General features: G+C 41.1%; 2 long non-coding RNA genes across 2 annotated transcripts; one reads left to right on the top strand and one right to left on the bottom strand.

Moving 5' to 3' along the window:
- Window positions 1–26,948: 26,948 nt before the first annotated feature.
- LOC114808221 lies at window positions 26,949–70,289 on the top strand. The gene is made up of 4 exons (XR_003756066.2): window positions 26,949–27,104; window positions 68,117–68,201; window positions 68,831–68,970; window positions 70,128–70,289. It is a non-coding gene; the product is annotated as an uncharacterized LOC114808221 (long non-coding RNA).
- On the bottom strand, window positions 33,939–34,729 carry LOC120638173. The gene is made up of 2 exons (XR_005659685.1): window positions 34,529–34,729; window positions 33,939–34,181 (listed from the first exon to the last, which is right to left on the bottom strand). It is a non-coding gene; the product is annotated as an uncharacterized LOC120638173 (long non-coding RNA).
- Window positions 70,290–72,089: the final 1,800 nt, after the last annotated feature.

Raw genomic sequence — 72,089 nt, 5'->3', positions numbered from 1 at the left:
ATTAACAAATTCCAGATATGTACCTATGTGCTGTGGGGCTGAGGGGTGGGGTTTGATCATTGCATCAGCCTCCCAGCTGACCCCTCTGCAGGCCATACTTAATTCGGCTGCCTGGATCATTTTTTTTCTTTTTTAAAAAATCCTGCTCATTCTCAAAACCCTCCAGTGGTTGCCCATCCATTTCTGCCTCAAGTTTAACCTTCTTACTATCGGCTATAAGGCGCTCTATCAACTCTCCCCCTCCCCCATCTAACCTCACTCCTTTTTTTATGGTATTTGATAAGCACTTACTATGTACCAGACACCGTATTAAGCACTGAGGTAGATACAAAGTAATCAGGTAGGACACAGTCCATGTCCCGCATGTGGCTCATAGTCTTAATCCCCATTTTACAGATGAGGTAACTGAGGTACAAAGAAGTGAATTGACTTGCCCAAGGTCACACAGCAGACAAGTGAGTCAGGATTAGAACCCAGATCCTTCTGACTCCCTGGCCCTTGTTCTATCCATTAGGTCACGCTGATTCTCCTCTCCCACTGTTACCCAGCCTGCACACTTCACTCCTCTAACATCAACCCACTCACTGTTTCTTGATCTCATCTCTCTTGCCATCAAATACTTCCTCACCCTCTCTATATCCTACATATCACCACTCTCAAATTCACAGCCCTACTAAAATTCTATCTCTTTCAGGAAGCCTTCCCTGACTAACCTTGCATCTCCTCACCCTAATTTCCCTCCCTACTATGTCACTTGTTTCTATCCCAAAAGCATCTGAGTATTCACCCTACCACACAGAATTTAAGGACATATCCTTATACTCTATTGTTTCCCCTACCTGTAATTTTTTGAGTGTCTATCACCTGCTAAATTGTAAGCTCCTTGAGGGCAAGGATTGTGCCTACTTAATCCTACTCTACCCAGGAGCTTAATATAGTACTCTGTACACAGGAAGTGAAAAATAAATACCCCTGATTTAACTGAAGGTCTTCCGTTAAATTGTAAACTCCTCAGAGGCTGGGACTTGGTTATCTACTCCTTATTTGGAAAATACCGCTGATTGATTCAAGATTGATTTATCTCATTTTCACCTTTCTTCCCACTCCCGCTCTCTCTCTTCCCCACCCTCTCCTTTCTCACTTCTCTGGATAGGCCAGAGGGCCTGACTGGTGCCCCAGAAATAAAAAAAAAATTGCCTTCATCCAATAAGTCAACATATAAAAATGATTCATACCATTACAAACCTTATATAGAGGCACCTTGTGTTGTTCAGAAAGATAGTGTACAAATTGGAAGTCAGCAGATGCAAGCAATAATTATAGCCTAAAACAAACAAATCAGGCACCATTTGTTGATCATATGTGGTAGATAACCTTAAAAATAGCAAAGATGGTCTATCCCTTACTTGTCGCTGCAGGCTGTGGCCTGCAGTAGTGTGGACTAATGGATAGAGCACAGGCCTGGGAGTCAGAGGGACTTGGGTTCTAATACCAGATCTGTCACATGTCTGCTGTGTGACCTTGGGAAAGACATTTCACTTCTCCATGCCTCCGTTCCCTCATCTGTAAAGTATCTACTAAGTAAGAGCTTACAAATACCACAGTTATTATTATGGAAGATGTCCACTTGGTGCAAATGTATTTTTTTTAAATGATATTTGTTGACCACTTATTATGTGTCAGGCAGTGTACTAAGTGCTGGGGTAGACACAAGCTAATCAGGTTGGACACAGTCCCCGTCCTGCTGTGAGCTCACAATCTTAATCCCCATTTTATAGATGAAGTAATCGAAGCACAGAGAAGTAAAGTGACTTGGCCAAGGTCACACAGAGTGGTGTGACCTTAAATGGTTTTGGAGCCAGGATTAGAACCCAGGTCCTCTGACTCTCAGGCCCTGGCTCTTTCCTTTAGGCCACACTCCTTTCTCTGCTTCAAATCCAGTGCAAAATTCTCATCAAAGTTTAATGTAATTATGAGTGAACATAATTTTATATTCAATTATGCCTAATAAGGGAAGCATCCCTATGGAAATGGTGCCCTCATCTATCACCCGGTGCCCCCATAGCTTGGGCCAGTCATGTCTGGCCCTATCAGCTTTTAGTTTTTGTCCATGCCCCAACGAAGGTGATAGGCTAACTTTCAATTTATATGGGAGGTACGTGGTAATTTGTCTGAATCAGTTCTCCAAACTAATTACTTCCAATTAAAAAATCTACAAAAAGGGAAAATTAAATTTTAATTTATTTTTAATAGATCTTGTTTTGTGACTCATTCAATATCCTTCAGGTCTTACTCAGATATGAGTTGTACTTTCTCATGTCTTTAATGCTATTAATATTCTATGTTTCAGTTCCTCCTTACTTAGAAATCTTTTGCCCACTTATCGACCTTGGCTGACATGTCTAGATCTAGAAAAAGTTCATATCTTTCAGTCATCTTCAGTGTTCCAACTTCCATCACTTCCTGTTTTTGGATAGATCTGCACTTTCAATTACTCCTGTTGAAAATTCTGTCATTCATTCTTCTCCCTTCTGTTGAATGGGGAAAAAAGTCAAAGTGACTTTCCAAGGAGATATGAAGTGTTATGTCTACAGGAATTAGTTCCAAGAGGTAACACAGCCATCTCACTTCCCCACAATAGGGGCAGGCCTCCCTTTCCTTAGTCAGTAATATGCTTAGATGGTTTCCACCTCATGTGGTTGTTCTTCATTTCAAATGGGCTTGTGGAGTAGGAAGAAGGAAAGGACAGAGGGAGATTTTTTTTTCTTTGCCTGTATGATTCTCTAGAAGGTGGCTGTGCTTTCACAGTCTTGGATAAGAGAGTCAGGCTCACTGGTCTTACTTGAACAGCAATACATAAAAAATACTTGTACTTTGCAGGAAGAAGAGATACATGCAGTGGAGAAGATTGCATTTAATAGCCATGCATCTGTGCAATAAGGCATTTGCCTCCTTTAGCTAATTTTAACAAATGGAAATAGGTTTTGTCTATTGCTCTGACAGAGGGCTTTATCACTTTTTTAATTGTGTTTTTTAAATTCGGATTTCAGAGTAATACTAGAGAAATTGCGATTAGGAAACTGGGCTTAAAATATTTAAAAAAAGGATGTCAGCAAAACCAGTATCCATAACATCCTGTCTGAAAGATGCCAGGGGAATTCTGTTAGCATTGAGTATGTGCCTTGGAGATGGGTGATGGACTCCTTAGGAAAGTGAATGATTCTTCAAACTCCAGGGGAAAATGCACTTTCCATTTTCCTTTCACCAGGGAATCTCAAAATGCTTTACAAGCATTTTCTCATTAGTCTTCACAATGAGCATTAGAGCTAGGCAGGCAACAATTGTTATCTGTCTATTTGATAGCTGGGACATTAATTCCCCAAGAGGGTGATTCAACTGAGCCCATGGAGAGAGTCACTGAATTGAATTAGAACCTTAATCGGTTACCTCAAAATTCTATGCTCTTTCACTAGACCATGGAAATTCTCTGCCAAACAACTTGGGTCTGTTCACTCAGTTTGCAGGTGCATTTAAAAAGATGAAGACTATTTGATAGGACTGAGGCAACCATTTGAGATTTCCCATCATCCGGACCTCTAATATAGAGGGTGCAGATTTTCAATGTCAAGCATTTGATGGGAAATTCTCCAAATGACAAGCAGGAAATGTCATATAAGATGCCTACTGTCTGTTCTAAGCCCAATTCCAATAAATAAAAGAGTGGGAGACCCATCAAGCATAACTGACCAAGAATATATTCCTCAACCTTATTTCTGACCTCTCATCACATTCTGCATGCCTAGGAATGGGGCAGAGAGAGGTTGGGAATGAAATATTTGAAATGCTTTTGACATAATTTCCGGAAACTCTAAGAAAAGGACTAATAAAGCCTGCCAGTTCTATTGAAAGAAAATTAGATGTAATACCAGACATAGGATGATCAAAAGAAAAGTTCAAGAGGAAGAAAAAGCATTAAGAAGAAATGTTATGCATGGAGAAGATGAAACATAAGATCAAGAATCATGCACCCTTAGGAAAAGAAATAATTTCAGTAAGGGAAGTAGGTCAAATCAAGGTTAGTTGAAGAGGGACAGGGTGAAACTGTAGATCCTGAATGATTGGAAAACTTGAAAGTTTTGAACTTTCTGTTTGCTTGGCAGGTTCAGTTAAACAAAGAGCATTTCTCAATCTAGGGTCCCAATCTTTTCTTCATAACTTATTGTAGGCAATGTCCATTATAAATTATTCAATACTCTTCAAATTAAGGTATTGGGAATAGTATCCTACATCATTGATATTGTCACCCCTACTGTGAGGTTAATTGCATATATAAGTGAGGAATTAGGCCTTGAGATATTCTTTTTTCATCGTCTCCATTTTGGTCTACCTATACGGAATAAGGACATGTAGGTGAGTTTCCTTCATGAATAAACTGACGAGAATGAAAATCAAAAAGAAAAAAAAATTGGGAGTAAATGTACACATGAGAATTTCAAGAAACCTGCTTTTGAAACCTAAAAACCAAGTGACTCATAGCCAAAATGGAAAATAACTCCCGAGTATCCTCCAAGAGGTTATCTTTGGAAGCAGAATAGGGATGATGTTGATTATGGGGAGCATCATCCTAGGATCTTGAGGAGCAGCATCACATAATGGAAAGAACACGGGCTTGGGAGTAGGAAGACCTGGGTGCTCATCCCTTCTCTGCCACTGTCTGCTGTGTGACCTTAGGCAGGTCAATTAACTTCTCTCTGTCTCAGTCTCTTCCGCTGTAAAATAGGGATTCAATACCTGTTCTCCCTCCTATTTAGACTGTGAATCCCACTGTGGGTCAGGGACTTTCTCTGACCGGATTAACCTATACTACCCCAGCACTTAGAACATTGCTCGACACAGCAATATCAATATCAATATCAGAGCAATATCAGAGCAATAATAATAATCCTTGATTCAAGAGCAATGAGCACCAATCATTTTCATTCCACCACCCCCATATGTCAAATCACCCCCAAATCTTCACCCCAAATGGTAATTTTATTGTAATTTTTAGATGTAAAACTACTTTTTGGCAGGGGTGATAGGGGTTAGTAGAGTGTTGGAAGGAAGGAAGATCAGGAGAGAGGAAAACCAAAGCTATGAGAAGAGGTCAGGAAATATTAGTGATTGAGGGGGAAAAAGGTCAGGGAGAGGGTGGAAGATGAGTGCAGCTGGAAAAATAAAGCATTTTTCCCCCCTTATATTGGTGGATGGGAGAAGAGATTGAAACTTACTGGTGAAGTATTCTTCATTTTCACTACTGAAATGAAGTTATGAGAAAATGTGAAGTAAGCTAATAAACTGAAAGATGGGAATAGGTTAAGCCAAGGTTTGGAGGGATGAAGAAAACAGAAGAGCAGGACAGATAAGTGGAAGAGAAGTTGCAGAGACTGAGGAGAGAAAAGAAAGGGAGACCATCAAGGGATGTCACTGACACCAGGGAAGTTTGACCCTACCTCCCCCCCACACATCACAGAGTGTGGTTTGGAAAAATCCAGATGCCCCCCTCTCCCCTTCCATTTATCAGGCACATTTCTCAGGGGCCAATTATAAGTAATTTTGGGGGAGCGGCTTTTGTCTGGACCCTTATCTTTCTCTTTTTCCTTTCTATTGCTGGAAATAACAGCATTGGATGCATCTAAGACTTCCATCCTCTTCCATCTCTGGCCTCTAAGACTTCTCATAAAATGCTTTTTCTTGAACGGAGTTGATTGTCAGTGACCAACTGTGGGGGAAAAGAAAAGCATTTTTAAGCGGTGAATGTAAATCAGTGTTTTGTCAGTGAGGATAATTTATCCTCCTTTAGGCATGGGAAATTCATCTTTTAAGATCGATGGCGGGTCTAATGATAGACAATAAAATGCCATTAAACTGTGCTAGACAATCTGTCATATCTAGGTATGGCAAGAGAATGAAGTACTCATGTGTTTGACCTGAAGGCTGTTAAATTTGAGAAATGGCTTAAACACTTTATTCCAATGCCATCAAGCAGGGATTGATTTTGTTAGTGCTTGAACTTTTATTTTTGAAATTGCTGATGACATATTCTTGTCAACAATTGACTTTTCACATTTTAAATTTTAATTTGTCCCTCAGCACATTCAGTACTTGGTATTTTTTAAAAAAACTGTCATATCACACTCAAAGATCTACAGTTATTTGCTTCATAAACTGATTTCTCTGCCTGCATTTTAGTAGTAGTAATATGGTATTTATTAAGTGCCTGCTCTATGCAGAGCATTATCCTATGGTCTGGTGAAAAAAAAAATCATTATTATTATCAAGTGCAGTCGAGTCATTTCCGAATCACAGAGACTCTACTGATGTATCTTCTCCAAAACGTCCTGTTTTCTGCCATAATTCGTAACCTGTCTAACAGTTGTTCCCTTATTTTTCTTATGGTTTCTATCCATCTAGCTGCTGGTCTGCCTTTTCCATGATTTCCCTGGACTTTTCCTAGCATTAGTGTCTTTTCCAGAGAATTAGTCCTCCTGATTATGTGTCCAAAATCTGTTAATCCAAGTCATTTGGCCTTCCAATGACCACTTTGGTTTAATTGGCTCCGGAATCCATTTGTTTTTCAGGCAGTCCATGGTATTAGCAAAAGCCTTCTCCAACAGCACATTTCAAAAGAATCAATGCCCTTTCTATCCTATTTTTTCCCACTGTTCAGCTTTTGAATCCATACATTGTCACTGGAAACACCAGAGAAGTGACAGTTGTATTTTTGTAGCAATTGTTACATCAGCACATTTCATGACTTTTTCCAGGCTCTTCATAGCAAATCTTCCTAACATTAATCTTAGGCATATTTCTTTACTACTAGTTCCTTTATTACTATCGATCCCAGGAGAGAAAAATTGTCAACTATTTCAATCTTCTCTGCATCCACTATTAATGTGTTACAACTTCCAGTTGTCTTGAACTTTGTTTTCTTGACTTTCAAATGTAGGCCCAGCTTTTTGCTCTGTTCTTTAACTTTTAATAATAAGCCATTCAATTCTTCTTCACTTTCTACTAGTAGGGTAGTATCATCAGCATAATGAAGGTTATTTATATTCCTCACTCCAATCTTTACTCTCTGCTTGTCTTCAACCAATCTGGTTTCTCTCATTATGTATTCAGTATAAAGGATGAACAGATAAGCCGATAAGATACATCCTTTTCTTTACTAATGGGAAACCAATCTGTTTCTCCATATTCTGGTCTTATTGTAGCCTCCTGTTCGGCATACAGGTCCCCTATTAATACAATTAAACAGTCTGGCATGCCCTTCGCTTAATGTGCCTCAGAGCTTCTCATGATTCACAAAGTCAAAGGCCTTACTAGAATCAATAAAGTACACGCTGACTTCCTTTTGATATTCTCTTGCCTTTTTAATTATCCATCAGACATCAGCAATAATATCTCGAGTCCCTTGTCTATTCAGGAATCCTGCTTGAACATCAGGCAATTCACGTTGCATATAGGTCTCCATTTGATGCTGTATAACGTTTAGCAATACCTTGCTGGCATGTGAGATCGAGGAAACTGTATGATAATTGTTGCATAACAATTTGACTTGCCCCCCCAAGGGCCTAACAGTCTAAGAATAAAGAGTAGGGTATTAGCAACAGCCACATAAAGAGTTAACACAAGAAAAACAAATTAAAAAAAACACCTAAAAGATAAGGAGGACACTAAAAAAAAAAAAGAGAGAGTAAGATGGGGTATTGTGGTTTAAGAAGCAATTTCAGGCTCCTCTTGGCTCAGACTCCAACCATCAGAGACAGCTACAGCCATCCCAAACGTCTAAAATGTGCAGAACTGTCATATTGCCGCTGTTTGGATCCTACCAGCTGGCACAGGGCAGATGAGAAACAAGGTCAGTGGATGGTAAGGAATGGGGGCAGGAGAGAGGGCAGCATAGATTCCTGGGGATATCCTAGTAGTCTGGTGGAGTGGGTGGCCAAGGGCACAGGCTACCATTACTTGGGTTCTTGGCTTTGGCGCCAGGCAGTTTGGGAGTGAATCCCAAGGATGGTGGTGGTGGCTAGAGCTCTGTAGGCTGCTAGGCTGGTAAACTGAGGGCACATTTAAAAGAAAATCAGTGTTCTCTTGTTCATAGCTAGATCTTCTTAAAATCCGAACCATTAGAGCTAAATGGAATTCCCAATCCCATCCTAAACTCCCTCCTCTGCTTCTCTGTCTCCATCTATCTGCCCACTTGCTTCTTTCTCTCCCCTTTCTCTGCCCCAATATGCTTAGATTAATGGTCATAACCTGTGGTATCCCTTGTCCCTTTCCCATATTGAGCAGCAGAAAATACTGTAACTTTTTAGTTTTGATTTCTTTGTGAGCTTTATTGGTGGGCCCTTAGTCCTGTAAACTCTTCAAATGCTTACTCTGGGCTACAGGTTAGCAATTTTAGGTGCCTATTGCCTAAAGCCATGCATCTTTAAAATGAGGATTAAATATCTGTTCTCCTTCCCTCAGACTGTGGGCCTCTTGCGGGACTGGGACTGTGTCTGATCTGCTTACATCAAATCTACACCAGTGCTTAGTCTGGTGTTTGCATGTCAAGTACTTAACAAATAGCACAATTATTATTATTTTCATTATTAATGAAGTGCAAGAACCCATCACAATGTTTCAGATTCAGCATAAAACTTTGGAAGTTAACAACTGGATGAAAAGAATACTGAGCAAAACAATTATAATTTCACAAGTGATTTAAAGCAGTAATAATTTCTAAGAATTGCCCACCCATAGTTTCTCTATCCCTGTTACAAATTTAATCCCAGAAGAAAAGGCAAACACTTTTCAAGCTCTAATTGACCCCAAATTTTGTTTTCATCTTATTTTAAATGATGTAGGTTGTCAATTGTGAGTTGTTTGCAGTACTGGTTAGTTACATTCTCAGTTCATTAGCAATTGCACTTCCAAGGTAAATCTAATTTTGCACATCGCAGGACTCTGATTTCCTTCTGGTAGTGCTCTGATTTTATTTATTTTTTCTGGAAATATTTTATCTACTTTACATGCACTTTTGTCAAACATTTTGAAATGGTAAAGCAGCATGCCTTAGTAGATAGAGCACAGGCCTAGGAGTCAGAAGTATCTGGTTTTCCAATCCCAACTCTGCCATTTGTCTGTGTGACCTTGGGCAAGTCACTTCTCTGTGCCTCAGTTCCTTTATCTGTAAATTGGGGATTAAGACTGTGAGCACCATGTGGGACATGGACTGTATCCAGTCTGATTAGCTTATATCTAATATACCTAGTAAGCACTTTAATACCCCCCAAAAAAGAAAAATAAAAGTAGCATCAGGGTCAAATAAACACTTTTAGAAAATTAAGTCTATATGCACGTAGCCTACATTGCTTAGATTTTATGAATGATATGACAATTACTTTCAGCTTCCTCACCACTTCAGTTACCATTTGTCAAAGTGAGTCAACATTTCTGGAATACAGGCCTTTCAAAGGCTTGTGTTTTTTATGAGACCATTATTCTTAATAATGTTGGGTTTGTGGATTTTAGCTCATTAAAGCATCCACATTCTGTATTAAATGGGTGAATTTCTCATTTGGAAGCTTAAACATAGTCTCCAAACTTAGCCCTGCTGAGAAAAGACAACTTTACTTAAAGTTTGGAAAATGGCAGTTTCTCCTAATGAACAGGAGTCTGAATTGGAATTCAGGACTCCTTGTTCCATTGTTCCCTCTCTTAAAATCATGAGAAAGACACCCTTCCTAAGCTGTGCTTTAGTATTCTCATCAGGAAAATTGTAAAGATAGTTCCTTGCTCCCTAAAGTACAGATGAGTTGTTTCTCAGAATTGTGCAGAATTTTTCAAGTGCTACTATTAAATTCATGTTTTAAATAAAAAACACACAATCTAACCTATCATCATGTTCCTGCTCTATTTTTAGGGACAATCAAAATGAGAGTTAATATCAATATAACCTAAAATATTTATCACAAAATATTACCATTTGCAAAAGCTATATATATTCATGACCAACAGTCCCTTCCACATAATGTGTATATATAGCTATCGTTTGTATTCCAACATAATGCTGCTGACAGTGAGGTCCTACCCATGCATGCAAATGCCACTGAAAAGACTTATGTGGGATCAATACACTTGATAATTGCTCCGCATTGCACTGATGCATTTACTATCCACGATGTCAGGAAATAATTCTTTTTCTCCCTTTGTGTCACTGTCTCTCCAATACCTCTGTTCCAACACAGCCATCTGGTTTTGATGTGTCTTCTGCTGCTTTCTCCCAGTTGTCCAGAACTTTGCCGCATTGTTTAAGGTTTTGCTTCGCTGAATCTTCCCACAGAAAAGAAATGGAGGAGTAGAGGAGGAGTGGATGACTACATTCAAGGCTTCAGAGATGTTAGTAGTAGCTTTCTAATTTTCTTCTGATGGCACGATTAAAGAATAAAACTTTCTCCAAAAGAGGGCCAGAAAATGATCTAGTTCACTCATATTTCTTCTAGTTGGCTTTAATATTTTCTATTACATAACTACATGGATCAATAAATGTCACTTGCCTGATGTCTTTACTTATCAGTGAGCCCCCTGGGCCCCAAAAACCTGTCTCTAAAGGGATGATTTTTACAAGTATTCGTTAGGGCTTAATCAAATGGAGCAATGCTGGATTTCAGTGCCCCAGAGCTTCAGAGTTCTTTGCCAGATGCAAAGTAGCTCAGGGAAGAAGTTGCTAGTGAAGTATCCCTTGGGAAGTCATTAAGAGTGTCACATTGTGTTGCCAAGACCGGCTCTTAAAAATAATGGTCTTATTAAAAAGTTGTGATGAGGTTGCTAATGATTTCCAAAAAACAGCACAAAAATGTATAATGAATGTGACCTCCAGATTTCTCCTAAGGTGTCTTCATAAGAATACAATCCAGTAATTTAGCCAGATGGATACTTAGTGGATACAAATGAAAACTTTAAAAGTACTTTATTCCTAAAATGATTTTTTTTTATCACCTTTTATTCTTTTTGCCTCTGAAAGTTTGGAAAGCTAGTTGGGCATTTGGGATTTTACTTGACAGATCACCTCCTCCTTTTCATTTGATACTTGTTCCTTAGTGGCTTTCCTCTAGGTAAAACATAATTAGGAACCTCTGTAATTCAAGACTGTAATAGCACAACCTTAAAATTACTTGGAGTTTGGCTATTTGCAGTGCCTGGCACTGTTTCATTACTCTTACCTCCTTCAGCTCTCTTCCCAAAGGCTCTGTCTTCAAAGTCATTCCATTCCTGATTGCCACAAGCTAGATTGGTCTTTCCTGCATTGCCTGAAGTTGAACTTCACTGTACCTTTTGAAATCCTCCGCCTGTTTTCTAGATTTGTTAACCCCGCTGGATTCATTCCAGGTTACTGAATATGACCATTTCCTGATGACAAAGTTTTAATTCTGTCTATTTAAAAATAATAGTGTTTCATTATAAAGTATTATTATTGTATTGGTTAAGCACCTACTATGTGTCAAGAACTGTTATAAGCACCGAGATAGATACAACTTAATCAGGTGGGATATGGTCCCAGTTCCATGTGAGGCTCACAACAATAATCATAATATTGTTAAGTGCTTACTATGTATCAAGCACTGTTCTACGGACTGGGGCAGATACAAGTTAATCAGGTTGGACACAGTCCCTGTTCCACAAGGGGCTCACAGTCTGAGTAGAAAGGAGAGCAGGTATTTAATCCCCATTTTACAGATGAGGAAACAGACACAGATAAGTGAAGCAACTTGCCCATGGTCACAGAGCAGACACGTGGAGAAGCTGGGATTAGAACCCAGGTCCTCCGACTCCCAGGCCTGCCTGTGTTCTTGCCAATAAGCCCCACTGCTTCCAACATGATCATTTCAATAATTTATCCTGAATTCTTTTTGAACCAACTATAAATAAGGAAAGAACAATTTTCCTTTTTCACAGTCTAAACTAGAAGTCTTAACACAGTTACTAAGGAGTTAATATCCAGCCCTCATTCGGGTAGTTCCACTGAATAAGAATCCCGTGCATTTACAAATGGCAAATATATTTCTAGATCATATCCTATTAAAGCCTTGTTGAACAAAGTTCTAAAGACTCTGGAACATGAATTGCATGAGGAACTAACTTCAAGTTATTTTGAACTCCTATCTTCATTGTGGCTAAATTATAACATCTCCAAGAGGTTTTCTCCAATTAGTTTTTACTTGCCCCCAGGTCACATCCTCCTCACTATCATTTCAGTTTTTTTGCCACTTTTTCATTCACAATCTACTCTCACATATTTGTACATATCAATTGGCAAACACTGTTATTTGAAATAAATCCTTAAACATCCTCATTTTCATTCAAACAAATGGGGGATTTGTAACTACTGAAAAACCCCAGTGAGCACTCAAACGATTCCAATATAATAAGGTATTTTTTAAATGGCATTCGTTAAGCATTTACTATATTCCCGACACTGTACTAAATACTTGGAGTAGATAACAAGATAATCAGATTGGACACAGTCCAGGTCCCATATAGGGAAGGACCAATGGGACATAAGCCCTGGGATGCCTACAGAGAAGCACAAAGGCTCCTAGGGGGGTGGAGGTGGGGGTATTAGATCCAGGGAAGGTGGTTTGAATCAGATTTGAGCCAGGAGCAGAAGGGAGCACTTTGGCTGGGAGCTTCTTGCAGCCAGCCCCAGGAGAGGGTGGGTAGGCTAGTGTCCGGTGACCTCTAACACCTCCAAGGAAATGGCAAATACTCCACACTCCTCCATAGTCTGGTCCTTGAAGATGGGTCTCCACATCTCTAACATCAGTTTCTTGCATGGTCTGTGGCATTTCTACATACTCAGTGATGTGTCTAAATAATTTGGCATGTTCCTGGCAAGGGTTAGGTGGAGAGGGATGGGTACTACGTCATTTTCCCATATTCTCCTCCAAATTTTGTGCATTTCCTTCAAAGGATCACCTTCAGTTCACCTGTTACGATCTTTGAGCCTAGGGAATCTTCTTATCAGACAGTCCAAGGAGGGGAAGGGATCTTTCTGTTTCTTTATCACAGTTGTTCTTTGTTGTTTCAAGGCGACTCCTTTTTGGCCTCTGTGTAATTGCAACGTGTCCATTGTCCAAAGGCAGTTAGGTTGCTCCTCTTCCCTCCTTTATAATCTATTACTTTATTCTAAGCAACTTTCATACCCTTGCACCCTCCAAACCCCCAAAGCATTGACCCACAACTGTTCCCAGATCTATTCTTTTATTCTAAGTACTCCCAAATCTTATATTGCAAGTCCTCCCAAGAAAAAATGTACTTAAAGCAGAGTGGCATAACAGGGATATTCATTCATTCATTCAATAGTATTTATTGAGCGCTTACTATGTGCAGAGCACTGTACTAAGCGCTTGGGATGAACAAGTCGGCAACAGATAGAGACAGTCCCTGCCGTTTGACGGGCTTACAGTCTAATCGGGGGAGACGGACAGACAAGAACAATGGCAATAAATAGAGACAAGGGGAAGAACATCTCGTAAAAACAACGGCAACTAAATAGAATCAAGGCAATGTACAATTCATTAACAAAATAAATAGGGTAATGGAAATATATACAGTTGAGCGGACGAGTACAGTGCTGAGGGGATGGGAAGGGAGAGGGGGAGGAGCAGAGGGAAAGGGGGAAAAGAGGGTTTAGCTGCGGAGAGGTGAAGGGGGGGTGGTAGAGGGAGTAGAGGGAGAAGAGGAGCTCAGTCTGGGAAGGCCTCTTGGAGGAGGTGAGTTTTAAGTAGGGTTTTGAAGAGGGGAAGAGAATCAGTTTGGCGGAGGTGAGGAGGGAGGGCGTTCCAGGACCGTGGGAGGACGTGGCCCAGGGTTCGACGGCGGGATAGGCAAGACTGAGGGACGGTGAGGAGGTGGGCGGCGGCAGAGGAGCGGAGCATGCGGAGTGGGTGGGCAGCGGAAAGAGAGAAGGGAGGAGAGGTAGGAAGGGGCAAGGTGATGGAAAGCCTTGAAGCCTAGAGTGAGGAGTTTTTGTTTGGAGCGGAGGTTGATAGGCAACCACTGGAGTTGTTTAAGAAGGGGAGTGACATGCCCAGATCGTTTCTGCAGGAAGATGAGCCGGGCAGCGGAGTGAAGAATAGACTGGAGAGGGGCGAGAGAGGAGGAAGGGAGGTCAGAGAGAAGGCTGACACAATAGTCTAGCCAGGATATAACGAGACCCTGTAGCAGTAAGGTAGCCGTTTGGGTGGAGAGGAAAGGGCGGATCTTGGCGATACTGTAAAGGTGAAACCGGCAGGTCTTGGTAACGGATAGGATGTGTGGGGTGAACGAGAGAGACGAGTCAAGGATGACACCGAGATTGTGGGTCTGAGAGACGGGAAGGATGGTCGTGCCATCCACGGTGATAGAGAAGTCTGGGAGAGGACCGGGTTTGGGAGGGAAGATGAGGAGCTCAGTCTTGCTCATGTTGAGTTTTAGGTGGCGGGCCGACATCCAGGTGGAGACGTCCTGGAGGCAGGAGGAGATGCGAGCCTGAAGGGAGGGGGAGAGGACAGGGGCGGAGATGTAGATCTGCGTGTCATCTGCTTAGAGATGGTAGTCAAAGCCGTGAGAGCGAATGAGTTCACTGAGGGAGTGAGTGTAAATGGAGAACAGAAGAGGGCCAAGAACTGACCCTTGAGGAACTCCAACAGTTAAAGGATGGGAGGGGGAGGAGGCGCCAGCGAAGGAGACCGAGAATGACCGGCCAGAGAGGTAAGAGGAGAACCAGGAGAGGACAGAGTCCGTGAAGCCAAGGTGAGATAAGGTATGGAGGAGGAGGGGATGGTCGACAGTGTCAAAGGCAGCAGAGAGGTCAAGGAGGATCAGAATGGAGTAGGAGCCATTGGATTTGGCAAGAAGGAGGTCACGGGTGACCTTAGAGAGAGCAGTCTCGGTAGAGTGGAGGGGACGGAAGCCAGATTGGAGGGGGTCTAGGAGAGAATGGGATATCTGAAGTTGTTCCATTTGTTCAGATTTACCTTTTTAGTTTTTGCAGAAACAGTGTTTTAGCTGCCAGGGTACATGCTTGTGACTGCCTCTGACTGCCTGGGGTTCTAATGAAGAGGACCTCCCTTTTCCTGCAACTTCTTCAATGATTAGCTTATTCTTCAGTGGTATTGTTGCCAATTTTCCACTCTTTATTCTATGTATTACTTTCATGTTATCTATGTCAGTAAACATTATTATGCTTTGTCAACATGCAGGGGTGGTTCATTAATTTTTGCTCATTTAAGCCAAATTGTTGTACAGCACCTTGTTACTGTGCTTGCATATGTATGTTAATTAGTATGCTAGTCTTAATATATAAAATTAGAGTATTAAGAAATGATATAGAAATAATGAGGGATAAATTCATTTGGGGATGGAATAAGGGATTTTACAAATTTTGGTCTCCTTAGATACAATTTAGAGATTCAAACTATTTTAAGCATGCTGCATTATCTTTTTTTTGAGTAATAAAAACCCATGCTTAATTTGAAATGATTTCTTTGGCAGTTAATAAAAACATTATATATTTTAATGGATCTGCAAACTAAATAATAGCAGTAATGGGTGTGAAAACAGGGATATTTAAATGAATAAGGAAATTTAACACATCCCACTGGTACATGTAAATAGACTTCTGATTCTCTTTTAAATTATAAGTACTTTCTTGTGTATGCACAGTGAAAAGTATAGCCTTGAATCCATATATATCTCATTACAATACTTAGAAAAGTCCATTTTATCCACATTATCCACTTAGCAGTCCCATTAAAGCACTATTTTTATTTCATCAGCAGCAAAATAAGTTAAAAAATTAGCATCATGTATAGGGATTTCCCCTATAGATAAGGTGTATTTAAAAACCACACCTATGTTGTTTTGTTAAAAGACATTCAACAGTAACCACTGTGCCAATACAAATCCCACTCTAAGGTTCATTACCAATATAAATTTTATAGAAGTCATGCACTACTGAAATAAGCATATAAAAAGGGGAACAGTCATTTATCATAATGGTTATTTGGGGGTTGAAAGACAACTATCTAGCGTCTAAAAAAATGAGGACTTGAGGTTGAGGAGTAATTTGCCTTCCAGTCCTCATCAAAAACTCTTTACTTGAATTTATATGAAATGAATATCAAAGTAAACTGAGGTTATTTGGTAAAATAGTAAGTGACTGAAGCGAAAGATAGAATTCAGTATTAGAAACATCCACATGAAGCTTATTTCAAGGGCTGTTGACGTTCAAGAGGTACTATGGAGATGAGGTGTTTTGGAACTTGTAAGTAATGAAGGTCACATTGTTCTTGTGGATTCTGGTCCCCATTTTTGAATTTATAGAATTTCATTGGCTATGCTTTTGACACTGACTTGATTTTCCTATTTTGTCATTAGCAGTAGCAGTGGGGTGAGTGATTTAATAACTCATAAAAATGCAGACTATTAATAATACAGCAGGATATTTAGATTGTGAACCCTACTTGGGAAAAGGATTGTGCCTGATACGATTATCTTACATCTTCTCCAGTACTTGGTACATAGTAAATGCTTAAAGAATACTGTAATTAAATAAATGGTGACCCAGATCAACCTTGGGTGAAAATAGGAAAAATCAAGGAAATCAAGATTGCCAAAATATACAAAATGACTCATCTTTACTCTGAGATATCAAGAGTAAATGGCATTTAAGTGCTAACTCTGTGCTAAGTGTTGGGGTACATTAATTTTAATCAGATACAGTCTCTGTTCCATCCAGGGCTCACAATCTATCCCCATTTTACAAATGAGGGAAATGAGGCACAGAGAAGTCAAGTGACAAATGCAGGAGGTCAGAGCTGGGATTAGAACTCTGGTCTTTTGACTGCCAGACCATTGCTCTTTCCACTGGGCCATGTTTCCTCTAGATAGACTAGTTCAAAGGCATCACAGAAGATATCATTGCAAATATTCATGTGAAAAAAAGTCCCAAGAAATCAATATGGCACCCAATATGCTATGTAGATTATTACTGATAATAGGTTAAATATGATTGCTTGGTTGCCTAAGATTTTAGAGCCCTTTGTAAATATCAACTAAATCTCACAACAGCTCTGGCAATGAAATAAGGCTGGTTCTCATGACAGTAATAATAATTAATAAGTGGTATTTAAGTACTTACTATATGTCAGACCCCGAACTAAGGCCTGTGGTAGATTCAAGATGATCAGGCTGGACACAGTCCCTGCCTCACATGGAGCTCACAGTCCCCATCCCCAGTTTGTAGATAAGGTAACTGAGGCACAAGGAAGTGAAATGACTTGCCAAAGAACACAGAAGCAGACAGGTGGCAGAGTTGGGATTAGAACCCATGTTCATTCATTCATTCATTCAATAGTATTTATTGAGCGCTTACTATGTGCAGAGCACTGTACTAAGCGCTTGGAATGAACAAGTCGGCAACAGATAGAGACAGTCCCTGCCGTTTGACAGGCTTACAGTCTAATCGGGGGAGACGGACAGACAAGAACAATGGCAATAAATAGAGTCAAGGGGAAGAACATCTCGTAAAAACAATGGCAACTAAATAGAATCAAGGCGATGTACATTTCATTAACAAAATAAATAGGGTAATGGAAATATATACAGTTCTCTGCCTCCCAAGCCCATGGTCTTTCCACTAGGCTCTTTCAACTAGGCTGCATCCCAACTCCTACATCTCTTCTTGTAGAGAAAATTGAGTACAGAGCAGGTAGATGGAATTATCATTAGTGTGCTATGTTCCTTCTACTACACCACATTCTTTCCTTATTTCAGCAATTCATTCATCTCTTCATATATCTTTCCAGAAAGTGAAATGAATTAAGCAGTAAGGTTGATTGTCTAGGAAGGGATAAATGTTGATGATATTTCATATATAAGAAATAACTCTAGGCCTTTTTGTTCCTTTCAAGCTAGAGCTTCTGTCTCTATTCTCCCACCTCCTATCCCATGCCCTTTTCCCACCCTGCAACTTACTCCTCCTTCAAATAATAATTATGATATTTGTAAAGCCCTTTCTATATGCCAAGCATTGTACTAAGTTCTGGGGTAGATACAAGATAATCAGGGCAGAAACAGCCCCTGTCCCACACAGTGTTCACAGTCTAAAATGGGAGGGAGAAAAGGTATCCGATCCCCTTTTGACAGATGAGGAAACTGTGGCACAGATAAATTCAAAGACTTGTCCAAAATCCCACAGCAAGAAAGTGGAGGAGCCCGGATTAGTGAGCAGATCCTCTGACTCCAAGACACTGGCTTTTTTCACTAGGCCTCGCTGCTTCGCTATCCACCAGATCTCAGTTTTCCCCATCTTCAAGGCTTCTCTGAAATCACATCTACTCTAGGAGACTGTCCCAAATTAATTTTTGTTCTCTTCAGGCTATACATCCCCCGAATGCCACTTCAGCCTTTCCGCACTAACTATTCACTTGAAACTCACAACCCCCTGTAGCCCTTATGTTTAAATAATAGAGTATAAATATATATACAGAACTCATATACCCATCCCCTTTTCTGTCTTTATTCTACCTGTAATTTATTTTATTGTCCATCTCCCCTGCCATATTATAAACATAAAGTCAGGGATTATGTCTACTAACTCTATTCTCCAAGGGCTTAGTACAAGTGTGCTGCACACAGGTGCTCAATAAGTCTTATTGATGGATTTTTTCCACGAACCTACTGATAATTATAATTGAACTGAAAGGATAGCAGACCAGATTAAAAAATCTGAAGTGGAAATTAGAGATAAGGTAAAGGTTTTTTCCTTTCACATGCCTACTAGATTTTACAGGCTGATCTACTTTTTTTAAGCTAAAGTGATTTCTGCTAATTATTTAATCATTATGGATACACATTTTTTTTTAAATGTGACTCCCTCTCTTATGTAGCAGTCATTTGATTAAACACATCTGTGATATGGTCTTGGGTAATATCTTTGAATGTGATATGCTTCCTCTCATACTTCCCTTTTTCCCCGTAGCCAGTTCTTTTCATCTTTCTCATTCTGTATTCTCTTCAGTAACAGAGTGAAAAGCTGTTTAAAGTTCATCTCCATGAGAAAATTAATGATAACTCATTCTGAAAGGAACCAATGGTTGTGAAAAATTTTTAAATTTCCTCACTGAATAGCATTCTCAAAAGAATCAATTACAACATATTAACTATATAATTAATTTTTAAAATCCTCAACCTTGTGTTAACAAGCTTCAATAATTATGAAAAAAATCAACATAGATGCTTTCTACTATATTTTATCCAAGGGATTGTTTTGTGTTTTTTTTTCCTAAAACAGCTTCTCAACTCAGTAGTTTTTTTTGGATTCCAAAGAAGATGGGTGCAGGAAAGTCATCTGAGTCACAGTAGAACATGTATTCTGGTACACATAAAAATCTTTTTACATTCAAGACTGAACAAAGATCTTTGCTTGTCTAAATAAACCATATTTGAAAGCACACTGCAACTAGGGAGGCAGCGTGGCTCAGTAGAAAAGAGCCTGGACTTCGGAGTCAGAGGTCATGAGTTCGACTCCCGGCTCTGCCACTTGTCAGCTGTGTGACTGTGGGCAAGTCACTTAATTTCTCTGTGCCTCAGTTATCTCATCTGTAAAATGGGGATTAACTGTGAGCCTCACGTGGGACAACCTGATTACCCTGTATCAACCCCAGTGCTTAGAACAGTGCTCTGCACATAGTAAGCGCTTAACAAATACCAACATTATTATTATTAATTTAATCCCATAACATATTTTGGTGCACATATATTGCTTCAAACACCATGTTATTTGGAGATGATTCTCAAATATACCTCTCCAACCCTGACTTCTCGACTTCTCTGCATTCTTGCATTTCCTCCTGCCTTCAGGGCACCTGTACTTGGATGTCCTGCCAACACCTCAAACTTAACAAATCTCAAACAGAACTCCTCATCCTCCCACCCAAACCTAGGAAGAGAGCTGACTGAGTGTTGTAACTGATGGTTAGTAATTGGGGTTTGAGGTGCAGATGGATGGACAACAATTAGAGGTTTTTAAGGAATGGGTAGGTATGGACTGCTGGCTAATGCAGTAATCAAGGTGGGTTTGAATCAACATGGTAGAGTTTGGAGGAGAGAAAAGGGCACAATCTAGAGATGTTGTGACTATAGAATCAAGATGAATTGGTGACTAAGTGCATATGTGGGCTGAATAAAAGAGATGAGTCAAGAATAATTGCAAGGTGATGGACTTGTGAGACAGAAAAGATGGTGGTACTGCCTAAAGTGATGGGAAAGTCAAGGGGAGGACATGGTTTGGGTGGGAAGATAAGGAGTTCTGTATTGGACATGTTAAGTTTGAGAAGTCAGCAGGACATACAAGTACAGATGTCCTGAAGGCAGGATGAAATGTGAGAGTGCAGAGAAGGAGAGGGGTCAGGGCTGGACAGGTAGATTTGGGAATCATTCAGGAACAGATGATAGTTGAAGCTGTGCAAACAAATGAGTCCTCCATGGAGTGGATGTAGATGGAAAATAGAAGGGGACACAGAACTAAACCTTGAGGGACTCCCACAGTTAGAGGGTGGGAGGCAGAGGAGAAGCCTGCAAAAGAGACTGAGGAGCAGGCAGAAAGATAGGAGAACCAGGAGAGGGCATTGTCAGTGAAGCCAAGGTTAGATAATGTTTCTAGGAAAAATGCTTGGGAGAGTACAATAAAACAGTAAACAGAGACATTCCCTGCCCACAACAAGCTTAAAGTCTAAAGGGGGAGACAGGCATTAATATAAATGAATTACATCTCACCATCCACCTCCTACCCACTTCTTGCCACTTGCCTGGAATACCCTCCTTCTTCACAGCTGATAATCACTCTTCCCACCTTCAAAGCATTATTGAAGGCACATTTCCTCCAAGAGGCCTTCCCTGATTTAGCCCTCATTTCCTCTTCTCCCACTCCCTTGTGCAGTTGTTCCATCACAGGCAAGCATCCCTTCATCCTTCACCTGTTTCTGATCCAGGCACTGCTCACCATTCCCAAAACCTAGCTCTCCCTGTATGACACCCTCTCCCCTGCTGCTCTCTCTAGAAGGGGCTTCATCCTCTCTCACTCCTCAAGATTCACTGGGAAAGGGGAAGGAGTTGGCTTCCTTATTGCTCCCCAGTGCCACTTATGCACCAACCCCTGACCCCTTGCACATGGATTTGCTCCCTTTTTCCATCCCTCCCTCAGCCCCACAGCACTTAAGCTCATATCCTTATTTACATTAATGTCTGTCTCCCCCTCTAGACTGTAAGTTCATTGTGGGCAGGGAAGGTGTCTACCAACTCTGTTGTACTCTCCTGGGTGCTTAGTACAGTGCTCTTCAGGAAAGTGCTCAGTAAATACAGATTGATTGGCTCCAAAAGATCAGCTGGCCCAGAATGATTGATTTCCACAAAGTTCAGGATATCAGTCACCCTGGTCCCAGGGAATACCCTGTCATGATATTGTCTCATCATCCTTCTGCCCGGTTCAATAGGGAGAGAGACATCCTCTCATTCTCCCACAATGCAAATCCCTAGAGGTTCCCAATATAATTTCTGCTGCCTGCTCCTTTCATTATTTCACCCCACTTAACCCACTTGGACACATGCTTGATTCACGCCCCCCTCCCTAAAAGTGTCACACACACCCCCACCCACAGACTACCATTTCTTGAACCCCCGCCTCCAATTTCCTAATTATCATGCCCCATTTGGTCTCCATATCCAAACTACCTTCTCTTGACATACAAATACATGCCCCCGACTCGGCCCGCTCCACTGACCTCAAATCCCTCACTTCCCTGTCCCACTGCTGATCTTATATGACTGATACCACTAACCCAAGGCTCTGGATCACTTCCATGTTAGGTTTTCTCTACTCCTGTGTATGATGTGTGGAGTGCTACTGGCAGAAATCCAGACATCAGGCCAACTTCGTCTACCTCAAACATTCTCACCTGCTTCAACTCTGCCCACTCTTCCTCCCAGGAGCAATACTTCTCCATCCTTAGTGACTCTAATGCCCAAATGCCCATACAAGTTTATTCAGATTTTTAAATTCCCTCCTCAAATCCCTGTCTCCCACCTCCCCTAATCTCTTTCCCATAGTGACTTTGCGATCTATTTCATTGATACAATTGAAACAATCAGGCGTGATTAATCTCTCACAATATTCCAAATGGATTATTGCATCAGCCTCCTCTCCGATCTCCCATCCTCCTGTCTCTCCCCGCTTCAGTCTACACTTCACTCCGCTGCCTGGATTATCTTTCTACTGAAATGCTCTGGGCATGTCACTACCCTCCTCAAAAACCTCCAATGGTTGCCTATCAACCTTCTCATGAAGCAAATACTCCTCAATATTGGCTTCAAAGCTCACCATCACCTTGATTCCTCCTACCTCACCTGCCTTCTCTCCTTCTACAGCCCACCCCATACACTCCACTCCTCTGCTGCTAACCTCCTCATTTTGCCTCATTCTCACCTGTCCCACCATTGACCCCTGGCCTACAACCTAACACTGACCTGGAATGCCCTCCCTTCTCACATCTGCCAAACTCTCTTCCCCTCTTCAAAGCCCTACTGAGAGCTCACCTCCTCCAGGAGGCCTTCCCAGACTGAGCCTTCCCTTTCCCTCTGCCCCTCCTCCCCTCCCCATTCCCCGTACTCTTTCCCTCTGCTCTACCCACTTCCCCTCCCCACAGCATGTGTATATTTGTATATATTTACTCTTTTATTAATGATGCATATGTATCTATGATTTTATTAATCTCTTTTGATGGCATTGATGCCTGACTACTTGTTTTGTTTTGCTGTCTCTCTCCCCCTTTTAGACTGTGTGCCCATTGTTGGGCAGGGATTGTCTCTGCTGCCCGAATTGTACTTTCCAAGCACTTAGTACAGTGCTCTGCACACAGTAAGTACTCAATAAATGCAATTGAATGAATGAATGGGATCTCCCTAAAATCTCTCCTGAACCTTGCCAGTCACTTCCTCCTCCTCCTTCAACTCTTCCATCCTTCCAGCAGTACCTCAAGAGGAGATCACCCACCTCCTCAAATTCAACCCCTCCACCTGCACCTCCAATCTCACCCTTTTGCACCTTCTTAAAACACCTGCCCCATTCCTCTCTCTCTGACCTCCATCTTCAGTCATTTCTTTTTGGGTTCACTACAGCCCAAGCTCCCCTGACTAAGGAAGAGTATTGCTTAGTATTTATGACACTGTTATTGTGTTCCAAATAGTAGGGTAGCATGAATTGAATTTGAACAAAATATAAGAAAAATTAAAGGCACTTCTGATGTGACAATGTGTTTTTTTTAATGTAACAGTAAGGAAACTATCAAGCATGTGGGAAATGCCAAACATCTGCCTATGTGACAAATGTTTTTAGCTTAAATATGAAAATGCAGATCTACAAAAGAAATGTCAGTTCAGCAGGAAAACTTATATGCTCTGGAGAATAGATGAAAGCAGAAGAGTGTGAGATTATGGTGTGTGCCAGAGTATATTATTCCCATTAATATAGGTGATATTCTGAGGAAAGGATCCTTGAATATTTATAAAGTCATGATATTGATTCTTCATTAAAACTATGAAGACTCCCAGTTCCAATGCAGCCATATTCACTCTAACCCAGTGCAGTCTGTGTACACTAAGAAACAAATTCATTGCTTAAACTACCAGGATCATCCAATTTTATAAGCATTTTTAGACTACTGAGCTGATGCTGAGACAGTCTGTGTGAATGCCTTATAGCTCCAGGTAGCACAATTAGTAATGAACCTAAAATTGCACTGCCATGGTGTATAATAAATAACAGTTCCATTCCATAACAATAATTCATAACTCTGATGTGTGATGAATTTACCAAAAGCCATAGGAAACTTAGAACATTCCTTCACGCTAACTGCTAACACTTGAGCCTTTCATCATCAATAACACTGTTGGATTAATGAAGACAACTAGCACATCTTTAAGTCAGAGAATGATCATTTTAAAAGCCTTACTCCCTATTAATGGATAAAAAGCATGGTACTTGATCTACTCCAGAAAATGTGGAAAACCATTTGTTGAACACTTTCTAAAAGTGGATTTTTAAAAATTATTCTGTATTTGATATATATTCCCAGATCATTATTTGAAAGAGAACACCATTTGCTGAAAGCCCTACTTTCCTCATGATGTAGCAAATATACTGACTTTTTCCACTGAAAGAATCTATAGCTTCAAAGCCCAGCATTAGACCTCCAGTCTAAAACATTAAAGATGAAAATGATGGTCATAAACAAAATATGTGGATATGGATATATGTAGTTTCCCCAAAAGATTTTCTAAGGGAAAAATCTATTTTCTTTAAAGATTCAGTGTACCATTGGCTTATTGGAAGGTTTCATTTTGTGTGTACCATTTTCTCTATTCTGTGGCTAAAGTGAATTTCATGAAAAACAGATATTTGGTTCTTGAAATAAGCACAATTAATATGGTTTCTATTTTTGCCAATGGAGAAGCAGTATGCTCTACTGGAAAGAGAATGGACCTCGGAGTCAGAGGACCTGGGCTTTAAATCCTACCTCTGCTACTTGCCTGCTGTGTGATCTTGGGCAAGTAAGTGTTTAAATACCACATATAGTCCATACTGTTTGACATGCTTAGAAAAAGTCTGCTGTTTAGTACTTTAGGACACTGATATGACAATTTTTATAAATCAATCTTTGATATAACTGTAGAAATTGCCATTGCTAATAGACTTTGTTTCCTCATCTTTTGTATAAACCCTATACTCTAAACTCCTCCCTCTAGACTGTAATCTCCTGGTGAACAGCGATTCTTTTGTATTTTATTTTCCCAAGTGCTTAGTACAGTGCTCTGCAAACAGTAAACAAATATCAATGATTGATTTTCTTTAGTTATTTCAGATTTAGACTAACTGTAAAAACAGGGTTTTCCAAGGGAATGAGGAGGTATGAATTGTCACAGGACTGAAAGCATTTTTGATTCTTTAATTTATGAATAGAAGTAAGAATCCAAGAATTGAAAGTCTGACCATCCATTTATTGTGATGGATTATGAAAGACACTACTTGACTTGCTAATAACCAACAATTAAATATTTGTTTAGCACTTGGTCCATTGAATAGAGACGGTAGCAGGAGAATGGAACAACAGATGGGAAATTCAGTATGGTATCTCAGAGGTGATTTTTCCAGTGTCACCATTACTTTAATTGTTACTGCGATATTTTGTTGGTGCAGAATTTGCAGGGTAATCTAAAATTATATCTATATTTTATGAATATGCACTCCTAAACCATGGATTTACTTTAGCCTATTATGGCTTGCAGGTTTAAAATTGGCCCAGAAATGCCCCACCTAACCAGTTATTTGTATGCAAATGTGGAAAACCATACACACAATATCATTAGATCAAGATGTACAATGCATATTGACATTGGTGGGTGACAGAGGCTAAGTAACTAGATATTTTTAAAATATTGAGTATAAAAAGAAAAGTCTTCTATTTAATTTTGAAACAAGCAAAATATCTATGTTTCTGAACTTGAAACCAAGCCCTGGGGTAGATAAAGAAGGCCAAGTCCCAAGGGGGGCTCACAATCTAAGTAGGAAGAACAACAGATAGTGAATCCCCATTTTGCAGATGGAGTGACTGAAGCACAGAGAAGTTAAATGACTTGACTAAGGTCATATAACATGCAAATATCAGAGCTAGGATTAGAACCCAGGTCCTCTGACATCCAGGCCTGTGTTCTTTCCACTAGGTATAACAGTAGCACTTAGCTATAATGCCAGTTCATGATTAGATAGATTGATCTTTGAAACGGCCCCTTAGGTTAGGCCTCATTGGTACAGGATATCAACCCAGCTGCGAGATACTGGAGATTACATTGCCTTCACTTTTAATGACTTTCTGAAGCAGCGTGGCTCAGTGGAAAGAGCACGGGCTTGGGAGTCAGAGGTCATGGGTTCAAATTCTGGCTCTGCCTCTTGTCAGCTATGTGACTGTGGGCAAGTTACTTAACTTCTCTGTGCCTCAGTTACCTCATCTTTAAAATTGGGAAGAAGACTGTGAGCCTTATGTGGGACAACCTGATTACTCTGTATCTACCCCAGCGCTTAGAACAGTGCTCTGAATATAGTAAGTGCTTAACAAATACCAACATTATTATTATAACTGAAAAAATTTCAGGGACTTAATTTTGCAGCAGGGCTGTAAACTCTTTTGTTTGTAGTCCAGGTGTAATGTTGAGGCAGGGCTTTATGGGCAGAGGTTTGTGACAGGTTGGCATCAGGCTGGAACATGGAAAAACAGATGTTTGAGGGGCAAGGAAGGAAAAGGGAGGGAGAGGGAGAGAGGACTTTAAAAAGGGAGAGGAGGGTAAGGGAGGAAGAAAGAAGGAATGGGAATTGAAGCGGGGAAAGAGAGGGAAAGGGAGAAGAGGGAAGGAAGAGTTTGAGGGGGAATAGAGGAAAGGGGGAGAGGGGCTAAAGGAGAGAAAGAACAAGTTAGTCACTGTCACTGCTGCTGAAATATTTTTCACCCTCACTGGTTTCTGGGACTGGGCCAAGTGCTTTCTTACCCCCAACTGGACAAGGTAAATGCTCACCTCACTCCTGATCCATCCAAGTAGCCTGGCACAGCCTCTGGGAATGAGGAACAAGTTGAAGCTTTGGAGTCCCTACAATATTGGTTCAAATCCCACCTCTACATGTCTTTCCAACTCAGCACCCACTGCTGCCGCTGCTGCTAAAACCACCGTGAGTGGTGAGGGTGCCAGAATCTGGCCTTGATAGAGGACACATGTTACCAACAGGAAGCAGGTGGTAGAACCAGTATTTCAGCTCCAAGGGGTGGAGTGGGCTAGGCTAACTGGGATTGCCCACCCTGCCCAAAAAAGCCAGTTGCTGAGTTCTGGTGGGGTTGAGGAACAAGGTTGGGTCTCTTTCAGTGGGAGTTGGGCATGTGATAGGATGTCCGAGTTCTGTCCTGAAAATACCTAAGCCTGATCCACTGCATATGGTAAGTGTTTTCTCTTTCCATGCTACATCTGGAATAATGAAGGTTAGTGTGGGTTAACCTTGTTGTAGGTGTCATCCCTGGATAATTGCTGTTTAAACACAGGAATCTCTCAAGCAGATAGATCTGGGCAATTTATGGCCAGCTGATTAGGACTGATTTCTAGGTGGGTAATTTGTTATTCAGCCCTGAAAACCTCCGGGAGCTGTAGAGAGTTACCATGTCAACCTCTCCCTTACTATCCTGTGGCTGTTTATCTTTATTGATGTTCCCAATTAAATCCTGTTGGGTTATTTTGTCTGTGGGTGCAGCTCAGCCATGGCCAGTGAAACCTATATAGCTTTTTTAGAAGTGCCTGGTGGAAAGACTTAACTCCTTATTTTTCTTGGTATTGGGTTTGGGTGACAATCCTTTTAACCCTAGTGCAGTGGTATAAAGCAAACCAGCTCCAAGTTCAGTCCAAGGGGAAAATGATTCTTCCTTCTGATCCTAGCAAGGAGTGTGGACTGTGATCCCCCTCCTGAGCTTATGTCATTAGCTTTCAAAGTGATTACCATAGAAAGAAGATCGGCCACAAATTGATAGGAAATGGCAGACTGTAAGGTCCTTGTGGTCAGGAAACGTGGCTACCAGCTCTGTTATATTGTACACCCCCAAGTGCTTAGTACAGTGCACACAGTAAGTGCTCAATAAATACCATTAATTGAGGAAAGCACTTATAATATCCTGCCTTGACTACTGCATTAACAGCTTCACTGACCTCCCCGCCTCCTGTCTCTCCCCACTCTATTCCATTCTTCACTCCGCTGCCTGGATTATTTTCCTAAAAAAAGTTACTCCCATGCCTCCCCATTTCTCAAAAACCTCCAAAGGTTGCACCTCCACCTCAAAAAGAAGCTCCATAACTTTAAGGCACTCAATCAGCTCTCCCCCTCCTGCCTTACCTTGCTGATCGACTACAACCTGCCTAGCACATTTCACTTCTCCAAAGCCATCGTACTCGTACCTCGATCTCATGTATCCTGCTACCAAACCCTTGCCCATGTCTTCCTTCTGGCCTGGAACCTGCACCTTCATATATGAGACCACAACTCTCCCCACCTTCAAAGCCCTTCTAAAATCACACCTCCTCCAGGAGTCCTTCTCTAACTTAACCCTCATTTCCCCTGTTTGTTTTCCCTTCTGTGCCAGCTATGCCCTTGATAGTTACCCCACATCACATATATACATATCTGGAAAACATGCCATTTCTCTGTCAGTGTTTATCTCAATATCTGTTTCCCACTCTAGACTGTAAGTTGCTTGTATTGTATTCTTCACTGGAAAGAGCACGGGCTTTGGAGTCAGATGTCATGGGTTCAAACCCCGGCTCTGCCACTTGCCAGCTGTGTGACTTTGGGCAAGTCACTTAACTTCTCGGTGCCTCAGTTCCCTCATCTGTAAAATGGGGATTAAGACTGTGAGCCCCACGTGGGACAACCTGATTCCCCTGTGTCTACCCCAGCGCTTAGAACAGTGCTCGGCACATAGTAAGCGCTTAACAAATACCAACATTATTATTATTCTCCCCAGCGCTTAGCACAGTGCTGTGCACACAATAAGTGTGCAATAAATGCAGTTGACTGACAGAAGGGATTACAATATAAACAAAAGAGAGAAGAGAAGGGAGAATCAGAGGGAGAGAGGGAAGAAAAAAGGGAGGCTTTTTAAAATATAAACATTTGTTTGGGAGTCAGAGGAAAATGACAACTAAAGTAAAAAGTTCTGCAGACCTTGTGTCATTTATCTTACCTGATTTCTGGAATTTCTGGACTAAGTGTGGGACCACACAGCAAATAATCTTGAAAACGATGGGGTAATATGTTTTTAGGCCTAAAATCCTCAGGTTTAAATCCAATTATATGAAGTACATACTTGGTTAATTCTTAAGTTACTTAAATGCACATAACACCACATTCTGAAGGAATTAATGCTCCTCCCAAAATGTCTAACTTGTTATTGGTATAAACTTTGGCAATGGGGAAAAAAGTGCACATTTGTATTTTGTCTAATATGTTGAAGGTCTTTTTTTTTATCTGATTCAGTCTCTTGTGAATTTCCTTGATCCACTTGCTTTTCTTCATTTGATTTAACACAGCTATACCTCTGTTTGGAAAAAACAGTACAAAAGTGTGGTGTTCTAGAATAGAGAAATATGGGTCTAATGTGCCCCCAAATGAGTGGGTCTAATCTTGTCTTGCAGGTTTATTTTTCATAGCAGAACTGCCATATTTTTAATATATGATGCAATTTGACACAGGCATAGATATTCATTTTTAAGCGAAAAAGCAGATGGAAGGTAGCTGTAGGCATTGTGGGGCCAGAATGAACTTCAGCTTCATTAGTGCTGAACTCAGGAAATGCATCAATATAAAATATATTCCTTTGTTTTATCAAACTGTCACATTCTGTTAAAGCAGAATCAACAGTCTGTTATTGATTCTTCCAAACCTTAAAAATATTTCGCATGTAGTGCCTTCTAAGGACTCCATACAAGTGACATCCTCACACATCTCATTTAAGTAGGTAAAGGACCATTATTTTTCCATTGTTCAAAAGGAAACTGCCACCAGAAAAGTAAAGTGACTTTCTTGAAGTAAGGCAGAAAAACAGTGGGATAGCTAGTCTAGAACCCTAACCTCATGACACTGACTCCAGAGTTTGTTATGCCCAGGCTGACACTGCTTTTAGAAGAATTCAGTGCATATGCTCACCCTCTCCCTTTTATGTCACCAGCCTGAATTCATGCAGGCATTTTTTTCTTTTCATCTGATATCCTTTTGGATGAAAGGGTTCATATGGTCCAGTTTTTATCCTAATATTAAAAATTAAATACATCAAGGGAAGGAGGAGAATCAGAAGGTAAGGTAGGCTCTCAAGAGTATAAACTCCTTGAGGGAAGATATCCTGTCTTCTCTAGTCTTCTGAAAGCTTAATCAACCAATCAGTGGTATTTACGGAGTGCTTACCCTATGCAGAGCACTGTATTAAGCATTTGGGATTCATTCACCCATTCATTCAATTGTATTTATTGAGTGCTTACTGTGTGCAAAGTACTGTACTAAGCGCTTGGGAGAGTACAACATAACAATAAACAGACATAATACAACAGAGTTGGGAGAAATGTTCCCTGCCCACAAGGAGCTCACAGTGTTCTGCACACAGGCACACAAATACTATTGATGAAATGAACAAAGAAAAAGAACAGGGAAAAGATAAACATATTATCAAATGTGGAAAAAAGGTAACAAGAAATGACTAAAAGAATGGGAAAGGAGAGAAAGACTAAAGGATGATATGGGGCAGAAAGAAAAGGCTGATACAGAAGTGGCAGGTGGAAATTTGATGAAAGCATTATTTGTAGTCATGAACCTCAGTAAAGGATTCAGCAGCTTCCACCAAATGTTTGTGTCCACACACCAAAGTATACTGCTGTGGTGAAGTAGTCAGAACAGATTTCCTGTCACTGAGAAACAGGGTGGCCTAGTGTGTCTAGACCTTCCACACTCCAGCAGCTGCTGTGCCACTATGGCAAGAGACCTGAGAAAGTCAGAGAGAGGGAGAAAGATGAAAAAATTCTAGGAGAAAAAACAAAGCAAACCATCTGGAAGGCTAAATCCAAATGATGAACTTCAGAGCCAAGGCATGGAAACTGGCCCTAAATGGGTGCAATTTATCAATTAAGCGTGTGTGTGTGGTTGTGTGTGTGTGTGTGTACATGCGAAATGGTTTATCCACTACAATCTGTCAGGTTGGTGGGTTCAAATCCTTGGGGTAGCCCAAAAGCACAGTGCTTATACTGCTCTAGTGAAGGGGCAATATAGACAGGCTCTCAACAACACATTTCGTGGCAAAAAGATACCAGAAGATAATGAGTCAGGTGGCCAATCATTAATCATACAAAATTTAATTGAAAAGTTTCTATTTTATTTGCAGCTTGTCTTGTTGTGACTGACTACATTTACACCCATTAAGAAGTAATTTAAATAAGTAATTTGCCCATTTATGAATGTTTTCAAATGAAAATGTGCAGTTATGATAAAATAATTGTAATTACTAATAACAACTTTGGAAAGTAAACAACTAACTTTGTTAGTGGCAAGTAACTTAATGAAAACCTAATGGACTAGACCAGAGAAATTGACGAGCACAATTCCCACAACAAGAACAATTTGTTACTGATGATGAAGTCGAGCAATAACCGGGCTGAAAGTTGTGAGATTCATAGCTAAAACCCTCTAGGGTAGAATTAATTCCTTTATAACACGCAGCTTTAAAAAACACAAAAGGAAATTGTTGGTGCCAGATGGGCTAAGAAAGGCCTTGCAAATAAAAAAAATGAGCTGATTTATTTTCTGCTTACAAATATGTGAATTAAGATGGGGAGCGCCTATTCAATTACCTACTCTAAGGGCTTTATCAAACGATGAGAGTAGTGTCAGTTTTGGGAGACTGGCTGAGGAGCCCTGGCATGAAGGCCGACCAGAAATATAGCCATGTGGAAACGCTCTCTGCGAGCTACTCCTCATTCTCTTCTGAACTGGGGAGAGACTTGGCAAGGGCAAGCCTGCTTCACTTCTCTATGGCTCTCCCGCAATAGCCAACCACTTCCCATCCTGCTTCCCCTTCCCAAAACTTTCCGAGGGCAGGTGAGAGGTAGAAACAGTTGAATGGATGTAGATTGGTCAAAAACAGAAGTTTCTTTTCAGCACCAACATGTTTTATGCATTCATGTAATAGAAGAAATAAGAATGTTGATGTCCAGAAGCTGTGAAAGATTTTTCCCCTTTTCGTATTTCTAAAAAAGATAATGGGATCCTATATTAACAAGGGTATAGTTACATACAGTTCTTCCCCCTTTGGCATAGGGTGATAGGATGTAGACTCATACTCTGCTTTATTTTTAATACCCCAAATTTGGAAAACAAGTTACAGTTCACACAATGGCTCCTTCATAATCCTGTTAACTTTGATTCCAAAGGAATGCTTTTGTTGCAAAATATCTACGCTTAGACTTTAAATAGACCTCCCTTTTGGACCAGTTCATTCTAATTGACTTTTCTCCTTGGAAGGTTCCAGATTTTCAGCTGGCCTATCTCCTGCATAGTTCTGATATTGGAAACTTCTATGTCAGGTTTTTGTTTGTTTTTCTTTTTTCCAGAAAAAGGAGAAAAAAAAAGAGTGTGAGGCAGTGCAAGCATTAAACATGACAACACAACTCTCTATCTCAATCTGGTCTATCCCATCACCAAACTCTAGCCCACATCCTCCCTCTGGCCTGGAACTCCCTCCCCCTTCAGACCACCATTCTCCCCATCTTTAAAGCCCTTGTAACATCATATCTACTCCAAGAGGCATTACTTGACCAAGTCCTCGTTTCTCCTAATCATCCTCCCCACTGCATCACCTATGCAATTGGATCTGTAATTAATGTTGGTATTTGTTAAGCGCTTACCATGTGCAGAGCACTGTTCTAAGCGTTGGGGTAGATTTACAGGGTAATCGGGTTGTCCCACGTGAGGCTCACAGTCTTAATCCCCATTTTACAGATGAGGTAACTGAGGCATGGAGAAGTTAAATGACTTGCCCACAGTCACACAGCTGACAAGTGGCAGAGCCAGAATTCGAACACATGACCTCTGACTCTCAAGCCCATCCTCTTGCCAGTGAGCCACGCTGCTTCTCTACTCCTTATGCACTTGATATTTACCCTACCCTCAGCGCCACAGCACTTAGGAGAAATGTACAAGGTTATGTACCTATCTGTGATTTATTTTGCTGTCTGCCTCCCCCTCTAGCCTGTAAGCTCCTTTTGGATAGGGATTGTGTCTACTAACTCTACTGTATTTTCTCTATTGCATTTATCCAAGTGCTTAGAATGATACTCTAATTTGATTTGATTGACTGAACAAAGGACACACTTTTTGGGTGCACAATGTGGTCTGGACTGTGGGTCCCACATGGACCTATTCAGCCACACACGCACTCATAAGTGAATTTTACTGTCCATGGTGTCTTTGACTATGAAAGACCACTATACATATGTGTGAATTGGGAATTATAGTACCTACAAAGTTGTGTATGGCCTGCAGAGAAATGAAAATTAACCCTCCATTTTTCTATACACCTACACAGTGTCTTTTCTTAGAGAAGGATAAATGTGCTTACAGCACTGACTCAAGATATTTTGGCACTTTAGGCAAAAGAATGGGATACAAAAGGCTGCAGAACTATGAAGGAAAATTCAGAAACCATCCTTCCCCCCCAAAAAAGTTCCTCTAGGCAATTGTCTAGTTTGCCTATTTCATAGATTGTGCTTTGTGTGATTTTGTGCACTTGTGTGTGTATGTGTACAGTTGATGCTAATCTTACTAATGGGTATGGGTAAAATTATTTCATCTGAACCCTTAAGTGGTTCTTTTTCTTTTTCCTTTAAAAGCACAACAAAATGCCACTTGGGATCTTTAAAAAAACCCACAAATAAATATTGTTCTACTTTATGATTATAAATTCTCTGCCACCCTTTTAGCCAGAGGGAACTTGTATCCTAGAATGTGAACCCCTAAAGAAGAAGCCCATGCTTGTAAGGGAAAGACTGTAAATGATTCCCAGTTGGGAGTTACCCTTTGATCTTTAAAAAGGAAGTTAATAAGCTGAGACTCACACAATGCTGTCCAGGCTTTCCCTCAAGAGGTGCTTAGAGAAGAATGGTTTGTAATTTTAGTTGATTAAATTGTCATCCCAGGGCTTTCCAATTGCAGTAAATATAATGTAATAAACCAGAGAACTTAACAGCAGTCCCCTCTGAACATTTAATTTTATCAAATTATTTGCCCAGGTTCCTGGTTTGTACGTTCATTTAAACACTTTTAAAGTACAAAAAATGGGTTGCACAATACTCAACACATTAGTGGAGCAGGCTGATATTTCCTCCTATGGCCATTTGTCCTTAAGTTATTTTTCTCAGTCAGTTGAAATCTTTGAAAGTATGTCGAAGTATCTGAAGATAGGTCCAGATGGAGGTAGGAGTAAAATTATTTTCTGCAAGAATAAGAATAGTAATGGGAATTACTGAGCACCAACTGAATGCAATGAATTGTTTTAAGCAGTTGGGTAGTACCACAGAAACACGAGACATGGTCCCTGCTCTCATGAAGCTTACACTTTATACTATATCATGTGGCCCTGTGTTTTCTGTGGAGACCAAGGTAGTTATGCCTGGCCTCCTCCAGCCCCAGGACAGATCTGAGATGACCAAGTTAGTGATTCCACTCTGGAGCTGGAGGAGGCAGGTAGAGGCAGCATAAACTTTGGCCCAAGCCAGACTGGTAGTCCTGGGCCGAGACCACACAAAACCTGTAAATATCCCTGATCTCATGCGGGGTTACCTATGAAACAGCAGTGGAAGACCCAAGTCGTGGTCTGAATAGTTTAGTGAGGCAGGGTGAGAACTCCTCCAGCCTCAGATCAGCGATGCCTATTGGCTCTAGACTACCTCTGCCATCAGAGAAGGCTGTGTTGTCCTTGAAATTTTGCTGCTGTTCCCTTCCTTCCCCAGCTCCAGACTCAGGCTGGCATTCTTTGTAGAGGTGGTAATGGCACAGAATGGGCACGAGTGCCAACTGGAGTTTGTGACATCATAGACATTACAACGCTCACCCCAGGCAGCATCAATCTGCCTGTGCTTGCAGCTTCAGTTCATGGAACATTTTTCCCTCCCTTTAAAGATTCACATATAGTCTTCTTGTAGGAATTTAAAATAATTTCCACTTCTTATTTTGACAATGATTTAACTGATTATGGATTTCTAGGCCTAATTTCCATATATACATTTTGTTTTATTTTTGATAAAAGCTTAGATTCTTATCCACCCAGGCCATTAGCTTTTTTTGACATTGTAGGTGAAGTCCCCATTCTCAATTAACTCTGGGCCAGCACTCCAGTCCCTAAGCTGCCATTTTAGGAATTTTGTTTGTCAGTCAAAGTCTCTGTCAGAGCATGATCAGTAGGCATCATTCAGGTAATGTAGAAAATACACTCCAGTTTCAGTGGGCTCACATGGGAATGAACATTGAGTCCCGCTAAAACCCACTCACAGAATTAATACAAAACCCACCCACTAGCCACCCTCACTATTTTTAAGCAAAATCTATAAGCTTAGTTCCACAAATCCTTCTCACTGAGAATTCACAGCCAGGCCTAATTTAGACACTCTTAAATACTGTCCCCTTTCTCCCCCACCTCTCTTCTCCCCCCTCCACCCCCACCCCCACCAAAAATTACATTCCTGAAAGAATCTAACAGATAATGGACATTTCTAAAGTGAGGATTTATTTCTGAGGCCTACAGTTCTCATCCCACTGGGCAAATTAGCTTTGATGAGTTGGCAGTGGTCTTGGGAAGAAAAGCCTCAAGAGTCTTTTAAAATGAGAAGATAGATACTTCTTTCCAGGAAATCTTCCCAGCCCCAGGCAAAGTATGCTGACTGTCGAAGTTGGAAAGTACCCAATAAAGACCAATCTACCCACATCATGAGCAGAGGTCCTGATTTTGGCCTTGGGAAACTGGCTGGTTCTAATTCCACTCTAGGGGGCTGGATTTGACTATGTTTTCATTGTCAGTCATATTTATTAAGCATTTACTGTTTGAGGAGCACTGTACTAAGAGCTTGGGAGAGCACGATACCATAATAAATGGACACATTCCCTGCCCACAATGAGCTCGTAGCCTCGAGGGGGAGGCAGACATTAATATAAATTCATTACGGATATGGACATAAGTGCTGTGGGGCTGCGAGGAGGGATGAATAAAGGGAGCAAGTCAGGGCGAGGCAGAAGAGAGTGGGAGATGAGGAAAGGAGGGCTTAGTCAGGGAAGGCCTCTTGGAGGAGGTGTGCCTTCAATAAGGCTTTGAAGGGGGGGAGATTGTGTGTGTGAATGTTATTAAGCATATATATAATAATGTTGGTATTTGTTAAGCGCTTACTATGCGCAGAGCACTGTTCTAAGCGCTGGGGTAGATACAGGGTCATCAGGTTGTCCCACATGAGGCTCACAGTTAATCCCCATTTTACAGATGAGGTAACTGAGGCACAGAGAAGTGAAGTGACTTGCCCACAGTCACACAGCTGACAAGTGGCAGAGCCGGGATTCGAACCCATGACCTCTGACTCCCAAGCCCGGGCTCTTTCCACTGAGCCACGCTGCTTCTCTAGATATCTAGATAACAATCTCTCTGTAAAAATATATAATTATAAGGAGAGATGTAGATCTAGGTATATATATAAAACTATAGAATGACTGATTGATAAGCCTCAGGCCTAGATTCCAGCTTAACTAGGAAGTCCTGCAATTCCCTATTTTCTTAGAACTTGATTAAAAAAGACAATGTCAAATATTTTATTTAAAGTATCTAGAAGGAGACCATGTGGAGAATACAAACTATCAGGTTTTAATTATGTCAGGATTTGGTATTTTATTTTGATTTTAATGGTGAACTATTTATGATGCCCCAATTGCATTCTTGATAGGAATGGTGAGAACAACACTGACTTTTATAATTTTATGATTGGTATGCAATCATCCTTGCAAATAAGCAGAAGAAAAATAAATCAGGTAAAATGCAGTTGGGTGACTTATTTTAGGTTAACTAGGCATTGCACTGATAAGAGTTGCCTACTTTTAAGATGGAATGCTTTCATGACAGCTCTGTAATTGAACAATTGAACTCCAGTCTAAATCAAGAAGGAAAGGATTTACTCTTTGTAAGGTGGACAAAGGTCAGAGCTTCCGTGTCATTTTCTTCATCTTTCATTTCACGCAACATTTAGTCAATGATCTTGAGGCAGGTGAACTTTGGGTTGGCTTTCCATTTAGGTTTTTTTCCTTCAGCGTCATCTTCCATTTAGCTCATTGGCATTCAAAGTTTTAGACTTCTCAATTAATTTGGAGGCCTGGTCTAAATATATAATCTGGAATAGATACGGTAAGGCCAAGTTTACGTCTGGAATTTGAGTAGCTGAAAGCTGGCTCAGCTCATATCACAGAGTCACAGATTCCATTTCCTAGGAAGCTAATATCCTCAGGGCTTTTCTTCCATCTTTAAGGGTTTCATTACAAATAGTAAAGGGGGGGGTGATTATAACAAAGCAGGAGTAACCACTGCTCTATCATCTTTCACCCCACCATTCAAATTGGTGTATGAATTGAAATGGTAATCTGTTACACTGAGCATTGAGGTAGCTACATTGAGATAGCTACATACTGGACCAGGCCCCACTTAGAACAAGTCCTCTTATCTATAAAACTATTCATTGCTTGGTCTTGGTGGGTTCCCACAGAATGTAATGTATCTTTATTCATAGAGTGCCTTGCCACTCTTGCAGGGACTAGATGGAAGGAAGTAGCTTGGGGCTTTGCAGATAATTGGAGGGAAAACTGTAATAAGAAACCCTTGGTTACCCCAAAAGAGAGAGAGAATAGCATTCTCTTTCCTCACCTATTCTCTCATCATCATCATTTACTCACATTCTGGGGTCCCCTGGCCACTTGATCATGGCTCTGTGTGAGGCCTATGCATATCTTTCCTATTTCACCCCAGCTCTACTTTGGTCTCAGACAGGACTTGGAGAGAACAAGGAGATCCAGGTTCCTGTTCTCTGTTACAAACCCCAGCACAGACAATACAGATTCAGACTCCAGTTTCCGTGGAATAGCGAATGGAGGGGCAAGTGCAGAACTGGGGAGGAGGCAGAAACCAAGAGGGGCATTGCTCAAGTCCCCGAAATGACACCATTTGGGAGTCAGGGAACTTTCTGCCTGGCATAAGTGGGGGCAGGCAAGCAGGGAATTTGGGTCTGGGGGGGGTGAAATTTCTCTGCTTAGATGTAGGTTTCCTGTCATCTCAATCCTAGTCCATAGTGGGTAGATAGGGACACTAAGACCCAAGCTCAAGGGAAGTAGGGAGAGTAAGGGCAAGGTCCATAAGGGGAAATGTGGATGGGGAGGGAAAGGGAAAGTCCTCATGGAACCTTTCTCCTCTCCATTCTGGTAGTCACATGATATCTCAGTGAGGGTAAAACAGATCAGAAATAACTTTGCAAACCAAGTGCTTGCTTGAACCAAGCCCTCTAACTATTTATCTATTCCCTACTAAATTGCCAATGTTTCATTCATTCATTCAATCGTATTTATTGAGCACGTACTGTGTGCAGGGCACTTTACCCCACTTTTCCCCTTGTAGTTCTCTTTACTGTTTACTTTCCTCTGGATCTTTCTCTACTACCACTCCTTGCCTTGTTTCTTCCTAATAAATTATTTTAAAATTATTCCTTGTTTTCAAAGTATACAATACTTTGTACCCCATAAGGAAAAACATAGTATGTCTACTTTTAAAAATGTGACTATTGGTTTAATATTTGAGGTCCTAAAACGTACTGAATATATAAAATTCAACCTAGTCCTTCAGGGTTCATTAATTCATTCAATCATATTTATCGAGCACTGAACTAAGCACGTGGGAGAGTACAGTGAAACAATAAACAGACACATTTCCTGCCAACAATGAGCTTACAGTCTAGAGTTGGCAGCAATTCAAATAAATAAATTACAGATATATATATATATATATTTTTCTTTTGCTCCCAAATTCTTTACATCTCCTGATATTTATAGGTTATAATAGAGACTGATCCATCTAATCACTATCTGAAAATCTCTCTCACTATAGAGACAGAGAGATGAATAGGGCGTTTAATATGTATGTCAATCAATTGTATTGAGCGCTAACTGTGTGCAGAGCACTGTACTAAGCACTTGGGAGAGTACCATATAACAGAGTTGTCAGACAAGTTCCCTCCCCACAGCGACCTTACACTCTAGAGTCACCACAGGTTGTTATGCATATAGCAATATATATACTAGTGTGTACACTCCGTCTGTACTTTTTGTACCAGAGAGCTGCCATGACCCAGTCATAGAACACACCAGTGACTTTATTCAATAGGGCCTTCCCACTGAGTTAGCCATATGACACCTTGTCCAGCACTACTACTGAAGCCACATAGAACTGGAATAATTGACACTTCCAAAGATTTCCACCATTGCCCAATAACATATTCAGTAGATATAGAGAGTTTTAGATTAAAAATTACAAGAAGAGTGTTCTCCTCAATAGAACACTCATACCATTATGTATATATATATGTATATATACATATATGTGTGTGTAGAAGGCCAAATACCCTCCTGCCATTGAAGATGTTCACCTTACAGAGGAATGTATTTAATTTACTGTCATTTCATAACATCATAATGGAGTGCACAAAATTAAATATCATAACACAATGAGGATTTAAGGAAGCAGGGACTTCATAATGATAATAATGGTATTTGTTAAGCTCTTACTATGTGCCAAGCACTGTTCTAAGCACTGGGGTAGAGATACAAGGTAATCAGGTTGTCCTACACGGGCCTCACAGTCGTAATCCCCATTCTATAGATGAGATAGCTGAGGCACAGACAAGTGAAGTGACTTGCCCAAAGTCACACAGCTGACAAGTTGCGGAGCCAGGATTAGAACCTACGACCTTGTTGAACAACCTGAAGAAGTCCAAAATACTCTTTTTAAAGGTCTAAAGGCGCAGCAGCAGTGTGCAAAGACTTCTGAAGATGCCGATGGAAGATTCTTATTTCTCAGACAATTGTTTCAGTAAAAAGAAAAGAACCTGTTTTTTCGATATTTTCTCTGTGACCAAATTCCTGAAGAACTAATATTATCCAATGTGCTGCTATTGCAGTTCTTCACGATACAGGACTTTGGGTAGCCAACATTATGGTGGATTTTATTATCGCCTATTATTTTGTTTTCCTCTATAGGGCTGATTACTAATATGAACTTTGCTCACTAGCCTCAATCATTCTGGTCCACCGCTGTGTGTGCCTTGCACCATCTGTAGTTCACAATCTGCTGCCTTTTTGAAACCTAAAATCCTCCTGCCTTACGTCCCTGGACCTCTTTTTTTGCTTCCAACTGTATGAATGCTTGCCCATTGATTTCGCCTAGGATCAATCTCAACAGTTCTGTTTTTGAAAAAGAACCTCTTCACTTAAAGACACCCAAGGTAAGGTCATGGATCCAAAAGGAAGTTGTTCTTTGTCACTGACCTCAGAAACAGAAAGTGGCTTATCAATTGATACACTGTAGTTCAGCAAAACATGTCATTTTCACTTGTCCAAAAGGTAAAGGTAGTAAAAATGACACAAATCAGAAAAATTTCATATGATAGATGAATTTTCAGCAACTCCTTTTTTATGATATTTAAGCACTTACTATGTGTTAAGCACTGTTCTAAGCACTGGGATAGATACAATTTTACCAGGTTGGACACAGTCCATGTCCTGGGGCTAACAGTTTAAGTAGAAGGGAATAGGAAGATGGACAAAAATCAAATAGAGTGATCAAGTATGGCTAATGTGCTTCATCAAAAATGTCAAAAATTAAAGTTCAGTTGTCAACAAATCAACCACCTAACAATCTCAGAGCCAGAGCCAGGGTTAAGCCAGGGTTAGAGCTAAAATGAAGGTTAGGATTCAATGCTTTTTTTGGATATTGCCTAGTATTCTCTTCAACAATTGAACATTTGTTGATCAGATACATGGATGCTTTAAATGATTTGCTGCTTGATTTATGACTTTTTTCTAAGGGTACCCCTGGTACACGTGATGAGGGTGGCTCATGAGGTGATCTGGCTTGCAGTGCCTACTTCTGGCTTGGCGGTCCTCCCTGTGCTGGCTCTCTATCTCACTTAAACTCTGTGCCATGATCATAGACATCAGGGCATTGAGTAGGGCCAGGAACCGTGGTGTGAAGCACAGCCCTAGAGCAGAAGACTCATCCCACCGGAGACTCATCAGATGTTTCATTTACTCCTCTTGCTGCCTGCCTACTGACAAGGTAGCATGAAAGGGTGGTTGATGTCTGAGAGAAACGCTGCCTAGGTATGCTTGCCAATTATGAGGTTAATGCTATCTGGGGGGAAAACATTCTGAGCACATGGTTAATAGATTTCTCTGTAATCAGTAATCAAAAATGATTTATGAGTCGGAAAATGTGAAGCGTCCATTCAGTTCAAATCACTTTGAGATGAAATGGTCTTTCCTGACATTGAGCCACCCAGACTCTGTTAACTGGCTGACGGTAGGTGCCCACCCTCCAGGATGAAGATGTTATTGCCAGAACTTGACTCCAGTTGCAGGTGCGAATTTATAGGGAAGTCAGTCTTGTGGAATGGAAACTGAGGCCAGGATGGTCCAGGCCACAAATGGCATGCTGGTCAATACTAATCAGAAGACCATATGTATCAGAAATGAAGTCAAGAAATTGTAAAAGTTCTGGCCAATCCTTTTTGAGGAAAAGAAAATATCTCTTTATAGTGAGATTGGGCTTGTCAGACTTTCCTCTGTTGTCACAGCACTGCTTATCTGCTGAGGACAAACAATAACCTCTCAGAGCTCATGAATAATAGCTAATAAATGTCTCTGTGGGTAAAATCAGGTATTACAGAGAACAGATGATTAGTCCTATTGTATGTTTTACATGTAATTTGCCAGTTATCTCTCCTGCTTGGGTGAAGAGGAGTCTCTGGTTTCTCCCCTCCTACATCCACATTTCCCTCTGCTTGCTGGATCATTTTTCTAAAATTGTTGTTCTGCACATGTCTCCCCATGCCTCAGTACCCTCAAATGCTTGTCCATTCTTCTCCACAACAAACAGAAACACGTCTCCGTTAGCATTAAGATACTCAATCAGTTCTTACCTTCTACTTATCCACTGCCACTCCACCCCACCTTACATTCTTCATTCCTCTCAAGCTTCTTGTTACTATCCCACAGTGGAGGGCAAGAACTATGAAAAGAGCTACACCCAGGACGATGGTTCATGACAGGTTTTCTTTACTAAGCATCCCCCAGCCATTTCCACCAAGGTTCTTTATCCCAGCATGGTCTGATCAGAACAGTATTGCCACAGAATATTATCTGTCAAACTCTTAGCTGAACAAGCTCATCCCGATTCTACCGAAGCTATCATGACTGCCTCTCCTTTCCCACCAACCCATCATTTCCCACCTGAATGCTTTTGGAACACTGGGGTCCGGTTCTTAGCTCATGACGGCTGCCTCGTTTCAGTTGTTCGACCATGCAGGGGTTCGGTTCTTCCCTCTTATATCTTCACTAGCTAGAGTGAAAAAGTCCTTCCGTATCAGCTGCATCGGGTGTTTTGGTGGTTCCAGATTTGCTCAAATTTATTTGTTGCCCCAGGCCTGTTACTGGGTAAAGCAGGGAGGGAAGAGCTGAACCTGAGGGTTTTCACACATGAACTGTTTAGGGAAAAAAACACATCAAGAAATTTAAAGAGTGAAAAACTAATAACAAAGAATCATGTGACCTTTTCACATATTTTAGGTGCAAAGTGAGAGGAACTGTGGACAATACTTGAAATCACCAGCAGGCAAATGGTGTTTATCCTGTTTTTTTCCAGAAGATTATTTTCTTCCTTTAAAGTATGTTGGCAATATGACTACTATAAAAGCAGCAATATGACATCAACAGTGTATGCAGTAACTTCATCGACAGATGGAATTAGGTGGAGGTGATTGGAATGCATCTCCTTATTTGGCATTTAAGCAATAGTTTGCCAACACTGATTTTACTAATAATGCGCTCTTAAGATTGCAACTGTCAGCAATGTGGAGGCCCTTAATGCTTTAAAAGAAAAAGTGGGATCCCTCTCCATAAAACTGAGTGGTCACATTAAAGTCACTCACCTGTGCTTAAAATTGATATTGATATTGCTTAATATTGATTTGCTATGTTGAGGCAGCAGATGAGAGCAGTGGCGGTTATCCTCTTTCAAACTGTTTCATAAGATAGTAAACTGCCATTGCTGAAACATTGAAAGCCCTAGCCTAAATCAGTTTATCTATGAGCCATCGTGTTTTTCAATTTCTCTTTATTCATCAGACTGTCAAAAGTTACGAAAAGTGTTGAAACCTGCAATAACATTTAGTTCAGCCTGCCAGTAGCTAGAGGCCTGATACCATGGGTAGAGTTCAGAATCTGTCAACATTTTTTAATTATTGCTCTATTTAGAGGAGACTGCTTAATGTCAGCCATTCCAAATCACTGTAATCTAAGCAGGCTACCAAAATATTTCTCAACTTGTTCAGTTTTTTCCTCAATTTTACTTTAGTAATACCAATGGAATGGTTTTTATCATATTTCCTTTATACCGAGCTCAAGCTGAAGACAAAGTCAGATTCTTAATTATGGCCCAAGCAAAGCTCCAGAAGTTAATGAGGATTTCAGGGAGTTTCTACAGTGATTACTGTTCTGTGAGCCACTAGAAATTATTTGGAAGGATTTCTGTTAGGCGATAGTCTAAATAATTTTGCTTGGTCTTAAATGTTGGGAAAGTGGGATAAGTGGCAAGGACTTTTCTGTGCTGAGGTGTGCGGCAGCAAGGGAATGGAATTTCTCAGGCCTGTGAATCTCTTTCCAAATTCTGCTGGTTCTTTCTACACAACATTTCCCATATCTCCCACTTCCTCTCCACCTGAACGGCTACCACTCTGGTAACAGCTCTAGTCATACTGTGCATAGACTGTTGTTTTGGATTCCTCACTGGCCTCCCTGCTTCCAGCCCCTTCCCCCTCCAATGTATGCTACATGTGGCTGCACAGATAATCTTTTTGTAGTGATGCTGAGCACATCACTCCTCTAAACTGGCTTCGTGTGTCCCTCCGCAGCAAGCAAAAACTCTTCACAGTTAACTTCAAGGCATTCCACCACACTCACCACATCTTACATATCCACTCTCTTCACCCAGTAATGAAAATAATAATATAATAATGATGATTGTGATATTTGTTAAGCGCTTACTATGAACCAAGCACTGTACTAAAAGCTGGGGTAGATACAAGATAATCAAGTCAAAAACAGCCCCTGTCGCATACAGGGCTCACATTCTAAATAAGAGAGAGAATGGGTGTTTAATCTGATTTTTCAGATTAGGGCCTTGAGACTGAGAGAAGTTAAGTGACTTGCTCAAGGTCACATACTAGGCAAACGTCAGAGCCAGAATTAGAACCCAGGTCCTCTTGCTCCCCACTACTCCCCACCTCACACTCTCCGTTCTTCCTGCTGCTGCTAACCAAATGTTCACAGCTATATCACATAATTTGAGGCCTTACTCAATTGTGCCATTCAAATATTTTTCTGTCTACTGTTTTTACAGGCCTCTTCATTTCAGTGCAACATAGAGCATTTGTATGGATTGCGAGGCTAAGTACTGAACATAAGTGGTATTGGTGGAACTGTTCTGAAAGTTGACTATGGCATTTTTAAAAGCGATCTCACAGCCTTAAAGAAGGTTAGGCACTGCAATTAGCCTATTTATCTTTAGATTGGTCTGAATTCCGATGACATGTTGATGATGATGATGATGATAGAAGCAGCGTGGCTCAGTGGAAAGAGCCCGGGCTTGGGAGTCAGAGGTCATGGGTTCGAATCCCGGCTCTGCCACTTGTCAGCTGTGTGACTGTGGGCAAGTCACTTCACTTCCTCTGTGTCTCAGTTACCTCATCTGTAAAATGGGGATTAAGACTGTGAGCCTCACGTGGGACAACCTGATTACCCTGTATCTACCCAAGCGCTTAGAACAGTGCTCTGCACATAGAAAGTGCTTAACAAATACCAACATTATCATTTTTATTATGGTGGCATTTGTTAAGCACTTACTATGTGCCAGGCACTGTACTAAGTGCTGGGGTGGATACAAGCAAACCTACTTGGACACAGTCCCTATCCCATGTAGGGCTCAGCTCACAATCTCATTCCCCATTTTATACAAGAGATAACTGATGCACAGAGAAGTGAAGTGACTTGCCCAAGTTCACACCACAGACAAATGGTGGGGCCAGGATTAGAACCCCTGACCTTCTGACTCTCAGGCCAGTGCCCTATCCACTACACCTTGCTTCATGCTAATCTTTCTTTTAGTCTCCCAAAAGACCCATTAGCCTTCTTGATTTGATTTTCTATCTCTCTGCCTATTTGTGCATCACTGGACAATACTGAACCTTGTGTGTAGATTTGCTGAGGGCGGACTGGTACATAACCTCTGTGGTCTTTACCCTAGTTATCAGTCCCTAGAACTTTGCTGATTGAATTAACCGAACGACTAAATGCAGAAGCTTGATAGGCCTGATGAGTGAACATCAGTAGCTTGATGAAACACATTACTTGTGCTGTAATAGGCATAGCAGTCGTAGTCATAGAGACATAACACGGCCGAGTGGAAAGACCATGCCTGCCCATCTCTGACACTTGCCTGCTGTGTGGCCTTGGACAAGCCATTTCTCTGCCTCAGTTTCCTCATCTATAAAATAGGGATCGGATGTCTGTTCTCCCTCTCCATTAGACTGTTAGCCTCAGATGGGATAGGCTCTGTCTTTCACCTGATTATCTTGTGACTATCTTGTGCTTAGTACAGTGCTTGGAACATAGTAGTGCTTAAAAAATGCCACAGTCACCGTTCTCATAGCAGGAATGGCATTTGCTGAGGGCCAAATGAATGCAATGCACATTATGAAATACTTGGGAGAAGCAGTGTGGCCTAGGGGAAAGAGCACAGGCCTGGGTGTAAAAGGACCTGGATTCTAATCCTGGCTCTGCCATGTGTTTGCTGTGGCACAACAAGGAGGCTTGTTGGAGTAGGTAGGATTTCAAGAGGACTTTGAATGTTGAGAGGGCTGAGCTTTGCCAGGCTTGAGAGAGGCGAGGGAGGAAGCATGAGCAGTGGTTTTGGGATGAGAGATGAGCCTTCCTTGACTAAGCGCTCATTTCCTTCCTTTTCTTCTACTCCCTTCTGTGTCACCCTGATTTGCTCCCTTCACTCACCACCCTCCCACCACAGCACCTAGGCACTTATGTACATAGATGCAATTTTTATCTATTTATATCAATGTATCTCTCCCCCTCTAGACTGTAAGGTTGTGGGCAGAAAATGTGCCTCCTATTGTTATATTGCACTCCCCCAAGCACTTAGTAAACTGCTCTGCACACAGTAAGTGCTCAGTAAATACTATCTAGTAATTAATTGATTGAGTGCTGGGTACAGTTAGGCATTGAAATTGTAAAGAACAAAGAGCATAAGTTGGAAGGTATCAGGTGAAAAGAACCAATACGTAAAATGGAGAGCACTGGTGGAGAGCTTTTAAGCCAAAGGTATGGAGTTCATGTTTTCAGAGCAAGATGGACAGTCATGGGAGGCTTTTGAATGATGGAGACATGCTGAGCGATCCTGGCATTTTTCATTTATGATCCTATTTGCTTAGAGCCCCCTTGTGAAGATTAGCATTTGGTTTATGATAATAATCATTGTAGAGCCTCTGATTGAACAGTCTGGGCTTCTATTTCTTCAATTTTCAATATAGCTCAGACCTTTAATCAAAAAGAACTATTCTTTCTATCATATTGTCCATTGCCAAGGTGGTCTGTCTGATCTTGTTGTTCTTTTAGCAGTCCACAGTTTAAAATTGGGCTCCATTGTGCTCTTTTAACATCAGGACATTATGAAAATAATTATCAAGAGGGTTTTTTTCTAGCATAGTTTGAGTGAAACCCATCCTGGAAGCAGTACAAGAGGGAACTTATCTCCAGGTCCCTTTTAGGCTAAAAGTGAGATGTCAGTGACTTTGGTCAGTAAAGTTACAGGGAACTCCTTTAAGCATCTCTTCATCCTCATTCGATTGTATACTGTACCTGTACTCCCTGGGACAAGGAATAATTTTAAAGTGTAAATCGATATTTTCCTTTTAAAAAGTAAATTTAAAGCATTGAGATTTCAGGTAAGGTACAGTGTGAGTCACCGGTAGTTTAAGTATTTATAGCTCACATTAGAAAATCCATAAAGCGTATCTTAGGGTGAAGAAATACCGTGTCTCTGGGATCCACACATCTTTACTTTTTTCTTAAAAATAACTGGGCAACAAATATTTACTGATTTCTGAATTGGTAAAGGCTGTTCTTCTAGAAAACATCTTTAATGTCCATTTTCATATGGTTATCTATACCTTACATCAGGCTTGTCAAGCTCACTACTAACAATACTTACAGTATTTGTTAAGTGCTTACCACGTGCCAAGCACCGTTCTGCGCTCTGGCAAAGATACAGATATATCAGGTTGGACACAGTCTCTGTCCCACGTGGGGCTCACAATCTAAAAGGGAGGGAATAGGATTTAATCCCCATTTTATAGATGAAGTAACTGAGGTCCACAGAAGGCGAGTGACTTGTCCAAGGTCTCACAGCAGACACACGGCAGAGCCGGGATTGGAACCCAGGGCCTCCGACTCCCAGGCCTGTGCTCTTTTCAGTAGACCCTGCTGCTGAGTGGAAATTAAACATGGTTCTTGTCCCTCTTGGGGCTCCCAGTGCTGGGCACATAGTAAGCGCTTAACAAATACCATCATCGTTATTAAAGGTTTAAGTGGAGTGAGGGACTTGGAGACAGACACAAATGGAGTCGTGAAACACTGAAACACATAACTCACCATCACCCGTTGCTGGAGATGGGTTCATTCGGAATCGGCGTGGCGAGACAGACAGAGAGATTGAGGGGCCAGGGATGGAAAGCCTGAGTTTTGTTTAAAATTTATTCTGCCATGTGAATTGAATTATTTGATTATTTAGATGTGACGAATCGAACTTCCCTTTCAGAAGGAATATGACTATCAGCGGTGCTAGAGCTTCCCTAACGGAAGGAATATGGTTGTATGGTGGTATTAGAGGTCCCCTAAGGGGAGTAGCATATCCGTATGTTACTCATGCAGGGCAGAAGCCTCGGGCCCACCTGGGCCATAACCACCTAGGGTTTGCTTGCACATGGTGAGGTAGCTACCTCCCACCATGTGCATGGCCCACTCGGGAGGAATCCACTTGTGCTTTGGTGGATGGTGAAGCCCCTAGCTCCCACCCACAAGCATGAGCATGGCTTAGTGGAAAGAGCACTGGCTTGGGAATCAGAGGTCATGGGTTCTAATCCCGGCTCCACCACTTGTCAGCTGTGTGACTTTGGGCAAGTCACTTAATTTCTCTGTGCCTCAGTTACCTCAACTGTAAAATGGGGATTAAGACTATGCCCCACAGGGGACAACCTGATTACCTTGTATCTACTCCAGTACTTCAAACAGTGCTTGGCACATAGTAAGCACTTAACAGATACCATCATTCTTCTTCTTCTTCTTATGTCTTCTCTCCTAATCAGCACCTCCCTGCAAAGCTGTCCTGCACTCTCTCTCTTTCTCTCTCTCTCTCTCTCTCTCACACACACACACACACACACACACATACACACACAAACAGCTGTCCTTTGTTTTTGAACATGATACTATTGAAACTGTGATCCGGGCCCTGCATGGGGAGGTGGCTGGAAAGACTAGTGTATCCCTCCAACAATCTTTACAATAAGTCTAGATTGTTGTTGCACTGGTGGGTTTGTCCTATTCAGGGTCTGTGTCTGATTTGAGCCTGCCTCCTGGCATCCCAATCTCCACAAGCTCCAGAGACTCCATTCCTTTCCCATTCCAACTATAATCTTTCTATCATCAAGCATCATCAAAAACCATACTGACTGATTGCCTATTATGTGCATATAATTTGGGGTTGGAGTGTTAGGCAGACTTTGCAGTAACAGTGAATTGCAGAATTTGAGAGATTAATAATCAGTGCTGAGAAAAATTAACCAGAACACTGACAGCCTCACCAATGTTGTACCCTCTCCAATCCTCTGCCCTCTTCCCCACTGTCATTCTCATTGCTCCCACGGTGAAAGCTGAGGACAGGCCAGTTCTGATTTACAGTTATAGCACTATTGATAATAAGAAAATCAGAAGGTCACTTCAACTTGACATGGTACTATCGACCTGGGGCATGGGAGACCCAGCATCTACAATACATCAGAAAACCACAGTTCAACCTGATAATCCCAAGGATCAGCATTAGTGGCTCACTTCAGGATTCTGTCACCAAACTATGTTACCTGGATGGTAGACAGTCTAATGATGCAAGGATTAATATGGAGGTTGGAGGGGAATCAAGAAAGCTAGAGTGTCCTTTGACAGACTCCAACATGGTTTCACAAATCTGACCAAACTGAAGACATATATGGGAATTTAAATATGTGGCATCCTGGCATATTTAAGTTCCAGGTGAGGCAAATTTGGTATGGTGTCCTCCCCTCACCCCATCTGGTGACTAAGTAAGTCCTCCCTTTCCTGCACCTCCATAACCACCCACCTTGCCTTTCCCATGTCATTCCTCATTGTTCTTTGAAACCTTCCCTGTGGCTCCTGTGCATACCAACTCCTCCCTGTTGTTCCTCAACATCCTCTTCCATCTTGTTAGGCTGGCCCACACTCCTACCAAGACCCACTTCTCATGGATTCTTTTTAAATTCATTTCATTGTCACCACTATGTGCCTGCCTTTTCTGAAGCTTACAGCCTCTGCCTCCCTGGAATACCGCAGTTGGGGGATGGATCCTGAACAGACTGAAGACAGATGGATGGAGGCCAGCACTGGTCCCTTTCTAACTCATCTTCTCCACCCAGTCCGGTCCTATCTCTGTGACATCCCCAGGGAGATGTAGGCTGTAAATCAGAGAAGGGGCAAGCGTGTGGCAAAATACTTTTTTTAAAAAAGAAGTCAGGCCAGGTGGATATAGGGTATCTCCCACATGGTTGGGTCCGTATCACGTAAGCACTCTGATATTTACCCCATCCTTATCGCCACAGCACTTATGTAGTCTTACACTCTGCTGCTTCACCTGACTGTAATTCATTTAATTGCCTGTCTCTCCCAGGAGTCTGTAAGCTCCTAGAAGGCAGGGATCATGTCTCCCAAATCTATTGTATAGGGCACCCCCAAGTGCTTAGCACAGTGTTCTGCACACAATATGTATTTAGTAAGTACCATTGATTGATATCAGTTCACCAATGCCTTAATAATAATAATATTAATAATGGTATATTGTTAAGCACTTACTATGTGCCAAGCACTGTTCTAAGCACTGGGGTAGACACAGGGTAATCAGGTTGTCCCACCCATTGTGAATTGACAGTACCAGTATCAAATGCAGGGGGGAAGGGAGGGCATGTGGGGGAATATAGATGGTGAGCTCGACGTGGGCAGGGAATGTGCCTATCCACTTTGTTGCACTGTACTCTCCTAAGCACTTAGAACAGTGCTGGGTCCTCAGTAAACCCTCAATAAATATGATTGATTGATAGTGGGGTGAGTGAAAGGATGTACAGGTGGTGCACATTTGAGAGGCAAAGGGAAAGAATGTTTCAAAAAAGTTATAGGGGGGATGAGTTGGGTAGGAGGGGGAGTGTGGGGCCCATCCCGTGATGATAATAATAACAATAATAATAACGTTGGTATTTGTTAAGTGCTTACTATGTGCAGAGCACTGCTCTAAGCACTGGGGTAGATACAGGGTAATCAGATTGTCCCACATGAGGCTCACAGTCTTAATCCCCATTTTACAGATGAGGTGACAGGCACAGAGAAGTGAAGTGACTTGCCCACAGTCACACAGCTGACAAGTGGCAGAGCCGGGATTTGAACCCATGACCTCTGACTCCCAAGCCCGGGCTCTTTCCACGGAGCCATGCTGCTTCCCCAAGGCTTGGCGGGGGGAGGGGGGAGGGGGAGAGAGAGATGTCAGCATGGGTACCATGTCAACCTGGATTTATCCAGAAGTCAAAGTACCCACACCATTTTGAAACCAGCGCAGTCCAACCTTCTTTATGTCTGTGTGACCTGGACGTACTACAGATGGACAAATGTGGCCATTTGACTTTAGAGGAGTTCCACCAGATTTTCAGCTCCTTGAGGGCAAAGATCAGGTTCACCAACTCTGTTATATTGTACTCCTCCAAGCAGTTAGTACAGGGTTCTGCATACAAGGAAGCGCTCAATAAATACCAATGACTAATTTCACCAATCACACATCTGTGCAGTATTTGACATCGAGTGGCAAAACAGGATCACAAACAGTCAGAGCACTGGCATCCGAGCAAAGCTCAATACACCCCTTAGCTAGGAGAGACTCATGAAGAGAATGGATGAGAGCAGGGTTCCTAAACAGCTTCTCTGTAGTGAGCTTAAATGTGGAAGCTATAAAAACAGTGCACAAACAGAAAGCTGTACAGTCACGATGAAGCAAAAACCCCAATGTGGTGGCAAGTTACCACTTGGGTTCGTTCTGCAAAAGAATACCATAATCAGATGAGCTCTGTTTACTGAGATAGACTTTCTGATAGTTATCTTGTCTCTGAAGTCATTTTCAATTTTTAACATTCTTTGTGTTTAAACCCCAGGCAAACTTTTGCCTCCTGGAGAGTTAGTCCTGACCTTCTCAGCAATGGTGAGGGCTGGCAAGCAAGGAGCGAATTGGCCCAGATGCCCAGTTAAAGGGACTTGATATGTTTATGAACATGGTGAAGACTCCCTTCAGCAGAACTTACTCTGTACCAGGGCACAAAAATTCCAGTATCTCTCCCATTACCAGTGAAACTGGTTGGCTGGGACACTTGAGAGGGGGCACAGAGCAAGGCAAGCTTGAGGTGCGTACTTTCCGTTTCTTGCCGGACATAGCCGTCAACAATTCCTGACCACGGATTTGCTCAGCATGGTTGCAGCTCTCTGCAAAAAGGTTCCAAGGTTCTGCCCACGGTTGCCAGAAAGCCAACACAAGTTCCAGGGAACTCCCCACAGGTTCTGGCACACAGCCCTGGCAAAAACGAAGCTCTAACCGTCTGTTATTTTGTAGGTGAAAGCAATAAGTTAGTGCAGAGTGGGAGACATTTAGCAGTGTGGTATTGTACTCTGGGCCTTTCTCTGCTAGCCACAGTGATGAGAAGCAGTGAGGTCTAGTGGAAAGACCACAGACCTGAGTCAGAGGACCTGGGTTCTAATCCTAGATCCACTACTTGTCTGCTGTGTGATCTTGGGGAAGTCACTTCACTTCTCTGTGCACCAGTTACCTCATCTCTAAAATGGGGATTAAATCCTACTCCCTCCTAATTAGACTTTGAGCTCTATGTGGGGCAGGGACTGTGTCTTACCTGATTAATATGTATCTACCCCAGAGCTTAGAACAGTGCTTGGCACATAATAAGTGCTGAACAAATAGCATCATTATAATAATGACTGTTCAGTAAAAAGTTGTATAGATATTTCTATCTGAACTTTTCAAAGGCAAATGAAGAAGAGCTGAGCTATTGCAATTTTATATGGTGTTACTTGATAGAACTGGGCTGGTCTTACCATTTTCTTGATGACAGCATTCTCTCTAATGTCAGATGCAGCATCTTTTTGTCTTCTCTGCCATTATCCCTGAAGATTCAATGGAAGCAAGCTGTTTTTAAGAAAATGAGTACAACTATATTTGTCCACAGCACGGGGGTTTGAGATGTGGTATCTGCCAAATTGGTCAAGTGTAGCGATTTTAATAGTAATAATATTAGTAATAGTATTTATTGAGCACTTACTGTGTGCAGAGCACTATACTAAGTGCTGGTAAGAAGTATACAAGTGGGAATTAGACACAAACACTGTTCCAGGAGGGGCAAATAAATATAGTAGTGGAGGGGTTCTGGAGACAGCCTCATTGGAGCTATTAAACACTAAAACATTAAAAACATTAAAACAGCATAAGCAACATGGCCTAGTGATAAGAGCATGGGCCTGTGAGTCAAAGGACCTGCGTTCTAATCCCAGCTCTGTCACTTGTCTGCTGTGTGACCTTGGACAAATCACTTTACTTTTGCATGCCTTAGTTTCCTTGTCTGCAAAATGGAGATTCAATACCTGTTCTCCCTCCTGCTTAAACTGTGGGACCTGATTATCTTGTATCTACCCTAGTGCTTAGTACAGTGCTTGACACTTAACAAATGCCACAATTATTATAAGAAAGAAGGACAAATGAGCAATACAGAAACTAAAAACAAAAGTCAGTAGGTCTCATATGAGCTCAAGAAGTCTGGTGGCTGCAGGAGTCACTGCTGTGTCTCTGGGTATGCTGTGCACTCTGAATCATGAAGAACCTGAAATTTGTCTCCTTTAATCACAGCACCCTATTGATTTTTGTATTTGTTTTGTGTATTGTTTATTTGTCCTCCTCTCCTATGCTCTATTGGTGTTTCATTGTTTCACTGTTATCACTGTGTCTGTCTCCAGTCCTCTCCCTGATCTTTATTCATAGATTGTGAGGCCCTGGAGAGACACTATCTGTACCTTATTCCCACATGTACATTCTTTCCCAATGCATATCACAGTACTCTGCACAACTTAAGTGCTTAAGAAACACAATTACTACTACTGGAAAGATGAAAGCTGAGAAAGGGCATGATTGAAGGTTGTGAACAAAGAGCAAGGAAATGTTATTCACTAAATCCCACACCCAGAGAGTTTTTCACACAGTTTATGGAACCGAGAATACAATTTTTCAGACAGTTATGGAATACCACAGGATGTTGTGCTGGTCCAAAATATCAGAAGGTTTTTACACAGTTCCCCCAAGCAGCCTATTGCCACCACTAGATTCACAATACTGGGCTTAGTAAGGTGCTCTGTACATAGAAGGTGCTTAATAAATAGTATTGATTGATTCCCCCTACACCCTTCACCCTCAACACTTATGTATTCCAACTGATGTGTGTATATTCAGTTATACATTCAATTGTTATTTCTGATTTATTCTGACATTTCATCTGGAGATATTTGTCCTATTACCTATCTCACCCTTGTTCCTCCCTTTCTCCCCATTATGTGTAAATAACTTTATATGGCTGACTGCACCATTGGATTGAAAACCCCTTGTAGGTGAATAATTCTTGTTTCTTTTTTTTCTTTTTGTTAAGTGCTCACTATATGCCAAACACTGTACTAAGCCCTGAGATAGTTACAAGCTAATCAGGTTGGACACAGTCCCTGTCCCACATGAGGCTTACAGTCTTAATCCCCATTTTACAGATTAGGTAACTGAGGCACAAAGAAGTTAGGTGATTTACCCAAGGTGACACAGCAGACAAGTGGCAGAGGCAGAATTAGAACCCAGGTCCTCCAACTTCCAGGCCCATGCTCTATCTATTAGGTTGTGCTGCTTCTCTTGTTTCCTTCCTTCTCTTCTTCTTGCTTCTCTCTTTCCTCCTCTTGTACTTCATCAAGCCCTCAGTAGGCATTCGATCAATACTACTAACTGATATTTTGATTATTGATTTTTATAAGAAATGGCATTTCTTGTGTTCTTAAGTTAATGAAAAATAAAAATACGATCCTGGAACTGGATAATCTCCAGGCTACTGGTGTTCATTACTATTAGAACAACATTTATAGCTGGTTGAAAATAAATCAAATATGCTACTATAGATTGTAGAAATAATGGATAAGAGAAATTCAGACCAGGAAATATGCTTCCAGGTCCTTTTAATAAGATGCAAATGATTTATGACTTAATTGCAATATATTAAGTGTTCTCATAACAGTTCTACAATTCAACTGTTTTATTTTTAACCAGCTATAAATGTTGTTTTGATGGTAATGAACACCAGTAGCTCGAAGATCATCCAGTTCCAGCATCATATTTTTATTTATTAGGAGGTCTTGTGCATGTCCTGGTCTAAATTTCTCTTAGCCATTATTTCCACAGTCTATAGTAGCATAATAAAAACAGATTGGATTAGTCTATTTTTTCAAAGGAATTTTCTTATAGAATTTCATTTTATCCCTCCTTAATTTGACAGAGAAAACCTAAAACCAGATGTTACCCTGATGTAAATGAGGGTTGTGCCATGTTTGAACCTGAACTATTTTATATAACATTATTATTAATAATAATAATAATATAAGCACTATTATTTACATTAATGTCTTTCTCCCATCTAAACTGTAAGCACACTGTGGGCAGGGAATATGTCTGTTATATTGTACTCTCCCAGTGCTTAGTACAGTGCTCTGCATAGAGTAAATACTCAATAAATTTGATTGACCGACTGACTATTTTTCAGGCACATATGCCATACTTGCTTCTGAATGAGTCTCAGGAGCTTTGATGTGAGCATTTGCTCCTGACTGAACGTTCCCATTTTAGGGAATTCTCAAATAGGCTTTTGTCTCTGCTGCTCTGAGGACCCTCAGCTTCCCAAACTCTTCCAGCTTCATCAAGGAAGCAAGACCTAGTTGAAAGAGCATGGGGGAAGGAGTTGGGAAACCACGGTTCTAAACCCAATTTGCCAATGGCCTGTTACGTGACCTTGGGTGAATAACTTTATCACTCTGTGCCTCAGTTTCCTCATGTTTGAAATGAGGAAAAGATACTTGGTCTCTCTGTCTCTTAGACTGGGAGTCCTATGTTGGACAGGGCCTGTGTCTGATCTGATGACCTTTTATCTACTCCAAAACTTGATATATATTAAACACTTAATAAAAATTATCATAGTAAGAGAAGACCCATTAGCCAATCAAGAGGCAGATTTGAAGAAGTAATTTCATGGAAAGAAGCAATTCATTTCTGTAATCTATTTAAATGTCTTTTCCCACTCCATTGTAAGCTCCTTCAGGGCAGATTCATGTCTTCCAGCTCTATTGTATTGTACTCTTATCAACTGCTTAATACAATGCTCTGCAAAGAGTAAGTACTCAAAAAATACCATTAATTCATTGATATCAGTTAACAACACCTTTTAGTCCTAACATTAGGAACTGACAGTACTAGTGTCAAATCATTCTAATTATTTTTATTATTATTATCATTATTATTGTATTTGTTAAGCATTTATTAAGTGTCAACAACTGCTCAAGCACTGGAGTAGATACAAATGAATTAGGTCAGATCCAGTCCCTGCCCCACATGGGCTCACAATCAAAGTAGGAGGGAGAACAGGTATTGAATCCAAATTTTACAGATGAGGAAACTGAAGCAGAGAAAAGTGAAGTGACTTGGCCAAGGTCACCCAGCAGACATGTGGCAGAGCTGAGATTAGAACCCAGGTCCTTTGATTCCCAGGTCTGTGCTCCTTGCACTCCCCCATGCTGCCTCCCAGTGATGCATTGATAGGGTCATTAAGATGCCGGCGAATGTGGTAATTTTTTTCTCAAATATCACTGGATTGACTTACACAGGCATTACATAGGACCCAACAACCTGTGGGAAATATTCCCAATAACTCAGCAGAGCCAAGAAGATCAATCAATCAATCATATTTATTGAGCACTTGCTGTGTGTAGAACACTGTACTAAGCACTTGGGAGAGTACACTACAGCAGAGTTGGTAGACCCTTTCCTGGCCCAGAAGGAGCTTATAGTCTAAAGTGATCTATACAGTTTCCCGGTGGTCTCAGCCAGTCTGCTTGACTCCCTAAGCATTTAAGTTACTTCCAGGGAGTGATTTCAGTCCCAGGAAGAAACTGATTCAATAAATTTAGTACATAAAACACAGTATACGGAAGACAAACATTGCCAGGGTGTTCCTATTGGAAACGATCTCGGTTAGAAAAAAAGGCCCAGTGCTGAACTGTCTCAAGAAAACACATTTCATGACGATGTAAGCAACTCCAAGAAGACATCAAACGGGGCCAATAAATCAGACTAAACCAACAGAAGCACTATACTAAATGCATGGCAGAGTACAATATAACAGAGTTGGTAGAAACATCCCCTGTTCCTTGCCACGAGGAACGTACAGTCTCAGAATTTCACTGGAGAAAATAGTCCTTCCCATTGTACCATACCAGCTAGTTAGGTAGGTTAACTACCGAACTACCTAACCTACCTAGCCTAACCTAACCTAACCTAAGGTTGGTTAGGTAGGTGAAATCAGTGGTTTCTAGTATTTTTGATTGCAGCACAAATGGAAAATGGAATGTGTGATTCATACCTAAGAGTTATGTAACATCCTCATTTCTATATGGCCAACTATACAGGCAAAATCATCAGCAGTGACCCGCGAATACATCTGTTTCACCCTACAGAGGTTGGCAGCACTTTTCTTCCCCAGTGGTAAGGAGACTGGCCCCCAGGCAAGATAAGATCCATTCCCGGCACTAATCTTTCAACCTAGAACCCGTGCCTCAAGCAGGTTAAGTGACCATTTTCTGAAAGCCGTTCTGGAGTCTGTCAAGGATTTGTATTGTCTATGATTCTGCCTAGAAAAAAAAAACTGCAGTTCATTTGCCAGCCATTAAACCTCTGTAGTAGGTTGCTTAGTTACCAGGAGGAGCAGATGGTGAAACCTGGCAGTTGTAGAGTAGATTCACTACTAACCCAGCTGGTGGGTGTCACAACACCTAGCAGAGCTAGGCCAGCCTTTCACAAGGGCAGAGAATGCCACACTCATCACCCTCTGAAGGGCCTGAAAGGATGCCTTTCTCCATTGTGATCTGGTGGGAGGGATGTGTGCAGGGGAGAAACCTGAGGTTGGGGAATGCATAGATCTTTGTTGCCAGTGGTAACAGGAACATATGCATTCCATAAGAGAGACATGGGACAGCTGATGTAGGGCTGGAGGGTGCATGTATAAGGAAGAGGGGTCGTGTATGGGTGAATGTTACATAAGTTGTTTCTACTGTCTCTCAGGAACCTGCCTCCTTCCTGACTGTTGCCTCTAGCGTCCAACTGAGACAGACATTTTTGAAGTTTATGTGTGAGTCGGTGTGTGTTTGTGTTGAGTAACTACGGGAGAAAGGGGAAAGGAGAGATTGTGGGAGCGGTACTACACCACAGATCTTGAAAAACCCTCAGAAAAGCCCTGTTTCCAAATATGTGCATGACCTTCATTTGTCCAAATTCAAGTTCCAAGCATGCTACTGTCTCTTTTATTTCAGATGTAATAAATAATTGACTTCTCAAAGCTGAAGCAATTTTTTTTCAGGTGCTAGGTTTAGGAAACTTCTGCCACAAGGTGGAAGTAGAAGAGCTCTCTCAGGATTGTTTATTTCCTTTTCTTTCATTCTGCAATTTGCATTTCATGATGCATTTATTTTACCTCTTTCCTAATTCTACAGATGTCCCATAGAATCTAACTGAAGTCTATGGGTGCTTTGCCTGAGTAATGACAGTAGAATGAGACCCTTGGGGTTTCACAGATATTGTGGCCTTCAGGCCTAGACGGTTCCTTGCGACTCTGATTACAGATGCCAAAGTTGCTGCTTGTTAACCTGCTACTGCCTCTCCATACTAGGTTGCTAGGTTCTGTAAAGAAAGATGAAGATTCAGGTAGTATTTTTCAGGCCAAATCCCACACTCAATAACTGTGTTCACCTGTTGTTCTGTAGCATACCTAATTTATTCAAGAATAATTTGAATAAAGTCTTTTGTTGAGGATGATGGGGAACTCTAATTGCATTCCTTTCAAATAATCTAAATATTGTTAAAAGATTTTCATATTGGGAAATTCAAGAGCTATTTTTCTTCAGTACTGTTCGAATAAGGTAGTTAATTGGTGCCTCACTGGACTGGAAACCTGCTTGATTCCTCCAGTGGAAGTGTGTCACAGTAAATCATCCGATATAGCCCGAATTCATGAACTTGAGAGGGATAACTGAGAAGCTGGCTAAAGTGGGTGCTTAGACAAGGGTGGGGATCAATGGCTCAAGAGCTACATGTGGCCTTTTTGGGAATCAAATGTTGCTGATGAGGATAGACATCCACCCGTCAACTCAGTATCGGTAGCTGGTCTTCATAACAAAAAGCTGGGAAAGAAGTATCTGGGTCATCCCACAGAAAGGGACTGAAGGTTAGGCCAGGAGGACATGTCCATGCCTCCCCGAATAGCAAGGTGAATTCAAGCTGTTCTCATCTTCCCGCTCTCACCAGCACGTGTCACTTATCTGCCTGTCTGCCCGCAGCAAGCAGCAGCAGTGCTGAGGGGTGACAGCCAAACTAAGTAGGGAAAGAAATCGCTTAACCCCATGCCTGGAAAGATGAAGAGTGGTTTCTGTTCTGCGAGCCAGGCACCACGCACAGTAATAGCAGCCGAGTACAGGATAAGAATCCAGAGTAGGGGTGAGTTTAGCAGCTATGCTTAGGCCCATGAACACTGACAGTGAACATTTCAGGTCCAGGAGAAGCAGCATGGTGTAGTAGATAGAGCACAGACCTGGGATGCAGAAGGTGATGGGTTCTAATTCCAGCTCTGCCACTTCTCTGTGTGACCTTGGGCAAGTCACATCACTTCTCTGTGCTTCAGTTATCTCATCTGCAAAATGGGGATTGAGACTGAGCGCCCCACATGGGCCGGAGACTGTGTCCAACTCAGTTTGCTTGTAGCCACTCCATTGCTTAGTACAGTGCTTGGCACATAAAAAGTACCTAACAAATATCATTATTATTATTATTCAGGAGCAGCCAAATTAAGCAGCAGCAGTGGCAGTGGAGAAAGCAGAGGAGAAAAAAAAACATAAAAATCCAATTTTTTTCCTCTATCTCTTGCTCTATTTCTCTATCTCACCCTCCCTTTCCCTCTCTCTTCTCTCTCCCTTTTCCCTCTCCCTTATTTCCTTTTTGTTCTCCTTTTCCCTTCTCCTTCTCCCCTTCTTTATACTTTCCCATACCTACTGGCAGCAATAGCTGTTGTATGAAGCTGCTGTGTGTAGTATGACATCATGTATATAGTTGTGACATCACATGTCACAATGGGGGGCCATTGAAGAGTCACAAGTCTTATGGCTCTTTGTGCATCAAGTGCTGAAAGGTTTCATTTTTGTTTGGTTCTGGAAAAAAGGCTGCCAACTCCTGCCCTATGATATGACATGTAATTGTATGAAAATTTTCACCCAAGCATCGGTGCAGGAGAGGAGGAAGGGAAAGTGCCTGTTAATACAGCTTGTATTATAACTTATTTCTTGTGCTGTTACCATAAAATTTCAAGACTATTGGACTTCTTCATTTCATTTCTCACTGTTTCTCTGATTCTGCAGAAACTCTGCAACAGAGAAGGGTTCCAGGGTTTCATACATGTGAAAGAATTAGCTCAAGGCCACTAATTTGGCTCTTTGTCAAAGCCCTGGTCCAGTGTGGAAGTTGCTATCCAATGATAATAATAATGATGGCATTTGTTAAGCGCTTACTATGTTCTGAGCACTGTTCTGAATGCTGGGGTAGATACAAGGTAATGAGGTTGCCCCACGTGGGGCTCACAGTCTTCATCCCCAATTTACACATGAGGGAACTGACTTGCCCAAAGTCACACAGCTGATCAGTGGCGGAGCTGGGATTAGAACCCACAACCTCTGACTCCCAGGCCCGGGCTCTCTCCACTATGCCATGCTGCTACAGAACATGATCTCTCAGAATTCTAGAAGGATGTCACAATAGGTTCTAGGTTTACCCTTCTCCATACTGATAGAAAAGCATGCCTATTGTTCGTATCCATAAAGTGGCAGGGCAAAATGAAGTACATGCCCTTCATGATCTCTACGTCTCCAGGCTTGGGGTGACATTCCCGAAGTAAAGCTAATCTCATGGTCGACCAAATTCTCATTTTCTCACTTACTCTTTTTGGTATTCCCCTCACACAAAACTCTTTTTGAAGTCAGTAACAGAGTACTTATAGTTCATCAGTTTTAAGGGGCCATCATCCCTAGAATGTTCCCTTCTAACAGGGATGCTGCAAAGTTTTCTTCTCCGAATTTCCATTCTAGTTTCTTGTATATCAAAGAATATAAACCCAGCTATAGATCATCGGTTTGGGGAAAGCTTTAGCAAGCCCACCAGTGATAAAAACAAACAAACCCATTATAAGCGGTCAGGAACCATCTCAAGTTTAACATTGGTAATTAGGCATCCGTGAAAATCAGCGTGCAACAGGATACATGTGAATAGGCATGTCACAGTTTTGTTTAAATAAGGAGTTATTTTATAGTGTCAATCTGTGATCAGTGCAGATCAGTTAAGCATTTACAGAACTGTGTTCCTGTTAACTGTCATAGATTTTCCTCATCATTCCAAATTGATGTCTTTGATGAGAGCCTTATTTGAAAAGTCATTAAAAACACCACATATATCTGGAAGCTAAAGTAATAATAATGTTATAATAATGTTGGTATTTGTTAAGTGCTTACTATGTGCAAAGCACTGTTCTAAGCGCTGGGGGAGATACAGGGTAATCACGTTGTCCCACGTGAGGCTCACAGTTAATCCCCATTTTACAGATGAGGTAACTGAGGCACACAGAGAAGTGAAGTGACTTGCCCACAGTCACACAGCTGACAAGTGGCAGAGCCGGGAGTCGAACCCATGACCTCTGACTCCGAAGCCCAGGCTCTTTCCACTGAGCCACGCTGCTTCCCATATAGCTTAGACTAGGAAAAAAATTTAGCAACAGTACATTCAAGAAAGAGGGTATATTTTCAATCAGGATTCTGTTTATAAAACCAATACTTGAGACACAAATAGGCTCATGTTATTTGGTTTACTGCAATAACTGCAAAAACAGGTCAGGGATCTATCATTTGTTAAAGCTGAAGATTAATCAATGATTATAAATGGAGTTAGTTAAATGAGCCTGATCTATAGATAATGCTTTTTCAAGATCATTTCATCTGGAACAAAATGCCATTTTCCAGCAGGCTCTGAAATAGGAATTTTCAGATCTGGGACTCTCATTATATTTGAGGCACAGTGTTAATAATGTATTAGCTGAAGGAGGAGGGGGTTTTCTTTTTATTTCCTGATACTTCTGGGCATCTTTTATTTCAACTAGGAGAGCACTGTACTGTTCCTGAGGAAGAGGTGGCAAATCATCGGCCTCCCTCTAAGTAACAATTAGCTGTTAAGAGAGTCAGCTGGCTCCATCCCTTAGCTAGGGTGGTAGTTACTGCAGATATCAGCCCTCATAAACTAGTGTGGGGCCCCGTGCTGCCAAGTAGGAGGGGTCAGCTGCCACAGGGTCCTGGGGAGGAAAGAGTGTGGAAGTCGAGCCCATGTCTGTGACCTTTTGCTGGGGACCACTTGGTCAGGAATGACAGAAAAGCTCGAAGGAAAAGTACTGTGAGAGAGGCTTCCCTAGGTGAGAATTTTAAAAGGAACAATAACCTTAATGCCTGGACATCTAAAAAGGGTTTGGGCAGCTAGATAACAAGTGGAAGCCTCGGCAGATGATTATGGAAATGAAATGAAGTGGACCAGGGGCCTCGAGCAGAAACTTGTCCTTCTAGTGCCATCACTAGTCACTCTAAAGTGCATTCCAGGAAAAATCTAGTGATTACCTGGCCTAGCGCATAGAACAGTAAACTCAGAGTCAGGAGTCAGGAGTCCTTGACTAACTCTGCGACCTTGTTTTAATAATTTTACGTACCTACTTCCCTTGTCTGCTTCCCCATCTGTAAAATGCAGATGACAGTATTCATGGGGATGTTGTGAAGATTAAAAAGGTAATCGTCTCTAAGTGAAAAGCTTCTAGGGCAGCTCACTTTCTATGTGTCCTCTCTCTCTATCCAACTGTCGTCTGGGCTTTGAAAAAGCCGTTTCTGTGAGTGTGGCTGATAGGACCATGGTTTGACCAACAATCCCCTATCTGCTTGGAAAATTCACCCTTTGCTGCACTGCTGCGTTTGAGAAGATCATATCACAAAGATGGAAAACGAAAAGAGAAAAGAACACTTTGTGACATGATCTCAAAACCTCTGTTGTAAGACACTAGTAGTAGTAATAGCATTTATCGAGTGCTTATCTTGTGTAGAGTGACGGCAAATGTGCCTACCAAGAACGCATATACCGACTCTGTTATATCGTATTCTCTCAAGTACTTAGGACAATGCTCTGCTCAATAAATAAAATTGATTAATTATAGAACACACAATGTACAGATGGGTATTGGACATGGTCCCTGTCCCTCAGGTAGCTCACAATCTGAGTAATAATAAAATGTTGGTATTTGTTAAGCGCTTACTATGTGCAGAACACTGTTGTAAGCGTTGGGGGAGATACGTAGCTCAGTGGAAAGAGCACGGGCTTTGGAGTCAGAGGTCATGGGTTCGAATCCCGCCTCTGCCACTTGTCAGCTGTGTGACTGTGGGCAAGTCACTTAACTTCCCTGGGCCTCAGTTACCTCATCTGTAAAATGGGGATTAAGACTGTGAGCCCCACGTGGGAGAACCTGATTCCCCTGTGTCTACCCCAGCGCTTAGAACAGTGCTCTGCACATAGTAAGCGCTTAACAAATACCAACATTATTATTAGATACAGGGTAATCAGGTTGTCCCACATGAGGCTCACACTCTTAATCCCCATTTTACAGATGAGGTAACTGAGGCACAGAGAAGTGAAGTGACTTGCCCACAATCACACAGCTGACAAGTGGCAGAGCCGGGAGTCGAACTTATGACCTCTGACTCCGAAGCCCAGGCTCTTTTCCACTGAGCCACGCTAAAGGAAGAGGGGGAACTAGAGACAGACACATAAGGAGAGATTAAACAAAACACTAAGACAACATAAAAACAATAAACAAAGCTCAGTAGAGTACTGGGCCAGAGGAACAGAATTTCAGGCTGTTCAGAGTTCACAGTCACAGTTGCAGCAATGGTGACTGCTCCAGCAGCTGTTACCATGGTTTTGCTGTGAATTTATGGAGGTGGTGCCAGGCTGCGGCTTACTTCCAGCTGGTGTGGTGGAAGGTCGGTCAGGTTTGAGGCTCCTCGATGACAATTAGAAGAGCCGGTGCGGAATCCCGGCAAGGCAGTGAGATGGTTCAGTAGAGGAGAATGCTGAGGGCCCCGGGAGCAGTGACGGAGAGCTGCAGGTACATGGAGGAGTCACGTGGCTATCTGGTGGGGGCCGGGGTGAGATCAGCAGCAGCTTAAGTCCACGTGGTCACTCCACTCCACTCATCTTGTCATTTGCCTTCCACTCCTATCTTCAGTTAGACTGTGTCCAACCTAATTAGTGTGTGGCAAATAGGAAGCACTTAACGAATACCACCGTTATTATCTTCCTTATGTCCACAGCTATACCACACTGTCTGAGGTTTTGACTCCACCGTGCCTGAAAAATATTTCTCTTGTATTCTTCAAGACTCATCCTATCCACTTTCCTCCCTCTCATCATATAATAAACAGTTCTTTGGGCACCCTGCTCTTATCTGTTTTCCTTACAGCTAAGGAGTTGTGATGCTTTGCTCTGATGATGGTGGACTTTGCTGGATCTCATTACGATCTTGCCTTGATGAGGAACTGATAGATCATTTCCAGAAGTATTAAATAATAATGTTCATATTTGTTAAGCGCTTACTATGTGCACAGCACTGTTCTAAGCGCTGGGGGAGATGCAGGGTAATCAGGTTGTCCTACGTGAGGCTCACAGTCTTCATCCCCATTTTACAGATGAGGTAACTGAGGCACAGAGAAGTGAAGTGACTTGCCCACAGTCACACAGCTGCTAAGTGGCAGAGTTGGGATTCAAACCCATGAACTCTGATTCCCAAGCCCGGGCTTCTTCCACTGAGCCACGCTGCTTCTCTACATTTAGCCATTCTTCACAGATGATGTGTCTGACACTGAAGTTCTGCCCATGCACACGAGTATGTCTGAAAAGAACCATGGGAGATTGATACTCCCTTCCACATTGTTTGCAAGGAAGAAAAGATCACTGTTGGAATAACGGGGTCGCTACATAAAGGACCTGTCTCTGTTTTTGAACATAGCCCTTAGCAGCCTGTTTCACAAAACTTTTCCTATAAAGAGAACAACTCATATCCTGATTTCTGTCCACCAGGCTGGTCTTTCTGCTGTAATGGTCTCCCTATAGTTCATCCCCAGAAAGGATTCAGGTTTATCAGAGGGGAGAAAGTGTGGAGGTTATCCCCACCAGGAAACTGGTGTTTCAAGGAAGCCAGACCTCAACTGGCTAGCCCTCCTGAGGACTCCCAAAACAAATATACGTACATACTCCAACTCCTGCTCTGTGTTAAATTCAGAACTCATAACTATATACAAGTTTGAATACTAGTTGCCCTCTAGACCTTTTGTTGGGCTTAAAGCTTAAATCCTCTAAAAAACAAAGCATCATTAGAATTGCTCATCTAGATATTTTCTCATTCTTTGCTTGCTGATTTTCTTTCATTCCTAGAGGATTCTGGGAACTGTAGTTCCCAGGAACTAAGTTCTCCAAGAATAAATCTTCTACTTCCCCTTTAGTCCCTTGACTTCAGTTCTACCTGTTGTAGATGCCTGAACACTTTAAAAATCAGACTTTGCCAACAGCATTTGTTTATATTATTAGAGTTTTTGCATGGGCAAGATATTTATTAAGTGCTGCTTACTATTTGCAGAGCACTGTACTAAGAGCTTGGGCGATTACAGTAGAATTCATAGAAACTATCTCTGCCCTCAGTAAGTTTACAATCTATTGATGAAATCCATTAGTCACATATAGATAATTTTTGAAAACAGCATTTTTTGAATTAAAAAGAGGAGGCAAACAGCAGAAAGGAAATCAGATCGTTTTGCCATAAATTTGAAATACTTAAGGGTAGTCTTTTGATTTATATTATCATTACTATTATTAATAATATATATTGAAAACTTACTGAATGCAAAGCACTGTTCTAAGCACTTGGGAGAGTTGACTATAACATCAAACACATTCCCTGGCCACAACGAGCTCACAGTCTGGAGGGAGCTCACAGTCTAGAGGGGAAATATAAATATCTATACTTCTTAAATTCATCTCTAGAACAGTTTATTCATTCAATTGTATTGATTGAGCACTTACTGTGTGCAGAGCACTGTAATAAGTTTAGAATTTCTGGAAACCATTAGAATAAACTTTTGTATCAATGGCAGTAATTTTTCAAGGAGAGAACCCTCCAGAGCTTTCTATGTGAAAGCCTCAGGACAATTTGCAAGAATTAAACAATCTCCTTTTAAATGCACTGTGTGGGGAAGAATGGGCACAAGTTTATCCTGAGAAAACCTAGCCCTTCATTTTCAAAGCACTGTTTATCTTTAAATAGATATTGTTATTATAGCATTTGACAACTGAAAGGTATGTAGTGACCCTTTTTTTTATCACTCTGCTCCCTTCAAAAAAACTGCTGCAGAAGGGCTTTTCAAGAACAGGCCAAGGATGTTATGCAGGTCTGGTTCTCTGATACAGTAAAGAGAGATACTTGGCAATGTAAACACTCTGTCATTTTGAAGCGTGTTCACACTACAGAAGCTTCACAGATCCTTTCCGAGGAAATTGAGAATTTTTTAGGGAAGGTTTTAAAACAAAAGATTGATGTACTGTACTCTCCCAAGCGCTTAGTACAGTGTTCTGCACACAGTAAGCACTCAATAAATACGACTGATTACTTGAAAGTATCTGCTTGGAAAAGACAAGAGAAATGACTTATTAAGTAGAATATGACATTTCATTTGCAATTCTATTGTGACTCTATTGTATTATCTCAGACTGTGAGCCCCACGTGGGTCAGGGACTTTGTCTAATCAGATAAATTTGTATCTACCCCAGCACTTAGAACAGTGCTGGACACATAGTAAGCACTTAACAAATACCATAAAAAAACGCTCAGAACAATGTTCTGCTGACAGTAAGTGCTTAGTATATACCATGGATTGGTTGATTCTTGGTGAATACTAGGGGTCACAGCTTGCAGGGTCTTCTGGCAATGTCATCTTTCTAGCTGTTAACCTCAGTCAGTCAATCGTATTTATTGAGGACTTATGGTATGCACAGCGTTGTACTAAGTGCTGGGGAGACTACAATATAATGATACAACAGGCACATTCCCTGCCTGAATGATGTCTCATGCTCCTCATTTATCATAGTTCTAGTTCTGCAAGGATGTAAAATAAAATATTACTATGCATGTCACTGGAACTGGGACTTCATACATTCTTGCAAAAACTCTTGTTCTTTCTTTTCTCCCACTCCCTTCTGCATCACCTTGATTTGCTCCCTTCCTTCACCCCTCCCCCACAGCCCTAAAAACTATGTATATATCTGTAATTTATTTATGTGCATTAATTTCTGTCTCCCTCTCTAGACTTTAAACTTTCTCTGGGCAGGTAATGTGTCTGTTACATTGTTATAACACTTAGTAAGTGTTCAATACATGCGATTCACTGATTGACATGCAGCTCTTCAATTGCTGGGCAGTTTGAACACACACGTTTTATTATTTTCCCATTGCAGCCTATTACTGTTGGACCATGGTGTACCCATGTGGGCTCAGGCCGAGGAGGGGTACAGATACTGACCCATCCTCAGTGCCTGCTTCAACTAACTCTTAGTTGCCTGGTTCCAGCACTGCATCCAGGGACCTGAATTATTCACAAACTGGATAATTGACAGATAACTACATATATGCAGTTTAAAGCATTTCATATATAGAAAGATTAGCACAATTCTAAGAACAGTAAAATCTTCAATCTATGAAATCACTACAAGGATAGTGAGCTTTTGGGGTAGTAATCATTTATAGCGTGTAAAGCAACGTTTGTTCCTCAAAGCTACATTGGCTCAGGTTATTGGTTTTATATGGGAATTTTCCTATTGCTTGGATCATGTGCCAGGTGTACTTTGTTCCAAAAAGCAATGCCCAAACCCATTAATCAAAATGGCTTTTATTGACTACTTTAAGCAAGCTATTCAAGTAATGACAGTGGCCACTGTGAAGTAATGTGGATTAGCACCATAAACTAGGTTTGAGAAGAAAGAAGTGAAGTGAAACATCAACCAATTGTGGGCAAGTAAACCTTAATCTTTAAGTATGATTTACCACCATGAGAAAAAGGGTGGCGCTAACATGTCCCTTTCATGGTCATGATCATTTATAACATTTTGATCTTAAAGGTTAAAGCATTTCATCCATATCTGTCAACAGTGTCTTTTCTTTTTCTTTCTTAAAGTCCTAGAATCATCAACTTCCAGGGTCCATGTCTGGCTGTAAGGAATTTTGATAATGAGAAACAGATGCTTCAAGGTTAAAACTGGGTGAGTAACCCAATCTGACCCCGGATAAAAATGACAAATATGTTTGTGTTCACAGTGTAATTATTTTTTAAAGTACAAGCAACTTCTGTTGGATCTGGTCACTTCTGGAATATTGCCATTTACCCTCGTTTTGGGAGATCAGTAATCGATGGCATTTATTGGGTGCTTACTGTGTACTGAGTGCTTGGGAGACCACAATACAATAGAGATGGCAGGCATGATCCCTGCCCACAAGGAACTACAGTTCTAGAGATGAAATAAAATGCTGGAGATGTCATATGCCTCATTCTTCTACCTCATCGACTGCAAACAGCATATGGAGATTAGAAAGCCTTATAAGTATTACATTTTTGGCTTCGCTTGAAGGCATTGCATGGGAGAAAAAAATACTATACTGAAGCAGGGAGCTAGAGACTTGGCAGGATGATGCTTTAAGAAATGACACTTCCAAGGAAATACCTCCCAAGCTGATGAAGAGGGTGTTAGAATGAAATAGCTGGAATGCATTCTATCAGTGACACCAAGGATGAAGCTTTTCATTCTAAATTGGGTTAATCTCTCGTTTCAATAACTGCTGCAGGGAAAAAGCCACATAGGATGTGAATGACTGTCACTCTTATTTTTTATAGAAACAGTCTAAGAAGCACAAAATGCAGTGTGTGACTCTGATTGAAACTCATCTTCAAATGACCAACTTATAAAAAAAGAAATAAAGGTGAAATTCTCCATTTGAAAACATGACAGAACAATTACCTGTTTATTCACATAGGTAAGCCTTTTTTCTCCTCAGTGAGAATTCACAAACTGTAAAACAAGAGCCATTTCCTTTCCTTATTACTGTAATACTGCCACTGGGCTTCATTTAATAAGAAATAACTGAATAAATTACAGCAGCAAATTATACATCATGATAGAAGTTAGTATGAAAATCTCGACATCTGCAGTGCTCCCAAAGTCAATATGATCTGTGCTCATAAAAAAAAAAAGTTGCAGTAGTTCAAGTTATTCATGGTTTAAAATCTTGGTCTTCTGCACCTATAGTATGAGGGGGCAAGGAAACAACAATTAGAAAGAGCTTGTCAAAAAAAGGCCGCAGAGGGTTGTGCATTCAAATCACATGACCAAGTCATAATCTTTCTGCTAATCTGTAACACCCAGTGACCTTAGGGAAGTCATTTCACTTATTTGATCTCATCCCTATTACTGTACTGTGCATGGTGCACTCATCTGTCTGTTTCTAAGTACACACCCTGTTTTGTTATTGTGGAGTCAATATAAAATCTAGGGTTTATGGGATTTTTTTTTTCAGTGATAAGAAAAACAGAATGGAAACAACTGGGGAAAATCATTTAGAAGAAAATGTATGCAGATTTAAAAACCAGTAGTTAAATTTTGATGTTCCAACATTGATAAGGTCTCTTTTGAAAAATGATAGAGCAATACTTGGCAAAAAAATTCTAAAAGCTGTTTTATGTTTGTTATAGTTGTGTCCTATGTGGATCACACATAAATAATAGCACAAAATAGAGAGCAAGGTGGACCTTCACCTTGTTTCTTCCACTTGTTTGGAATACTAACGGGAGATTTGTCCTAAGTGACTGATGCTTTCTATTCTGTGGTTTTCATGACCCTGATGATAGATCTTAATACAGCACTAATATTTAGCAGACCATAGCAATATCTCTTTTGTGCTCTGTTTAATGTCCATTCATTAAAATTTTATGAACACGACTGTGACTATGAACCAAGTGCCAGACCAAGTCACATTGACTGTTGCTGAGTTCCTATAGTGCCTTGTTTTCAGAATCTGTTTTACAGCATTTTCTCTGGCATCACAAACACATTTTCCATCTGGCAGTTGTATTATCACCCTCTTACTATGTACAAGCCTTTTATGCAATGTCATTTTATGTGTTTTGCATGCAGTTCAAATGAAATGGAAGACACTGCAAGCCTGTGTGAACTATCTTAATTCAAAATCTTCTGAACATTTTTTTTAAATGATCGTCTTATTACAGATCTGCAAAGCTGCTATCAAAATTCTCCTCCAAAAGTCTTAATAGAGTTCACGTAAAAGCCCCAAATCAACAAAACCTTTCTTTCATTAAATGAATGATTTCAGTGTAATTTCCTGCTTTCCTTGCTGCATTTCAGGGCTCCATTCTAGGTAGGAGGCATGAATATGCAAATTCACACTAATGAGAACAAGTTTCAACCTGTAGCAACATATTTCTAGGTCTGTGAAGTAGAACAAGTGTACCTAATGGTGCCAGAATGGCTGCTCTGTGGATTCAGGACTTGGATTCCTTTTTAAGAACCCCAGTGATAAACCTACCCACTGACAGAAGATAATGGCCATGTCCTTAGTGGCTCTATGCTTCAATTTCTTTTTCTAAAAACAAAGATAATAGTCATTTTTCTTCTTCATAGCAATGCTTGTGTGGTTAATGTGCTTGAACCTAAACACTATTCAAATTAAGGTAAAATCAAATTTATTACTATTAGAATGAGAATTCTGAAATCATCCCCAATGTTGATGGAAAAGTAAGATTTGGCCAAAATCAATAACACTAGTGGAAGTCCTGCTGCATAAAGAACAATGAGAAGGAATTTTGCTTATATGCAATCACAGGCTACTTGGCTATTAATATACTAAAAGTCAGTCATGCCAATGATGAATCAAGCTGATTAGTCATATTACACCAATCCTTGCTCTGACAGAGCTCACTATGTGCCAGGCTCTGTACTAAGTGCTGGGGTAGATATAAGCTAATCCAGTTGGACACAGTCCACGTCTCATATGGAGCTCACAGTCTTAATCCCCATTTTATAGATGAGGTAACTGAGGCATAGAAAAGTGGTTTGCCCAAGGTCATATAGCAGGCAAGTGGCAGAGTAGGGATTAGAACTCAGATCCTCTGACTCCCAGACCTGGGCTCGTTCAACTAGTTCACACTGTTTCTCTCAAATCAGACAAATCCTGCTGCGAAAAATTGCTTATGAAATCTGCATAATGTGTTCCTCTGACTTTAACAGAAGGTTATACTTTATACACAATTTGCTCTTATTATTCAAATTGTAACAGATCTTTCAAGTCAGTACCATGAGAATATACCTCATATTCCCACTTTCATTTTTTGGCTTTCTGTTTCACAGCTCAGTTTCCTTCAGAAATAAGACTCATATGATGACTTGATCTGTCTAAAAGTCCCTAATTTAATGACTTATTTGAACAACAGGCTATTGAGGAAAGTCAACCATGCAGTACCTGAATCCCAATTTGTTTACGGACCAAAATGCAGCCCAACAGATATGATCTTTAGAGCTTAACAGACTTATGGTATGGAATTAGCGTGGCTCAGTGGAAAGAGCACGGACTTTGGAGTCAGGGCTCATGAGTTCGAATCCCAGCTCTGCCACTTGTCGGCTGTGTGACTGTGGGCAAGTCACTTAACTTCTCTGTGCCTCAGTTCCCTCATCTGTAAAATGGGGATTAAGACTGTGAGCCCCACGTGGGACAACCTGATTCCCCTATGTCTACCCCAGCGCTTAGAACAGTGCTCGGCACATAGTAAGCGCTTAACAAATACCAACATTATTATTATTATTAATTGATTAAGCCCTTACTAGGTGCTGAGAACTACAATAAGCTCTGAATAGATATAAGATAATCAGATCAGACACAATCTCTGTCCCACACAGGCTCACAATTTAACAGGTAAGGGAGAGCAGGCACTTATCCATTATATAATCAATCAATCAATGGGGTTTATTGAGCTCTTACTGTGTGCTAAGTACCTACTAAGCTTTTGGAAGAACACAGTGTGGACAGAGTTGGTAGACACAATCCCTGCCCACAAGAAACTTACAGTCTTGTGGAAGTTTCAA

This window comes from Ornithorhynchus anatinus, chromosome X5, assembly GCF_004115215.2.
Source record: "Ornithorhynchus anatinus isolate Pmale09 chromosome X5, mOrnAna1.pri.v4, whole genome shotgun sequence".
Lineage (NCBI taxonomy): Eukaryota > Metazoa > Chordata > Mammalia > Monotremata > Ornithorhynchidae > Ornithorhynchus > Ornithorhynchus anatinus.
Note: the sequence above shows the minus strand (reverse complement) of the source record. Positions and strands in the feature narration are given on the sequence as shown.